Source organism: Polypterus senegalus, chromosome 4 (genome assembly GCF_016835505.1).
Source record: "Polypterus senegalus isolate Bchr_013 chromosome 4, ASM1683550v1, whole genome shotgun sequence".
NCBI classification, from domain to species: Eukaryota; Metazoa; Chordata; class Cladistia; order Polypteriformes; family Polypteridae; genus Polypterus; species Polypterus senegalus.
Window position 1 is genome coordinate 41,996,270 of NC_053157.1, and position 72,089 is coordinate 42,068,358.

Genomic DNA, 72,089 nt, shown 5'->3' on the forward strand with positions numbered 1-72,089 from the left:
CTATCTTAAAATCAAACAGTGAGAGGAAGTGCATCTGATAGGCAGCACTATTTAAAGAATTGTCGGGCAACTGGTGCGCCGTGGAATTTTCTAAGGGCGCCGTGAAAACTTTTGTAAAATATTTAAAATTGCTAGTGTTTTTGAACTTTTGGTTGATTAAAAAGATAATGTTTAAAAAACAAATTTTCTATTGGAAAAACAGATAACAATTAATCAGATTGTTGAATAAACGAATGTATTTATTTTGAATGCAAGTTAAAATTTTCGCTGTTCAACATTCATCACAATATCAATACCAGCGATGTCAAAAACACATCTCGTGAGACTTAAAAAGTCTCGTTGTTAGAAGATCTCGCTTACTGTACGGATAGAAGAAGGCGGAGGAAATATAGAAAGAGAAAATACGAACTCTACATTTCGGCTCTTGCCGACGAGAGAGTATCGCTGTAGCTGCAGCTCTCACCACTTAATCGTCTGAGTATTACTATGGAAAAATTAACCTTATTTTCGCTCTGACACCGCTGATCAACACAGTGAACTTTGTAAACTCTGTGACCTTTTCCAGTTCTTTGTGGTGAAAAACATTTTGTTGTGACGCAAGCATTCGATACTTCCTTGTAATTTAATTCTCAACGATTATCACTCGCTTTTTATTTACGGTAATTTTAATTAAACTTTATCTAGAAAAATTCATACATAGTTTATTCTCGTCATGACTTTATTTATGGACAGTCCCTCAGGTGCGCCGCAAAAGAAAATTTTTGGACTTAGTGCGCTGCAACTCGAAAAAGGTTGCCTTTCACTGATATAAAGGAACGGTTACTCTAATTGTCTTTTATTAAGAACCTCATTTTCTAATATGCAAGACAACGATACCTCCATTTGAAGCAACATCAGTCTGGTCAGTGCACATAATATTCTACTTCATTAAACAAAACTAAAATCTTGTCAGACTTAAAATGTCACAGCAGAACAACTAAGTAACCAGTAGACTTCACATGCCAAAAAGAAACTACACAGAAAACTGGAGGAAAAAGGCAAACTTTCAGTTTTGGAGAATGACAACATCTGATGAGTGCTTCTCTTAGCACAATGAAAAGAATGTGAAAAGACACAAAGACTGAAAGAGATAAAAACAAGGCTAACGATTCATGTCCATTCATACAAAAAAAAACACACAAGGTGGCAAAGCTGTGGTCTCCAAATACACATCCTATATACTTACTTGCTACTTCTCTGCGTATTAGTTGCCACTGCTTCTATTGAGAGAAGTATCCCTGTATTCAAAGGTATACTACTAATTTTAAGTATATTTCAGGAATAAATGTGTTTTATTATTTTGAATAAAAAGAATGCTTTTCTAGAATTTTATTCTTTGCATTCAGTTGTGGCACAATGTTCTATAACGGAAGGAAAAGAACATTAAAAAAAACTGATGATTTAGTATTTTTTTGTCGCGATAATCAAAAAATTACCAAAATAATTACAGTCATTAAAAGGATAATCATGAAGTCCTCATAGTTTAAATGTCAAACTTACTTGGTTTCAGAAAGTTGAAACATTCCTTCTTGATAGAAGCATAACATATGATCACAAAAAGTGAAACGGCAAAAGACAAAAAATGAACATACCGTCCATAAAAGTGTTTTAATAATTAGTATTTACAATATGATTCTTTCAAAAAAAGATATACTGTACAGTATCTACAAAGTGTCCCGTGGGTGTATTGTCATAAAATATATCAAGCAATATGTGAGTCAACAATTACTTTTATCATACAGTTACTTGAGTAGATTAACATTTTATGTACAATTTGCCCCTATAACAAAGAGTATCCCCTTACGACCCATTTTACTACCATGGGGTTGGATTTCTTTGTGGGTGTTTGTGTTGTTAAAGAAAATAAATACTGGCCATTCAAGAACTGAAGGTGAGAACTGCTAAACTTATCTTATACTCTTATATGAGCAAACATATAAAAACAGTTCCAATAAGTCTCTTTTCTGTGTGTGAAAGAATGCATTATATGCAAAAGAACCTCTGCAGCAAATAATAAAACACATAATTCAAATAAATACAATAGATAAATACATTCACATAAATGTAGACGACTGAAGCACCTTTTGTTCCGTTTTACTCTTTTCTTGCCTCTTTAAAGGTTGGCGATGCTCCACACTTCAGACATCATCAAAGATTCGGCTTCTAGACATAGACAGGTACCTGCCTCCGGGGTGATGCCTTTAGAGCGGAGAAAAAAACATTTTATTCAATTTATATAAGCTGATCAAAACTTTACTGTCAGCTACAATTATTCTTTTTCACTGAAGACAAGTAAAAAGCATAGCATGACATGAACATTATCCAAAGGAAGAAACAAGCTCAGTCTTTGTTTAGAAAGACCGCAACAAAGACCTTAAACAAAGATGAAAATTACAAATAAAAAGGGAACTTGATAACAAGGAGAAGTAGGTGTGTACCTAGTTCTAATTTGTGAAATCCTGTTAATATTATTTTATACTTGTAATCTACACTGGATATGCAAATTAATGACATGGAAGAACACCCAATCACAGACACATGTTACATGTTAAATTCCACAGTATCAATATACATTCATATTTGTGAAATGGCAAAATTTCCCAGAATACTTTTATCGTAATCTACCACACACCAGTTATATTGGAAATATACATCTGGATATAATAACATTATTAAAGGAAACTGTTTGAAGAATTCTTATTTTGTTTCCTTCCAGATTTTTGTCATTATGAACAGTAAAACATAGAAACACCACTCCATGGATGATCGTATTAAAAGGCTGAAGTGCATATGCATAAAGGAGTGAAACAGAGAGTCTACTGTGGATGAGATGTTGCACTTTGTACAAAGCTAAACAATCAATACACTTCTAGCAACATCCACCACCTAGCATTTCCTTCTGCTTTGAAATTACCCTTCTTAACGTTGCACAGTGTTTAGCATACTCAAGTTTTATTACCTTCCAGTATCAGAATCAAGTCCATCATCTGCGAAGGTATCTGCATTAAAGTCCATGGGCTCTGCATCCTGTAGTAATTCAACTCGATCTCTGTCCGGCCTGTTAGATCGGGTATATTTCATTGCTTCTGTGAAAACAATAACAAGATTTTTAACAAAAAATTTTGAAAACTGAAACTTTGAAAGCAACACTTTTACTGAAGCTTACACAATTATTTTGATCCCATTAGAAGTATTACAAATTATAATAAGACATTTTTGCCACACTTGGAATAAAATCACAGAAGAAGCTAAGCTACAATGTATAAAACACACTTACGCCTGTTTGCACTGGTGTTGGAGGTGTTTGTGTCAGAATAGCTGGTTTCTTTTAACTCTGAGTGAACATTCCTGTTACGAGTGTAGTCTTCTCGTTGATTTCCATAGCGCTCTTTCCACTCCTGAAATGATAAAACTTGTTTATTTTTTTCTTCAAGCATTTATGAAGATTGTTAATATTTTTACAAAGATATATAAAACAAATAAACAGTAAGAAAAGATGCTTACCCGCCTACGATTTTCCCCATCTTCTGCTCTTTGTCGTTTTCTTTTCTCTGCAAAGAAAAACATTCAGATATTGATATACTGAAAGAACTACTGTTTACCTGAACATTGTACATGTGGTTTGACAGTTGTAATGCAATATGAAGTTTACATTTTTATACAGTCTTACTGAAGGATTGAAACTATTTACTGTAAACGCCAGAGTCTACATTTATATTCTGCACAGAACAAGCATAAACATACACACAAAAACACATTAAAGACATCAATTTAATATCACTGAGCACTGAAAGAAGTTCAGCACATCACATCACTTAATTTTAGTTACTTAGGCAGAAGGTTAAGTCTCCGCTTGTTTTAGGTTTTGTGGGTTTTATCTATTCATTTTTATTTCTTCCAAGCTTTATTCTTGATTCCAGCATTTGTCGTTTGTTTCCGTCTTGAAAGTAACATAATATCCGACTGCTGCAACAAAAAATCTCTCCTACTTCATAATGCCTGTGTCTATATGTAGGCAACATGTTAAGAAAAATCAGTGAATAAGACAGATTACAACACAGGAAATCACTTCTCTCTATTTATCTCAAATTTGTCCAAGACCCCTTGGATGCTCAACAACAATACTAGATAGATGTTATGTGGGCATTGAACATTTTGCTTAAAGTACTGTAATAATGTTATGTTAGGGAGAAAAAATAGAAAACACTCCACACCAATAAAATCTCATTTGATTTGTGAACTACTGAAATACAGTGGTGTGATCTGAAGCAAACTGCTTGATCTGCAGACACAGGAAATGTTTGGTTGATGTTACTTCTAAAGTAAGTTCCACCCATGAGGAATGCTTCAGTGAACAACCAGGGAGCCAATCAGTGCAGACTGTGTTCAGAGAATGTGACACAAGAAGTGAACGATTTAATACCCACAATGCTATTAGTTATTAATAGGGCATTTACTGTGACCAAAGCAAAACATAAACTGTATGTTTATTGATTCCAAATTTTCTAATAAAGTCTGTGTTATATTCGGCTAAAGCGTTTAACAAAAAAAGAGATTAGGGTCTATAGTTTTGCCTGCAAGACAAAACTTACAAAAATATCTTTTCATAAACGAGCTGTAACCAACTTGAATCTAGCCATATATGTTACTTATGATGTGACACTCCTGAAGAATGATGAAGTATGGCAGGAGATGTGACAAAAAGCAAACAGGAACCTTTGTTGGAGGAGAGCTTAAAGAAGAAATGCAATGCGAGACACTATAGACAGGCCTAAGCCTCAAGATATACAGTATGCACCAGTAATAAATTGTATAGTCGACAAAAATCTAGCTGCTCAATCTGCCCATTAGATATTCTAATGATATCTTGGTTTCCACAAGGCTCTGAAAGATTACTTATATGTTATTTGTAATTCAAAATCTAGTCCTTTACTGTTTGATAACTTTGTGAAATAATATGAACTGGTGATTTTAATTACCTGCTTCATTTAACAAATGTTAATACCTTGTAGTTTGAAAGAAGTGGCGTTATTGTATGCAAAGCTTAAAAAAAACAAAAAAAAAACTGTAAAACTGATTCTGTCTGTTCAAGTATCAGTATTAACCGTTTGAAGAAATTATAGCTTTTTGGTGTATACTGTATTTTGCCAGCACAGGCTAATGGTATGAAAAGGTAGCTACTAAGCATTGCTGTGAAACCATCTTTAATATGCAGAATTTTAAATATCATCAGCTAAATGTGTAATGCAATTAAAATCTCACTTCATGAAAATGAACCTAATTTACAGTATATAAGGAAGCATTCCCTTGGTAGACTGCTTTTTATATACAGTGATACTAAGAATAATACACTCTTTTGTCACGTATTGTTAAAATGAGCGTCTGTATCTTGAGTTATGTTGCAAGAGGCTGTACTGCTATGGACTCTCACCACAAGCCATCTCAGCTTGTCGCACTTTGGTAACTGTCAGTGGGCTGCCGTGAAACAGCAAAGTCTGGATTACATCAACTCTCAGAAGAAGTCTCTTATCAACCAGAACTAACAAAAGACATTCAGTGTTGGCAAAGTAGACAATGCTTCTGAACACTGTGAGTAAAGAGCTTCTTCTTGACGTCAACTGAGCTGGCTAGTTCAGCCGCATTGTGCCAAGAGGCTCTTACATCTGTTCCAAATCATGGCTATCCAATATATTTCCTCTGTGCCAAATTTATTTCAGACTAGGCCTGAAAATATCATTGCCTTAAATTAAAGTGCCATTTAAGGCTTTAGTTTGCAGTGAAATGACATTTAACTGGCCCGTAGTTTCAGAGGAAGCAAAAAGTGTTCATTATTTCTTACCTCTACGAATAAGTTCCTTTCCCTCATCAATAAGGTCTGATGTCATGTCATTATCACCCATAAACTGCTGAAATCCCAACAAATTCAAACAGCGAGTTCCTAAGCTGCAAAAAGTATTACAAGAAGAGATGCAAGATGATTTATTAATTCATGTCTGCAGTTAAACCCCACCTATTCTGATGCCATGCCACTAACTTAATAAAAAGCACATTTCCATGGAAGATGTATAAAAAAAGACTACTTGGCATATATCATTCAAGATTACATTTAAGAAATCCTCATAACTTTGATCAATGCCATTACTTCTGATTCAACAATGCATTCCTTATAAGATACTGGATTTATTAAGACCATGTCTCTTTAGACGACTTTTCCTGTAGTAGCCTTCATTTACATAATTTTAGCAAGGCAGAGGCAATCAGTGATGCGCTTCCATGAAGGCCAGTCTCATAATGCGACATACCCCTCAATTCACCTTGATGAAACCAAGCAGGTTTGATTTCGTCTTTAGTAGTAGGGATGGGCTCTGTGTGCTTGAGAGTTAACAACCAATGAATGCTCACTTCTGACGTACAATGCATATAATGTGTGATAAGGAACAATGAACGCGGGTGTTTTAGACCTCACAAACAGAAGAGAAACTCATCTGTCTTATGGGTCAAGTTTTATGTACCACAACAGAACAGAAAATAGGTCAGAGATTGTCGCTAAACTTGCCATACCTGTTAACCCTTCGTACGGTACTGGTTCCATCAGACAGTACATAATTGGCTGTCACAAAAAGGGGCAACTATGCTGGAAGGGCAGTATTAAACTTGACATGCGCAGCTATTTCCAGTCTTGTAAACTGACATGGTCCGGCAATGAAATCATAAATTGCAGTTGGAAAGTCTGACATACCCAATGACTAGAGGTCACATAATGTTACTTCGGCTTAAGGAGCTGTTCATCCACACAGGATGTTAGTGGCTCCCATCAAACACATAAATAGAAAATAAAACTACTATAAATGTTCTGATAACATCTTTCTTTTCAAATAATGTAGATTACAGTATTATTTATATTTTTGCAGTTGTGACATCTTTTCTCCTGTCTGAAATTCAGGTAAAAACATTTTACTCATCTAATCTTTCACCCTAGTCCATACTTGTGGCTTCAGGAACCTGCACTTCAGAGGAGCAGTAAAGACATCTGGGAGCCTGTACCTTGGATTGCCAAAATGTGAGCAGACCATTAGAGTGGAGATGAATCATGGAGCACAGCATGAAAGTGTATGAATGGATTAAAGTTGTTTAAACTCCTGCACATTTCAGTCGGAAAAATATTTATTTTCAAAGTGGTGTGGCCTCATTGTATTTATGAAGTCAATGCAAATACTCCAATCAATGAAACAATGCCATTGCTTGGGAAAGTTGAGGATAAAAACTCTACACTTTTTACACATTCTACTATAAAAATTTCAATTTCAGATTTACAGTACTTATACATTTACATTTTGATTTACCATTATAATATTAATAACACATGTAAAAATGAGCTTACAGTACATTCTAACAGCCCTACAGTAATTGCATCAACTTTGCTCCTTAGATGCTGGATTAAGGAAATATTACTGTACTTGAACTTTGGAGCCCGTATGTAACATGACCATTTACACTTAATAAGGTTTGTTTTCTGAAGAGGCAGAGAAGCATTTCTAACATAAAATACTAATTAGAAAGTCAATTAACAACCAACAAATGTACCAAATAATGCTGTTAAGCTACTGCACTATAAATAAACAAAAAAACAAACTGTTAAATATGACTACAGTGCATTAAATATTGTTAAGTATAAACCTATTTAAACAATATCACCTGTAACCTATCTAACTTTGAGTGAAGTAGTGAACTAGATGCTTTCTGTGTGTATTTTGACATATATTAAAAAGAAAATGAAGTTACTGCTGTTATTATTTTCAAGGTAGGAAAATTATGCTATTTTTGTTATTTTCATAAGTGTGATACAGGGAATAAATTCAAGGGACATAGGAAAAGACGGTTCATCCAACTAAACGCCAAATTTCCCTTTTGGTTTACTCCTCAAAGCTGAGCTCTAGTTCCACCCAAAAATTTATTATTTAAAAGGGTTTCTGCCTACCCTTAGAGAGAGAGAGAGAGAGAGAGAGAGAGAGAGAGAGAGAGAGAGAGAGAGAGAGAGAGAGAGAGAGAGAGAGAGAGAGAGAGAGAGAGAGAGAGAGAGAGAGAGAGAGAGAGAGAGAGAGAGAGAGAGAGAGAGAGAGAGAGAGAGAGAGAGAGAGAGAGAGAGATAACAAAAGTGTGACAGAAGACCACTATATATTCACAGAACCTACAAAAGAAGACGTACAAAATATCTGCCAACAACTTACTAGCTTGGCTGACTTGCACTTAAAAGAAATAAGAACAGCTGGTTCCCCAAAGCTTTACTTGCTGACATCTATGGTAGAATTAACAAGGTGCATTTCACTATAACAATTATACTTAGAATTGATTATGTCTTGCAGAATGATACCATGGTTGCCAGGGAACAAGCAGATAGTACCAAAAATAACTAAATTAAGACATAGGTTATGTCAGTCAAACCTGGTAAACTTACTTCATTATACTAGAATGACAGATTAAGAAAAAGGGAACACTGTTGATTTAATTTGACTCCTGAAATATTGCTATATCTGAGACATTACACACTTCTAATTTTGTTACAACAAAGAATATCTCACCTAAAATAAGTAGCTATGCAGAGAATGACTATCAGCATAGGGTAGTAGATGTAAAAGCCATCAGCAATGAAATAAAGTACTCGCATGGAGCCCATAATCTGCAATATAAAACAAAAAAGTATGAAAGGCAAAGATTTCACATTTATGATTTTGCAAAAGCTCATTCAAAGGAGTAGAACTTTAATAAAAGCGAAAAATAATCCGAACTCAAAATACAAGAAATTGTATTCTAGTATAACAGAAAAATGTTAAAACTGCATGCTGCATTCTAAACGAATATGAAATAAACATGTCCTTAAAATAACCATAGAAAATAAAATAAGGATAGACATTATGCTTAATTTTTTCTGCATGCAGTATGTTGTCAATGAATCTAAGTATAATACCTATAAAACATATTTATAGTATGAAATATTAAAGACAATTCAAAACCTTTTCCTCTAACATTAAGTCTATTCTTTGTACACAACAGAAGCAAGTTTCAAAATTAATATAAATATTGCTGTTTTAAACAGTAGTCAGGCTATTGCCTAATGAACAATATATTGAACCAAGTGAAAAAGTATAAGGCTTATCTGTGATACAGTACTAAAGTTGTAAGAACTGTTTGGAAATAAGATGAAGCAAGAAAACTGGGATCCAGGCCTTACATACAAGTTTTCACAGTACATGCTCAAAAGGCAGAGTCTTCATCCGCACATTCTAATTGCCCAGAGCACACCATAAGTTGTGTAGTTAGCATCCAATGATTGACTAAATGTGACATCACTGGATGCACAGTAGATTGAAAATGTGCTTACAGAAGTATATGCTGTCTGCTCTTTTTTCTGGTGAGAGATTGCAGAGTCCATGTGAATCAGACCCAAAAAATTCAAACACAGAGGAGGAGTAAGACGACAAAATAACCTGCAGGTCAAGCATAACAGAAGAGAAGCTTTACTCATTTCCTAAAGTTAATATTCTCAGCTTACTTTTTGTAATTTAGTTTAAAACCAACATATGCACAACAAATGCATACTTGGATCATATTTCACATCAAGGTTAGCAAGGAACATTTTTATAACCCTGCCCCAACCACCCCATCATATCACTACTAGACCTGAAACATAACAACGAGGTACAGTATCTACTGTGATACATGCTTTACAATACAATAATCCCATGATACAGTGCATCCTCATAACAACAAATAAAATATAAACAAAAAACATTTTTTTGGAAAAAATAAAAAAAGGTTTAAAACAATAAAACACACCAAAAAAGGCATTAAAAACAATAAAAATGTATAAATTCTTCACTGCTTCTGCGTGGCCAAAACAATATATATATATTTTTATTCAGTTTTGCAATTACGAAATTGAAAGCACAAGAAACCTTCGCCATTTCCCTAATCTTGCATGTTTCTCTAAATTGGCATCTTCAAACTCTGTTGTGTAAGCTAAAAGACATCTGCCCTTTACTAAAAATGTGTGTTGCAAATTTAAAAGGCAGTTTATAGACATTGTACATGTAACTGACACTTTAACAGCAGTCCAGAAATTAACAATATTTTACAGAATGAATACATAATTCGATGTGAAAAATCAGGAAAATGAACACAATATCATGGACTGACATGTAGCTTCAAAATGTGCTTGTGCTGTTTTAATTCTCAGGAGCTAGCAGTGCAGCCTGGCCCTGCTAAATGCATTATGCAAAATGTTTTACTTTTAAAATGAAAATATTTTTCACAGTTTTCAAAAGGTAATATACAAATAAGGAGGTATTTGTGTATGTAATTATTAGGTTCACAATTAACTCGCTTTTTTTTTACTACATACTGTTAAAAGAAACCATTTTTGCATGAAAACAAAGTGCCACCCCATGCACCTTACACATACATATCAAAGGAACAAACCTATAACAACTTTATCAATGTGATATCCAAAGCACAGTTACTTGTCTGTATCTGGCATTTCTTGATTCAATTTTTTGCTGTAACAGCTGTTGGTTATTTATACTTCAGATTTGACATCTGAACTATTTTATCGCTATAAATACATTTCACTGGACACACCAATGAAAAAATTTAGTAAGACATCACAACAAGTAGTTGTGCTGTTGTGTGTTAACAAGCGCACTCCTGTTTGTGCTCATGCACTGTGATTCATCTCTGCCTTTATTTGTTTCACTATGACGTGCCTGAGCAGTAGCAGCACATCACTAAAAATTTGTCATCTTGAAAAAGGCTTCAAAAATGTAATGAATTGAAAAGGCAGTGCGTTTTTTGTACAGATTGCACAACTACATTTTGCTGTGAGAAAAGTGCTACGTGTGGGGAGGCCAACTTCCACACAAGAGCAGTGAAGAAACAACATCCCAAACAGACTACTGTTCTGAAACATTCTCATTAAACAATTTTTCAATTAGGTAACTTATGAATTAACGGTTTTATATCATTGAGAAATCACAGGTTGTTGGTTATATACTGTAGATAATGAATAATATGATAAAATTTGATGGGTTTTTCTGAAAGGCTAACAATGCATTACTACTTTTACCACTTAAAATAATTTAAACAGTTTTTCAATATCAAATGTTTAGTTTTTCGTCTTCTTTGTTCATCGTGGAATAACAAGAAGTTGTGTTCAAGAGTCATGTTTTTGAAGGTTAATGAATTAAGCCTGTGGCTTTAACATTATGCTTTTATATCCCTATATTGCTTGCCTTGTATGACTGTGGTCCTTGATTATGTTGTCTGCCTTTATAAAGCAGAGTAATGTGAAAATGTTCTCAGTTGCAGCAGCAATTGATGTAATTTAATACAGCAGCCTCAGGATTATCTTAAGTATCATCTGCCTTGTGATCAGCATTTGCTGCATCAGGAGATGCATACTTAAAACACAGAGAGTGCTATTGCATAATTGTACAAGCTGTTAAGTACTGATGAAGACATACCAAATTTCTTTGATTGACTGAGAAAATAAAGAATTTTGTATGATTTTGTAGTTATGGCATGTTTTCAGTGTACAAAGACACTGAGAAAATCAACCAAAACTACAGCAAATACAGGCAAATCCACAAATGAAGAAGCAAATAAAAAAACCAATCAAGAACAGCATAGGCTAAAATACAGTGGTGTAAAAAACTATTTGCCCCCTTCCTGATTTCTTATTCTTTTGCATGTTTGTCACACAAAATGTTTCTGATCATCAAACACATTTAACCATTAGTCAAATATAAGTATAAATAAGTAAACGCAAAATGCAGTTTTTAAATGATGGTTTTTATTATTTAGGGAGAAAAAAAATCCAAACCTACATGGTCCTGTGTGAAAAAGTAATTGCCCCCTTGTTAAAAAATAACCTAACTGTGGTGTATCACACCTGAGTTCAATTTCCGTAGCCACCCCCAGGCCTGATTACTGCCACACCTGTTTCAATCAAGAAATCACTTAAATAGGAGCTGCCTGACACAGAGAAGTAGACCAAAAGCACCTCAAAAGCTAGACATCATGCCAAGATCCAAAGAAATTCAGGAACAAATGAGAACAGAAGTAATTGAGATCTATCAGTCTGGTAAAGGTTATAAAGCCATTTCTAAAGCTTTGGGACTCCAGCGAACCACAGTGAGAGCCATTATCCACAAATGGCAAAAACGAGGAACAGTGGTGAACCTTCCCAGGAGTGGCCGGCCGACCAAAATTACCCCAAGAGCACAGAGACGACTCATCCGAGAGGTCACAAAAGACCCCAGGACAACGTCTAAAGAACTGCAGGCCTCACTTGCCTCAATTAAGGTCAGTGTTCACGACTCCACCATAAGAAAGAGACTGGGCAAAAATGGCCTGCATGGCAGATTTCCAAGACGCAAACCACTGTTAAGCAAAAAGAACATTAGGGCTTGTCTCAATTTTGCTAAGAAACATCTCAATGATTGCCAAGACTTTTGAGAAAATACCTTGTGGACTGATGAGACAAAAGTTGAACTTTTAGGAAGGCAAATGTCCCGTTACATCTGGCGTAAAAGGAACACAGCATTTCAGAAAAAGAACATCATACCAACAGTAAAATATGGTGGTGGTAGTGTGATGGTCTGGGGTTGTTTTGCTTCTTCAGGACCTGGAAGGCTTGCTGTGATAGATGGAACCATGAATTCTACTGTCTACCAAAAAATCCTGAAGGAGAATGTCCGCCATCTGTTTGTCAACTCAAGCTGAAGCGATCTTGGGTGCTGCAACAGGACAATGACCCAAAACACACTAGCAAATCCACCTCTGAATGGCTGAAGAAAAACAAAATGAAGACTTTGGAGTGGCAAAAGTCCTGACTTGAATCCAATTGAGATGCTATGGCATGACCTTAAAAAGGTGGTTCATGCTAGAAAACCCTCAAATAAAGCTGAATTACAACAATTCTGCAAAGATGAGTGGGCCAAAATTCCTCCAGAGCGCTGTAAAAGACTCATTGCAAGTTATCGCAAACGCTTGATTGCAGTTATTGCTGCTAAGGGTGGCCCAACCAGTTATTAGGTTCAGGGGGCAATTACTTTTTCACACAGGGCCATGTAGGTTTGGATTTTTTTTTCTCCCTAAATAATAAAAACCATCATTTAAAAACTGCATTTTGTGTTTACTTGTGTTATATTTGACTAATGGTTAAATGTGTTTGATGATCAGAAACATTTTGTGTGACAAACATGCAAGAGAATAAGAAATCAGGAAGGGGGCAAATAGTTTTTCACACCACTGTATTTCTTTGTTGCTTATGTCATGATAAGCATATTTGAAATGTATTAGTAAATAAAGAACATATGTCATCATTTATAAGGAAGAAATATATTAAATAATATTTAGATACATACATTCCACTAAACTGTAGGCTGTACGCATCGGTCTGGTGGTGCGATGCGAGGTAGTAATAATTAAAGACACGAATTCGAAAGACTGTTGAGTAGACACAAGTACAAAGAAAAAAGATTGTGATGAAACAAGCCATCTGAAAAAAAAGGAAAAGAGTAAATTAAAAAAGGATAAAACTGCAAAATGTACATTTATTCATGGATTAAAATTAAAAACACAAGATAAAATTGCTGTTCACAAGTGAAGATTAAATTTTACAGTTCATATCTCATTTTACACATTATCATTTATCCAGTACATCATGGCAGTCTACCATATATGTAACTCATTCCGGACCACTTTACAACTGAAAATAAAGCTAACAGCAGTCCTTTAGAATGTAGACAGAAGACAAGGTACCCAATGAAAACCCATTTGTTCTCGGGGTCTGAGAGGAGGGACTGGTGAGATGAAAATGTATAAATTCCACATAGGCAAAACCTTGAAACTGTGAAATGGATGCCAGGAAATGTAGTTACTTAGTGTACCACAAAACCAACCCCTTAAATTACTATTATTGCTACTTACTATTTGTCTTACACCTTTATTCAGGGATGACTTTCAACACTTATGAGATACAATTGGTTACATTTCTAATGTTTTTTACCAACTGGAGTACATGCAGGTGAACTGACTTGCTCATGGTCAAAGTAGGTGTCAGTAGCAGGATTAGATTGCACAACCTCTGTGTTTGCTTTAAGAACTGCTTCTGGCAGTTCTTTGTCATCGGTACTTTAGCTATCATTTGTCATGATAATGAAAGGCAAGTTGAATCAGTGTCTTTACCAGAAATTCAAGTCTCTCAGCATACTAGCATGCTGGAATGCACAGATACATAATTTGTATATGTGACTCTACTAATTTGCAATATATTTTGTTATTTATGTGAATCCCTATTAAGTATGCACTTGTACAAGTCAATGCTTTAATGTGGGCCTAAATATACATTTTTTAAGGTACACATGCTATGCTTAATTCTGGACAGTCTGGTAAGTTAGGCAGCAGCAAAATAGGCAATACATTTTTTGAGAATGTAAGAACCACAGGCATTTGTTAAAAGACCAAAAAACGCTCATTCATTTTCTCCAAAAAAGAATAGTTTGTTCCCATTTTACAAATCTGAAGTGTTCAAAATACAACACTTTGAATCAAAATAAAAAAGATGGTATGAATGGCCCAAAGATTAAGCACGAGGACTGCTTAAGTCAGCTACAGACAGATTTGCCAGATGTCAGCAATCCTCCACTAATCCACCATGTATAAAAACTATAAAGCAATTTTTGCTATATACATTTTTAAAACAGTTGACTCAATTATTTTATTATTTTCTTGAAGGACGGAAGCTGCAATTTTTGAAATGCTGGTCATGCAAAAATAACCTTTCCATTTGACATGTATTAATATTTTGGATGGATTATTTTCACTGTAAAAAAGTTCTGAATGCTTCTAAAATGAAAACTTTCATTTTATCATGCTCTCCTTACTTAATTTAGGTTGCCAAAAATTAAACCAGTTGTAAAAAATGTCAAAAGCCCACTTGCTCAGGCCTTGTTTAAGTTATGTCCTTGGCTTTTATCCAACTTGACTACTATTTTCAACTAATAATCAAATAATACTGGTGAAGTAACAAATGCTCACCCTCTGGTCTCTGCACCTCTAAGGAACCCTCCGTCAAACTTATCAAATATGCGGACGACACAACCATCACTGGGCTCATCAGGAATGGTAATGAGTCTGCATACAGACAGGAGGTTGAGTAGCTGACCCTTTGGTATAGTCAGAACAATATGGAGCTAAACACTCTCAAAACTGTGCAGATGACAGTGGACTTTAGGAGAGGTCCCACAATATTATCTCCCCTCTCTATAGTTAATACTGCCATTACAATTGTGGAAATCTTCACGTTTCTTGGATCCATAAGTCTCCCAAGACTTGAAATGGGAGACCAATGTAGGTTCCACCATAAAACAGGCACAACAGTGAATATACTTCCTGTCACAGCTGAGAAAGTTCAACCTTCCACAGCAGCTGCTGATTCAATTCTACACAGGAGTAATTGAGTCTATTCTCAGCTCATGCCCAACATAGTGGCTTGGATCAGTGACTAAACATAACAAAACCAGTCTACAACGAATAGTCAGGTCTGCCGAAAACACCATTGGTGCCACTCTGTCCACCTTACAGAACCTGTACTATTCCAGAGTCATGAAACATCCAGGAAAGAACCTTTTGAGCTTCTTCAATCAGCCAGACTATATAGACAAGCAGATGATACAAGTTTTTTTCCCCACAGGCCACCAAGCTCACAAGTGGTAAATTCAACTTAATCAGGCTAGGAACCCCATTGCACAGGCCTCCCATGGTCTTATAATACTGTTTACATTTTGTTAATACTTGTTTTTCAGTGTTTATTTCAGCATTTCTTGCACTCTACACTTTATATGAATATATATATTTACATTATCTCTTCTTTTTTTATCTCAGGTGTGTGTTTAGCTGTTGTGTGTATGTCGATTATGCAACTTATACTTGGAGAGTCAAAAAATACAGAGTCAAATTCCTTGTATGGGTGCATACTTGGCCAATAAATGTGATTCTGATTCTAATAACCACTTTGAAAGCAATACCAGATAGAATGCAATTGCTGCATGAGCATTCTAGCACAATAAATCTCTTCTAAATTACATTACTAAGGCGGCTGATTTGTTTGCATACCTCAATGTAAAGGTAGTTATATGTTCTCTCAGCCACTTGAATTAGGACTGCAAATAAAGAAAGGACAGGATGGGTGCTGAAGAAAGTGCATTCTGACCAAACCACAGCAACAGAGAGCAAGCTGAGAAGCACAGCTAGGATTCGATAGCACCACTGCTTCAAGAGACACTCCCAGTACCACTCTGTAAAATCAAACACAAAAAATAAATGTTGGTCATTTTACACATTTACGTTCTTATGAAAAAGTTTGGGAACCCCTCTTAATTCTTTGGATTTTTGTTTATCATTGGCTGAGCTTTCAAAGTAGCAACTTCCTTTTAATATATGACATGCCTTATGGAAACAGTAGGATTTCAGCAGTGACATTAAGTTTATTGGATTAACAGAAAATATGCAATATGCATCATAACAAAATTAGACAGGTGCATAAATTTGGGCACCCCAACACAGATATTACATCAATACTTAATTAAACCTCCTTTTGCAAATATAACAGCCTCTAGATGCCTCCTATAGCCCTTTGGATTCTGGATGGAGGTATTTTTCACCATTCTTCCATACAAAATCTCTCAGGTTCAGTTAAATTTGATGGTTGCCAAGCATGAACAGCCTGCTTCAAATTATCCCATAGATTTTCTATGCTATTCAAGTCAGGGGACTGTGACGGCCATTCCAGAACATTGTACTTCTCCCTCTGCATGAATGCCTTTGTAGATTTTGAACTGTGTTTTGGGTCATTGTCTTGTTGGAATATCCAACCCCTGCGTAACTTCAACTTTGTGACTGATGTTTGAACATTATCCTGAAGAATTTGTTGATACTGGGTTGAATTCATCTGACCCTCGACTTTAACAAGAGCCCCAGTCCCTGAACTAGCCACACAGCCCCACAGCATGATGGAACCTCCACCAGATTTGACAGTAGGTAGCAGGTGTTTTTCTTGGAATGCACTGTTCTTCTACTTCTCTGTTTGTGGAATGAGTACAGAAAGGGCTTCTTTCTCATCACCCTACCATACAGATGTTCATTGTGCAAATTGCGCTGAATTATAGAACGATGTACCATACACCATGTACGATACACCATCTACAGCAAGATGTTTTTGCATGTCTTTGGAGGTGATCTGTGGGTTGTCTGTAACCACAATCCTGCGCATATGCCGCTCCTGTATTTTTCTTGGCCTGCCAGACCTGCTGGGTTTAACAGCAACTGTGCCTGTGGCCTTCCATTTCCTGATTACATTCCTTACAGTTGAAACTGACAGTTTAAACCTCTGAGATAGCTTTTTGTAGCCTTTCCCTTAACCATGATACTGAACAATCTGTGTTTTCAGATCTTTTGAGAGTTGCTTTGAGGATCCCATGCTGTCTGTCACTCTTCAGAGGAGAGTCAAAGGGAAGCACAACTTGCAACTGACCACCTTAAATACCTTTTCTCATGATTGGACACACCTGTATATGAAGTTCAAGGCTTAATGAGCTAATCCAACCAATTTGTTTGTTGCAAGTAATCAGTACTGAGCAGTTACATGCATTCAAATCAGCAAAATTATAAGGGTACCCAAATTTTTGCACAGCCAATTTTTCACATTTGATTTAATTTCATACAACTAAATACTGCTTCACTAAAACTCTTTGTTCAGAAAACACCCCAGTACTCAGATGTTCCTAGGAAATGAAAGACATACCACTGTTATCTTTTTTGTTGAAAGGAGAGTCAATTATTATGCGGGCTGAGAGGGGTTCCCAAACTTTTTCATATGACTGTATATAAGAAATTTGTAAGAATATAAATATTTATTGGATTATGTTGCCTTAAGAAAAAAACAATCCTTTGGATGGTTTTAATCATCATATTAGGATGAAATACTAAACATGCATTTGGATGAGAAAATGCATAATAATAGCTCAGCAGTGGTAACATTATAAGATCAGGGCACATTAAAAAATTTTTCACTTTTTTTTTTTTTTACCAGAATAAAACAGTTCATTCGCACAGTGAAGCAATGGTATAAACTGAACCAGCAACCTTCTGGTTTAAAGCTTCCAAATGTAACTGGACACTTAACTGTTGTTCGGATTTTTCAGCATTTTTTAGTAAACAATTTAACTCATAAATGAACCAATCACTTATAGGATATGTGTGAAAAAAAAAAGTTTGCATGATTATACTTTAAGGTCCAGTAAAAACCCAGCAGACCCCCGTGACCCTGTGTTAGGATATAGCGGGTTAGATAATGACTGACTGACTAGTATTTACGGGACATGGCAATTAGAAATCCAAAAGATATTTTGGTCAACAACTATCACCAATTCACAGAAAAGTACCTTTAATTACCTTGGGTCAACCCTGAACAAATAAGAGTATCATAAGATCTAAAAACAAAATTATTGTGACAGTTTTTTTGTTCATGGAAATAACAAACAAGCTAAAGAAGCAAAAAATTAACTATCTTAGCAATTTTATTTAAATATAAAAATATTTTCACTTCATCTTTTCCACAGACTGTTTATTACCTATTTATTGCTGCAATATTCTTGGGTGGAATATTCTTTTAAATTGAGATTTTCCTCATTTTCTAAACACATAAATAAGATTTAATTTGAATTGTCCCTAGTGTGTGCTTGGTGTGTGGGTGTGTGTCTTGTGGTGGGCTGGCGCCCTGCCCAGGATTTGTTCCTGCCTTGCGCCCTGTGCTGGCTGGGATTGGCTCCAGCAGACCCCTGTGACCCAGCATTAGGATATAGAGGGGTTGATCAATGACTGACTGACTGAAATGAAAGACAACGGATTTCTAAAAAACTGGTTTGTAAAAAACTCTGTTGTAAGAACAGAGCCAAGTAGAAAATCTTTGGGAAAAGTAATTGGTCAGAATTCTTCAAACAACAGTGATATCATTTAATTTTTGAATTTAAAAAGTGAGAAGATAATTAAAGAAAATAATGCATGTGCTCACAACGACACATACAGATGTGAGGTAAAATGTATCTATATAGTTAAATGGCAGCAAACAATTTAAATTTTTTCACAAAAGGTAGCCAGAAAATCCTGAAAGATAACTAATTCTAGCTGGAGGGAGGAATACACACCTGTAAAGAAAATGCAAGCCCTAAAGTGCAAATAATTGTGCTATCAGCAATTCCTTCAGCAAAAGGAAAAGGATACTTATTAAAAGTAACAGCTATAAAGATAGCCTGTTGCTTTGCCAAGCAGTAAAGATTATATCTGACATATCATCCATCTTCAATTGTGCCTGTGAAATGGCAGCTACACATTAGTGCATTCATGTATATGTAATCAACAATCACCTTGGTCCTTTCGTTATTGGTTTCTAGATTTCGTTCCTGTATTCATTGTACACAACTACATTTTGAATATGGATTCTGAATGATCAGATTTGATGACAAAGCCACTGATGTAGGGCTCATCTGAATGCTGTAGTTTAAATAAACTGAAATATAATGTCAGTAAACCAAAAGAACTGGTTTTGATATGTCATATATTCTTCAACAGTGAAAATGCAGATTAATTAAGTACTCCAAGTTCCTGCATTTCCCCATTTCCATCACTGTAAAATGGAAGGAGTAGAACTTTTCAAGACATTTTATGGAAGGCTTCCTTGAATGTCTCAACTTTTTTACAAGTCTGTTGGTGAAAGTGTTTTTTCCTTCTCCATTATTGATGCACCATGATTTTATCTCTGCAAAGGGAGGAGGAGAAGAAACAAGTAGTGTGCTGTGCATTACTTCTTAAAATCATAGGATGTGACCTTTTTACTGTGGACTGATTCTTTCCAGACCAAAACATAAAACCTTAAAAAGTGTTACATGCCTTCCTTTTGCAATTCCGGGCCAAAATTACAAGTTAGATTTCTAAAATAAAATTTGGACAACACTAAAATCTGACATGTCAAAATAAGAATGAAATGTATTTATAATTCTATTAATTGGTCAGAAATTAAATAAGCAATGATTAAATTGTACTTTGTGATACATACAACTGAGGGACAACTTCTACCGACTTCTATTGATCTTCCAATTTCACATGCCTGTAATGAAGCGCTGGCAAACAACAATTACTATCTCCTACTAAATCCCATTTAGATATCTACAATTACATTTCACAATTCTAAATACGTACATCTCTAATGGTTTCTGAATCAGTTTCTTGGGTACAAAAATAATAAGTAAATAAACAGAACAACTTTCACTTTTTTAAAAGGAAGAGACTGTGATAAACAATTCAGGCGCAAAGTGAGATAATATCCATGAATGACAATGCTAAATAAACTCTGAAGAATTTAATTCTGTTTTAACTACTGAGATTGAAAACTCGCATAATTGCTCCAAAGTTAGTGCAGAAATGTTTTTTTAAGTTGGTCCTATTAGCACTATAAAAGAGACTGGGCTGTTTTTGATAAATCCCTTTATTGCCTTCCATACTGCTGAGGAATCTGAAGCAGAATTTCATTTATTGGCATGAACTCTTCTAAATCTGTTATAAACTGACTGTGACGGCAGAGGTTAACTCCACGCTCCCTGTAGCATTCAGGAGCCTCTTGATACCGCCTCCTGCCAATGACATACCCGATGGATGAGCCAAGCAGATGAGGACACATGCAGTAAGACAAGGCATAGGTGTAAAAGTGCTAAAGTGCTTTTACTCAAATCCAAAACAAAACAGTGTCTAAAGTGTAATGTTAAAACTTCCATAAATAAATAATCCATAAAACAGAAGCAAATCCCATAAGGTTAAAATATCCACAAAAACTGTTCAGTAAAAATGTTAAAATTCATGGAAGGTAAAAACTCTTTTAAAAAGAGCAGTTAAAGATGCGTGAATCCTGGTGCTTCCTTCTCAATACAGACAGCTCTGCGGCTCACCCTCAGCAGATCAATCAGCACAGGGAAGGGTCTTTATGACATGCACAACCACCCTTCAATCAGGGCTCTCGACGCGAATGCCTCCTTCAGCGCATCTGCATTGCCACTAGGAACCTCATCTCACTCCCTTCATCTCTCGCCACCTCTCCCCAGACTTACACAGGAACCCGCTGCAAGGAATCTGGTTACACCAACTACCCATAATGCTAAACCAAGTCCACCCTTTTCAGTGCCCCCAGAGCATCCTTCCTCCGTTTTTCTTAGGGCTCTTTTTAACTGGCCGCCTGCCTCCAACCTCTTGCACTGGCTCAGCCACCTCCGTTATAACTCCACTTATTTTAGCCAGCCAGTCTCTCTCTCTCTAATGCTCCTTCTCTCACGAGCGTTCCTTCTTTTGCTTTCAATCTTTTTCTTTCCTTTCTCGTGCCAGCTCTCCCTTATATGGATCTGTGGACACAGCTCCTCAATCGTGTACCGGAGAAAGCTGATGAAGCAATTGAGACAGACCACACCTTGCCTCAGTTACCTCACCAACCTCATACAGCTGCACAAGCATGCACATCCACCCAAAGATGATCAAGCTGGCCATGAAATTATTTATTTAAAATGAACCATGCTTACAAAGCCACGGACCTGCTACACTGTCAGCAAAACTGGCCTTTTTTAAACAATACTGTGTTAAATCTGCACTTATGGGGCAGAAAGGGAAACCGGGTAAAGCCACAAATTACCTTGTCATCTGACAATATTAAAGCAAATTTAGAGTCAACAGACAAAAGAAATAGGGGACAGGGAAATACAAATTTAGATAATAACATGATGGTATGTGAAAAGTGTGTATTCTTTTGCACAGAAATTAAAGGCACAACTGCCAATTAGATTCAAGTAAATGTGAAACTGTCTACGCACTTTAGTGGAAGGACGAAAGTGTCTTGGGCTGAGGGAGGGCAAGTGTTCAAGGCATAAAGAATAAATGAAAGAAAATGACAAACACCTAAAACAGCAATTGTAACAGTGCAGATACAGTCTATGAAGGCAGCACAAGAAAAAAATTCTCTTCTGTTCCACCTTGTAACCATTTGAAAGCAAGGCAGTCACTGTCAATAGTTACACAACACTCACTCTAAAATGCAACAATAACTACCATACACATTCACCCTTAACATGAAAACACACTAAAAGAATTAACTTAAAATTGCAAACTAAACACAGTAACCAACAAATACATAAGAAATGCAAATGTAATAATAGGAATAAAAATAACACACCTTCATACGTCACTTCTTAAAATAAGAGAAAAACTGTAAATAGCATCTTTCTGTGAAAACTAATTAGTGACACATAAGGAAGAACACTTGAAGAAAATAAAGAGCTCGACAATACCATATTCACAAACCTGGAAGGTGGAGACAAAGCTCAACTTTACAGACACTGAGTAAAGAATAAAACATTGCAGACTTGCTTCTCTGACTTTCATCAAAGTAGGCTGTAAACAATTTTGATTAGGAGCTCTAAGCCACCAGAAAGAAAAAAAATGTAGATCCTTTACATATTAATCTTTTAGATCTCCTTTTTGCTCTTTCTGGTATGGCAGATGTATGTTGCATCTTTGAATGTGGCACCTCCAAGTCAACCAGCTACTTGGCAAGTATGTCTTGCATTTTTTTCATTTAAGTAATGTCTTTGGCTTGCTACCAATACCTCATTACATTGAGACAAAGTGTTTTATGTAGATCTGAATGTATGATCCACTCTTACGTCCACACCGATTGCCTAGAAATCATAATTTAAAGTAGATGCCTGTTTAATAATCACCAAGCAATGTAATTTTGAAGACTCTTCTTGCCAATCTGTCATTAGTATCCGTCTCTTTCTTTGGGGAAAAAATCTTTATAATGGATACAGACATGCAAGTGTCAACCAACAAAGTAATCAGAACTTATAAAAATGGTAGACAATTGCGGCTTGCAGCAGAGTGCATGTTTAAGCAGCAATCCCTTTTATATATGATTTTGGGATGCAGAATCTGATATATTTCAGCAAGGTTTCTTTATCAAAATTAATATAAACAGTTTAATACAAGTACAAAATGGAATGTCTTACATTTTTGTATTTATACCTACAAAATTAAAATTTATTAACAAATGCCACTTACCCAGTGTAGGTGTATATATATAGCGGGAGAACCAGCCTTCAGGGTCCTGGGAAGGAAAGCTCCGGACAAATTGGTGAGTGGCACTAGTCTCATTCTTAGCCACATCTTCCAGATGGAAGGCCTGTTCTAAAAGTATATGCCACTGGACCCGAGTCCGGTTATGTCTCTGGACTGCATATATCACCTTTTGATAGAAAACAATACAAAAAGACATGTAAACTTGACCTCTAAACGATGAGGCAATAAAATATACTCTATACAAACTGCACTGAAATTGTACTGTGACCCTTTAAAACCTTTCAAATGACTTATACATCATGCCTATTACAGATTTTTTTTTTATTTTCATACTCGTGCCCTTAAAGAAACAAAAAATACAATTATTTCCAAGGAGATACAGTATCTATAGGTTAAAAACTGCAAAATTATGCTTGCCTGTGTATTAATATCTCTGTTATAAAAAAAAAAATCTTGCAACGAGACAAGAAGTGATCTTTTGAAGAGAGACAGAGAGACACTTTCACTTCCCACAAGACGGTCAAGTCATATCATACTTACAACCGTTGGAAGCAAGTCCCGTGATACACATGCATAGCAGGTTAGAGATAATGGAAGTAGGAAAATTCGAAAGTCTCAAAAAAAATGACAGTAAAGATCGCATTAGCTCAGAAAAATGGAAAATATTACTCGGTGAAATAACGGAACAGCGAAAAGAGATTGAATAGTGTTTGAGGATGTCTCAGGAAAGGGCAGCTGCTGTACAGGCTTTTAAACGTTCAAAGCGGCGCACAAAATGCAGATGATGCAGCACGGAAGCAGCAGCAAGTCACGTCACTTCCGGCTCCAGGCACAACGACGTCACTTCCATTTCCAAGCCCAATCACATAATGCTCGGTTCCTGACCGGGTGACAACATCTCCCCCTGCCCAGCTTTAAACCCGCCATGTTCTATCTGTCTCACCAGTTCTGTTTTGGACAAAAGTCTGTTAAGACCTTTTTTAGAACAAACCTTCACTTTCAGCAGCCTATTTCAAGTATATGGGTAGCCGCCCCCAAACCTTTTTCCTATGTTGTTTGAATTATTTCACAGCTGCCACTATTATACTAGAAATATAGTATACTCCATTGACATTAAAATGTCAACTATAGGAAATTTGATTTAGAAAGAATTATAAAAATAAAACAATACAAAAACATAACAAGCAATAAAAGAAAAATATCTTTAAACAACCATAATCACCAGTCTCAAAAGAAACTACTATTATGAAATCTGGTATTCCTTGTCCTGACAGACCTAAGACACTTACCATGTGAAATTAAAGTTAACAAATGATGAATGGGGAACTTTGTAGCTTTCATTTTCAGTGTGAAAGACTAAAGTGAATATACTGTTGGAGACGGCATTCAATGGTTTTAAATATCCTTTTCTTGTCCTCGGCAGATATATAACCATAACACACAGTGACAAGAACCACCAGGAAAACTTACCACCAGTTGTAGATCATTAAAACATATTATCTATGCAGTGAAACACAACTCATTACATACTGGGGAAACATAAAATAAATATATGATATGCAGTCACAAAAAAGGACATCAATAAAAACAGAACCTTGGAACAATTCCTTATTATTTTGCAGTCGGAAATGCAAACAAACATACAAACAAACATACAATACAAGTTAAATAATTGATAAACATGCTTAATTCATAATGGCACAGATTTTTTGTTGTAAATTACATAGAGATATAAATTATTTTAAAATACAATTATGTATCATTTGATAAGATAAAATATATAGAGAAAATATTTAGATTTGATGTCCCACCACCAAACTTAATATAAGCAGGTATATTTAATGTCAAAAAACTAACCAACCACAATATTGGCACTAAGCATACCCTCACTTTACAAACAGACACAATTAAACATGTACACCCACACTCTTATCATAAAAAACTTCACTTGCCATCAAATTTAAGTCACATACACTTCCCATAGCAACAAAAAATACTACCATCTCAGTTAAACATAATTTTCTACAAAATAAACAAAATCCACATGGTGTATCACAGATAGTTATGAAATAAATGACTTACCGGGGACAAATTTCTGTACAATTTTTGGATGGGTGATTGCTATAAGGGGCAGCACAGTGGCGCAGTGGGTAGCACTGCTGCCTTGCAGTTAGGAGACCTGGGTTAACTTCCCGGGCCCTCCCTGCATGGAGTTTGTATGTTCTCCTCATGTCTGCGTGGGTTTCCTCCAGGTTTTCCGGTTTCCTCCCACAGTCCAAAGACATGCAGGTTAGGTGCATTGGCGATTCTAAATTTTGAGTGTGTGTGTGTGTGTGTGTGCGCGCCCTGCGGTGGGATGGCGCCCTGCCCGGGGTTTGTTTCTTGCCTTGTGCTCTGTGTTGACTGGGATTGGCTCCGACAGACCCCCTTGACCCTGTAGTTAGGATATAGCAGGTTGGGTAATGGATGGATGATTACTACAATATGGTATATACTAGGGATATCACAAGAACCAATACTCGGTACCAAGTCAATATCAAAATTCTGAATATGGAGTGGTACTAGCTTTTACAGTATCAATAGTACCAAGTGATATTCAGCACTACAGTCAAGTAGACAAATTCTTTCAGAAGACACAATAACATACACAAGAAAAATGTCAGTAAAAACTACAAGTAAAAATGACGCACACTGGTGGTAATGCAGCAGAGAATCAGTTATATTTTGAAAATAAAAAAGAGCAGAAATCATGTCTAAAAATGTTTTGTGTTCAGGACAGGAGATTTGCAGCACATGATTGTGGGAATTGTACTTATTATAAAAAAATAAAATAAAATAAAAGCCGAAACGCACAAATAGCCTTTAGTTATTGGCACTTTTATTGTATTAAAGTTAGGATTTGTACATACTTGTGTGACTCATCAGCTAATCATTTAACTTGCTTTCAAATTCATAAGAGTAGATAAAATTATTATCTATTTATCTAAAATGATAGCAAGAAAGATCACTTTTGTATAGTTTTTTTTTTAAAATACAACTGATAAATGAAACCATCTAAGAACAGTTTGGTGATGAACAATGCCTTTTCCAGCATGATGGAGGACCTTGCCATAAGGCAAAAGTGATAACCGAGTGGCTTGGGGAACAAAACATCGAAATTTTGGGTCCTTGGCCAAGAATCTCCCCAGACCTTAATCCCATTGAAAACTTGTGTTCAATCCTCAAGAGGTGAGTGAACAAAAAAAAAAAACCCACAAATTCTGACAAACTCCAAGCATTGATTATGCAAGAATTGGCTGCCATCAGTCAGCATTTGACCCAGAAGTTGATTGACAGCCTGCCAGGGTGAATTGCAGAGGTCTTGAAAAAGAAGGGCCAACACTGCAAATACTGACTCTCTGCATAAATGTAATGTAATTGTCAATAAAAGCCTTTGAAACTTGCTTGTAATTATACTTCAGTCTATCATAGAAACATCTGACAAAAAGCAAACTTTGTGAAAACCAATACATGTGTCATTCTCAAAACTTTTGGCCCTGACTGTATACAATTCAGGGTCATGGACATCGATAATTAAACATGCAAGAGTATGGGATATGGGAGAAAACTGTACATTTGCAATTCTAACATTTGTAGAAAGTAAAAATTGAGACGAGTTTCAAAGCTTCAAAGCACAAAACACATCTCTCAATTGATGCAACATGTACAGTGCTAGCAGGAACGCATAATTACCAAGATTGCCTGAAGAGCACATTTTACTGCTGAATATGACTATGCAAACACTAAATTTGTGCCATTTGTTTGACTCTTGAAGGTAAATTAATGTTCATGAGTATAACCCCATAAATCTTAAAATGTGAAGAACTTAATAAAAGTACATCTGTTATATATTTGAATGGTAGGGTTAATTGAAAATAGGTAGTAATAGCTATTTTAACAAGGTTCATATGTAAGAAAATTCAAAAGAGATGGACATTGCAACTAAAGTTAGAAAACATTGTTCTAATCCTGAGGCTCCTAAATGCTGTGGTTGTTCTTTTTATTATCATTTATAATCAAAAGTCAGCTCTAAAGGTTTTTTTTTCCGTAAAAACTGGGAAGGAAATTCCTAAAAACATTAGTGATTCAACATTGAAACACCCTAGGATAAGTTGATCACATGTAATCTCACAAAGATCTTTGCACTTAATTGCCACAGACTGATTAGCTTTCCTTAGCTGAAATTTAAGACTTTACTATGTTTTTCTAATTATATATTGTTAAACCAGTCCCTTCAAGATGAGCACACGACTACAAATTAGACTACATATTTAGGATATAATGACATTTGAACCAGTACCTGTTATTTGATATAACTTTTAAAGGAAGTCTAATTCATAGAAATTAAAAAAACTGTCAACAAGAAACAATATTCTTACAAGTTACAAAAAAAATGATAATAAAAGTCAAATAAACCATTTTATACACTGCCTAGACCAGAGCACTGGAAGAACAACACGTGAACCAGACATTGATATTTATTTCTAATTGCATGTAAAGAATTGGAGAAGGAAGAGAAGCAGCTACACATACTATAAATTAAAGAAGTAACAGGTCTCTAAATTACTCTGAATTATAAAATGGCTGAACCCAAACCTTGTAGTTAAAAACTTTACATAAGTCATATTCATATGAGAGTACATTTTCTTTAAACTATAATGTAAAACAAACGGGACATACTTGCTTATGGAGCTTCACAAGGCTTTTTTCACTGGGATACATATTTTGTTTCTCTTCAAAATCTTCATAGTCATCCATGTTGCGCCCCATCTTTTCTTGGTATTCTGCTGGACACTATAGAAAATAGAAAATATAAATGAAATATAAATGAAAATATAAATGAAACAGGAAAAAAAACAGCCAAAGCTAAAATATACTTTTTAGGCTTTATTAAGCTTGCACTCTACATACATAAAAATTAACTTAACCTGAAATATGACCAGAAATTTAATCAGAACATTGTAACAATCTAGACGAGAACAGGACATTCAGCCTAAAAAACCTAGCCAGTTCTATCCACTTAATTTTTCTAAAAAAAATAAAACATCAAATCTAGTTTTCAAAGTCCCTAAAGTCGTACAGTCTACCACACTACTTGGTAGCTTATTCCAAATTTCTTTGGTTCTCTGTGTGAAGAAAAACTTTCTAATGCTGTGCAAAATTTACCCTTAACAGCTGTGTCCCTGTGTTCTTGATGAACTCATTTTAAAATTACAGTCTCGATCCACTGTATTAATACCTTTCACAATTTTAAAAACTTCAATCATGCATCATCTTAATCTCCTTGTAAAGGTTCGGCTCTTTTAATCTTTTTTCAAAATTCATCCTCTGTAGCCCTGGAATCAGACTAGTCGCTCTTCTCTGGTCTTTTTCTAGTGCTGCTATGTCCTTTTTGTAGCCTGAAAACCAAAACTGTACACAGTACTCCAGATGAGGCCTCACCAGTACATTATAAAGCTTGAGCAGAACCTCCTGGGACTTGTACTGCACACATTGTGCCTTATAACCTAACATTCTGATAGCCTTCTTAATGGCTTCTGAACATTGTCTGGAAGTTGGCAGAGTAGAGTCCATTACGACTCCTAAATCATTCTCATACTTACGATACTTACAATACTTTCGATTTTCAGACCTCTCATTATGTATTCAAAGCTAACATTTTTGATTCCTACGTGTAATACTTTACATTTACTGACATTAAATTTCACCTGTCACAATTCTGCCGAAGCCTTTATGCTTTCCTAGTCCTTCTGTGATGATTCAATGGATTCCAGATTATCTGCCAATCCACCCATCCATCTGCAAACTTAACCAACTTGTTACTTATATTCCTACCCAAATTATTTATATAACGTCAGCCAATTCCGATAGGGTTCCTCACACCATCACCCTCTGCTTCCTGTATTAAAGTAAATTTTCCATCCATCTGCTAACAACACCCTGAACTTCCACATCTTTTAGTTTGATGCTGAACCTCTCATGTGGCACTTTATCAAATGCCTTCTGAAAGTCCAGAAAAATAACATCATATGCTCTATCATTCTCTTTTGTTGTTTCCTCATAGACTTGCGTTTAAATTCTGTTTTGACATAAAGAGCAACCCCACCTCCTTTTCTGTTTGCTCTATTCTTCCTAAAAATGTATGTTATAATCATCCCCATCTGTGTTATTTAGCCAGGTGTCCTTTATTGCTATAATATCATAATTATGCTCCTTTACATACAACTCCAGCTCACTTGTTTTACTTTTGATACTTCAAGCATTATGGCAAGCTATTTTAATGTGTTACTCATTTTACTTTCACATTTAAATGTTGGGTTAGAATTTATATTATGATGCATTTTTATTTTTAAACTATTTTTCATTCCTCCATGTACAGTTCTAAACTTGGCCTATCCTAAACTCTCTGCCCCCATACTCTAGTTTAAACAATCCTTGACTAACCTACTCATAAGCCTCCCCAACACATTGGTGCCCCTCTGGTTCAGATGTAACGGAGAAACAGGTCCCATCTGTCCCAAAGGTAGCCCCAATGCCCCATAAACCTATATCCTTCTCACCTACCCACAATTTGTAATTGATTCATTTGTGTACCTCAGTTCTAAACGTGTGTCAGATGACATTGTTCTCCTTGGAAAATACCGTGAAATTCCCACTATACAATATATCTTTTTTTTCTTTTTATAACAAAACATGTAACTTGCAGCTGAAAGCCAATAAAGCATTGGTAATTAAAGTGGTGTTTACAAGATCTGATAACCACAGCCAAAGTTACATAATACTCTCCAGACTTGTGCCCTGCCTATTCCCAATAAAGGACAGTGTATCAGTTTGTATTCATTCAGCAAATCTTATGTAAACAAGGAAAAGAAGAAGTTTATTACTAAACTAGCTACTCTATTCCTGATTTGCTTGGAAGAGTGATAACATGTACATTACAAGCTTAAAAGAAATAAAAAGCATATCTGACACTTATAACCTACTTGCTGTGGCAGAAAGAAATGTATTTTTAGCAGTATTCAGCATCTAGTGCTTTTGAGCTAATTAAGCCCTTACAAAATTTTACAGTGAAATTAAGTCCAAGTTTTAGAGAAACAGAAGTAATTTTACAGCAAGGATCAGTTCAAACAACAGTAATAATATAAATATATCTGAACTATTATTGAGCATGTAGAATGCACCACTATCATAACATACAACTTGATCAATGGGAGATAAAGAAGGGTCAACTGGCACACATGCCCCCCTCCTTCCTGAGAGGGCTTTTGGTTTATCACCACAAAGCATCCACACCCCCTTTAACTCCCGCCATCTAATAAGACTTTTGGTACTCTAGCTCAAGCAGGGATCTTGTCACAAATTGGTTATTTGCTTCCTTTTTATTTGCTCTAGACAAAAATTTTAATAGTACCTTTTTTGCTCATCATAAAATGAGCATTCAAAAAAGAGGGTACTGATGTTTGATATGATCAACAGTTAAACAGCTATTCAGTAGCAAACATAAAAATCATGGCACCAGTCCATCACAGGGTACTAGGTAGAAAATCTAAAATTTAGCTTATATTCTAAGTTAGACTATAGGGAAATAACGGTAAAGTTTTGTAGAAATAAGTGTGGTGGTTTTTGTGTGATGCTCAGACTGACAGAAATTGAATTTTATATACTGTATATATCAGAATAAGAGGAAAATGGAAGTGAGATAGATAGTGCCATTCCATCACAGCAAAATCAATATGGCGCACAATACTGACTTGCTGCTGCCATCTAGTGGATACATAGAGTTATTTACTATTATTTCTGTTGATAAGTGTCACTTTTATTGAGGTTGTCTCAGTTTAGATTTTTTGTGGATAATTATGTTAGAAAATCTAAAATATGATTAGCCTAATGTATTTTTTAAGTTAGAATATACATGAAATAACTGAAAAGCTTTGAAAGAAACTGGTGAAGTGTTTTTTGTGTGAAGGTTCAATGGACAACCAAGAAGAAATTCAATTTATTTTTTTTTGTTCTTTATTTCGCCTTATACAATTTCATGTATTAGGAATTTGTTAGTTTTCGCATACCCCTTGGGGTCAGAGGGCAGGGTCAGCCATTGTACAGCGCCCCTGGAGCAATTGCAGGTTAAGGGCCTTGCTCAAGGGCCCAGCAGAGTAGGATCTCTTTTGGCAGTTACCCCTAGAGCCACCACTTCGCCCTATATATACGCTGGGGTGGTGGAAGGATAAAATTCCTAGAAGGTATAACAAAAAAAAACCTCAGTCATAAAACACACAGCAGTTCTCTTAAGTCACCATCAAATTACTCTCTTTGAGATGCATTACACTTGTCCTAACGTTTCTCCCATTCCTGGTAACATTTCCTGTACTCTGGTTTCGTTACCATGTCTACAGCCTGCAGCATTTTTTCCTGTTACTTCTAACGCTGTAGCAAATCATCTATCCTTAACTAGTGATTTTAGTTTTGGGAATTAAAAGAAGTCATAGAGTCAAACGATCGGGTGAATATGGGGATGCAAAAAAACAACAACACTGTTTTTGATCAAAAACTCAAGTCCAATAAGGCAGCATGTGCAAAATGCAGTTCTGTGTGCACCACTGCTCCAGACATTTTTTTTCTTGATGCTTTCCTGTAAACACCTCAGCTGTTCAGCACAATGTCACTGATTTAACAGTCTGTCCACAGAGAACAAACCATTTATGAACAAGATCATCAGTGTCAAAAATGCAATCATCATTATCCCTTGGCAAGCTACCCTGGTAGCCTGAAGGAAAAACACAAATCACCTGTGTGACTACAGAATAATCAGCAGAAACTTGCACTTGATCAACTCAGCACAATGACACTCAGTAAACTGATTAATTACACTTAGTAATATATTTACTAATATTTAATTTAGTAATATTTAATTACACATAGCAGTATATTTATTAACTATGCCCTAGTCCATTAGAATTGAAGGATTCTGGGAATTTTTGGGCCACTTCCTCATGCAGATAACAGAAACCATAACATTAATATGCAAACCTCTATTCACAAAGTAGGTGTACTCAAAACTAAAACTTACCTTTTTAAGTATAGTATCTATGTATTTTCTCAAAGGGTGATTGTACTTGACAGATTCATTAATTTTACGAACTTCCTAAAAGATAAATAATGTTAGAAACTGCATACAAGACTGTACCACCGAAAATTAACTAAATGAAATAGACTATTAGAAGGAATATCAGGCAGTACTAAAAATTAATCACTCATTAATAAAAGTAGATTTACATATTTATATATCTTTAATTGCAGTCAGATTCAGCATTAATCATGATATTTTCAAAAACAGCATAGAAAAAAAATAACTGCAATTAGCTTCTTGATACATAATAACGGAAGCAACTTTACAGAAGCAACTTTTTACCCTTTTATTAACCATTTACTACCAGCTTTTACCTAAGATCTGAAAACCCTGAGTAGCAAAGAGGCTCCACAAACACTAAAATAATTGTAAATGTTATTCCATAGCAGGAAAAATCATATTTATAAACAAAACACAAAGCAAGCTTTTGGCACTTGGTATATAATGAGCACCTACCTCAAAACATACATAAACTAACAGGAATATGAGACCCTTACATAAAAGGATACCCACCAGTATTTTACATGTCACATTACTATTCTGCTCAAATACAATGTAACAACTTTACTAACTTAACAAGATACAGAAATGAGATAGTACATCAAATAAGCTAATTTTACTAGCACTTTCAGACTAGTATTTTCTTACCTCCATGGCATCCTCCAGACTTTCTTCAGCATCAGCTTTTTCAGTCATTAGTTTAGCAGCTTTAAAGTAAGTTTTCATCAGCAGATGCCCACGTTTTGATGCATTCCAGTATGAACGTGGGATTTCAACTAGCCCATAACCCAACAAGAGCACAAGGAGAAACAGACCCCATGTGTTTGCAGCAGTGATGCCAATAGTTTGTAATTGATACCTAAAATGACAACATGCAATAATGAGTTTTCATTATTCCAATACTTAAAAGTACTATTTTTGGCAAGTGCACTTTCAGTTTCAATAGGGCAAGTCTCTGTATTTTTTTTAATATCTACCCATGAAGCTCAATCAATTCCAATGAAATATCATTTTAGAAAAGTTAAGATCTTTTTCTATACAAGGTTTTTAATACCTTCAAAATCAGTACTTGTTGCACACTATCTAACAATAGTTAAAAAGAATTTATTATTTTATCGCAGAGCTTTAAACTAAACGTGATGCCCACTGTCAGTCCATAAAGCTAGTTTTAAGCACATATTTACAATTACTACACATAAAGTATGTTCAAGAATTATCTGCACACTTGATTAAGACAATATCAATAGAAATACAGATAATGAGCCATATTTTATCTACAACAAATGGGAAAACCATAGCCTTTGATCCAACAATTACATGGATCTGTTATTCTTCTCTCATGGCTCAGAAGGCAAAAGAAGAGAGAACAGGGAACCGTTGAGGTGTAACAGGTCACATAAGGTATATATATATTATATATATGGAATCTGTGCAGACAAGTAAACAACAAAATAGACTTACCAATCAAGATGCCAATTTGGATTTACAGCAACATAAATCAGCAGAGATCCAAAGATCAACAGGTAAGTTCCATAATAGATTGCATTTTCAATCAAGGCGGTTTTGATTTTTCCTGTGATCGAAAACCCCCCTGATCGTGCATATGACTGCATAAAAGGTAGTAAAAGCCTGAATGACAGGGCAAAGAGAAAGAAAATAAAAAGTTTTTTTTTTTTTTCTGGAGAATGATCTAAGTAAAAACAGTAAGGATGGACCACAAACTGGAGAGAATAAAGCAATTGTAGTGTTAAAATAGCTATGCACATTCCATTTCTGTATCTAAATATAAAAATATCTTATTAACAATGCTCATTTTACTTTAAGTCTACTATGCCAACATGTACATTTTATGATAGGAAAAAGGACAAACTCACTCCTTCAGACTGAACAGCTAACATGCTAGTTTAAGCAATAGTATATACTTTTGTGGCACCTCTTATCTGTGTTGTATGAGTAAACAAAGGTGCAAATGCCTCTACATAGTAAAAATATTATTACAAGTCAACAGTAAAACATACTGCTTGAGTGCAAAGGCAGTTTAATGCTGAACATAAAATAAACTGTGAGCGTAAAGTGTAAAAGTGAGGCATACATCATGTATAAGCCTGTAACTTCCAGTATGAGTTGCATAAGTAACAGTCCTTCTTACCATGTTAAACATTGTGATGTCCAGTAAACTACACGCCAAAAAATAGGCATAACCCCATCTGGAATGTAACTCCATGGCTTATAGCATTCTCTGTGAACTCTTATGAAGGAAAAAAAACACATACATTAGTTTTACTTTTCCTTAAAAAGGAAAAAAAAAACATTGTTCCTCTGCAGTTGTCCTATGTGAAATGTGCACTTACCTTTTTCAAACAGATAACATTTTAATATCTACTTTTCGCTATTATGCTATATTAACAAAATAGATATGTATTATTATTAAACAGAGTATGTGGCTTGAATGCACATAAATTACCTATTAGAATTATTATAATTACACCAGTGAAACTTAAATAGACACATAATGCCTTCAAACTTTAATCATTATTACAAAATAGTCACTATAATAATAATCACTATATTTTTTCCAAATACCATTGTTATAACGTAATCTGTCATAAATATTTGGAAATTATAAAATACAATAGTTTGTTCAAACACTTGTCCAATTTAGCTCAACAGTTTAGAGATACAGACATTTTTTTTGCAATAATTTTGAATATAATTATTCAACCACTTGAGCCAGATAGTGGTGGAGGTCAGAGTTTCTCATACAAATTCTAGTAGGGTGGAATTAGAAAATATTAAAGGAAAAATGATTTAAAAATACAGTAATCCCTCCTCGATAGCAGGGGTTGCGTTCCAGAACAACCGATAGGTGAAAATCCACGAAGTAGAAACCATATGTTTGTATGGTTATTTTTATATATTTTAAGCCCTTAGAAACTCTCCCACACTGTTTAAACCGTGCTCCATGACAAGACAGAGATGACAGTTCTTTATCACAATTAAAAGAATGCAAACATATCTTCCTCTCCAAAGGAGTGCCATCAGGAGCAGAGAATGTCAGAGACAGAGAGAGAGAAAAGTAAACAATCAAAAATCAATAGGGCTGTTGGGCTTTTAAGTATACGAAGCACCGAGATAAAGCGGCTGCAATGAAGGGATCAATGTGAAAGTAGCCTTTCAGCATTTTTTACAGGAGCGTCCATTTGTTCTAAGCAAACAGCCCCTCTGCTCACACCCCCTCCATCAGGAGCTGAGAATGTCAGAGAGAGTGAGAGAGACAGAGAAAAGCAAACAATCAAAAATCAATACGGGCTGTTAGAGCTTTGAAGTGTGCGAAGCACCACGCAGGAAGCACATCGTATATCATTGAGGAGTTTTATTTAATACGCAATACGTGCTCTGATTGGGTAGCTTCTCAGCCATCTGCCAATAGCATCCCTTGTATGAAATCAACTGGGCAAACAAACTAAGGAAGCATATACCATAAATTAAAAGACCCATTGTCCGCAGAAATCCGCGAACCAGCGAAACATCTGTCATATATATTTAGATATGCTTACATTTAAAATCTGCGATGGAGTGAAGCCACGAAAGTCGAAGCGCGATATAGCGAGGGATCACTGTATATAAATTTACTGTTAAAACCTTCAAGAAGACTTAACAGCATTGATTTCCATGCAGGAAAAAGGTGCTTATTAAAAGCAAATATCGATACATTCCACTGTATAATTTAGGATTAGCTTTGGGGTATAAAACACACACCAAAGTAATACAAGACATTAAGCTAGAGTAAACCTTTATTCTAATCCAGACCTAGAATTTAATAACATAATTTTTGGAGGCTGAATAGCTGGATGGAAAATTTACTGTTCCTGGAAAATCTGTGAAACACATCAGAAATACATTAAAAATTGTTTTTATTATTTTAGAGTTACCACCACACATTGCTGTTGAGTTTGGGATTAACAAAGTCTTTAATGTAAGCCTGACCCATTCCTTGACCTTGGTGCACATTTTTAAAGTTTAAAGTTAAAGTAATAAAGGCACAAAATGCAAGACATGTAGTGTCTCCAATTTAATTTGTGTTGGTTCCTATTTCCGAAATTTTTCATTATATCTTGGTCAGTCAAATTCTAATCAGTAAAACCTTTAAGTATATTTTGGCTACTGAAGAATTTTACTATTGACTTCTTTACAACATTCAATTACAGATCAGTAGTTACATTATGACTAATTAATATTTAATTTCAGAAATCTTTAAAATGTTTTAATTAAATATTTTAATGATATAATTAGGCAACTAGTTTCTGAGAGCATTCTAATCATAACTGACAATATTTAATGCTGATCCTGGCAGAAGGTAATAGCTTAAACTGACCCCTTTCAAATAAAGGCTTACGTCTGATTTACAAAATATTGTGCAAAAAAAAAAAAACAACATGATTTTCTAAAATAAACGAGGGACATTCAAAAAAGTTCAGCACTTTCGTATTTTCGGTGGAAACGGTGAAGGCAGGAGGAGTACCAATTGGGCATTAAAAAGTTGGTACGACACTGAGAAAATTGCATCGCAAAGGAAGGTGACTATGTAGAAAAGTGATGTAATATTTGTTTTTGAAATTCTTAATACATAGAATTAAAATAAAGTGTGGAATCTTTTTGAATGTCCATCTTATATACAAATTTAGTTCAAACACTGCCGCCCTTCAATGCAAGCCTTCTTGTTAAGCCAACTCTTACACGTGTGCTGGGGTGACACTGCTGTTTCTTGTAGACTGATTCGACTGTGTCACAGCTGTAGTAGGTGTAGTATGTTCTTCATTGTCAAGCTTGCATTGATTATAAATAGTCTGAAACCAAATTGAAAACAAAAAAGAAAATATTCCATCATTATCATTTTATCAGCAACCAAAATGATTCCTAAAACATGTCAGTGACCTTCAGTCAATACTGATTGTGTCATATTAGGACTACCAATTCTAAAAAGAATCTAAAAAATCTTAAAGCTTCCAAGAATAAAAATATTATTTTCAACTAAAGAAAAGAAAAGTAAAAAAAAAAAAAAAAAATACAATTTTTATCATTTATGAAGTAACGGTTAGAAAACATATAAACCAATCTATTTCTTTATTTATTCACTTTCTTCAAGCTACAGACCTGAAGGTAAAATGTTTGTAAGTGTCATATTTGGGATTCAAATGTCATTTTTTTGTCTTTCTTGTTTATTCTTGATCCCTTTGTTTATGTTAATATTGTTGATTATTTACTTTATTTATGCCCAAGCATGTTTCATTACGCACCATGTGATTTGTGGGTGGTGACACCTGCCCATCACTAACAAGGGACTGCCCTCTGTCCTATACAGGCTCAGGATAACCCACAGTCCTTTGCAGTTGTTTCTTAGTGCACTTGCAGTAGCGACTTCCTCTAGTAATTATTGCTATTGTGCTTTTGTGAAATACTGCCTTTCTGAAGCTGTGCTCATATTTGACTTCAGCTCTTGAATTTCTGATTGGGATTTTCTTCATCTTTGGGAATGGCTTTTGAAGGCATTGCCTTCTCATCGAGCAGACATACCACATGCACTTCAGAACAGGTAATCCATCTGAAGCTAAGCATGATCAGGACCAGCCAGTAATGGAAGGAAAAAGCTTGGGTTACTGCTGGAAGAAGTGCTGGGAAGGCCAGCAGGGGATGCTTACCCTATGGTCTGAATATGAATCCCAATGCCCCATGAAGTGACAGGGACTCTGTGCTGTAAAAATGATGCCATCCATCCGATCAGACGTAAAATTGAATCTCTGAGTTCATAAAAGATCCTTTGTAAAGACTACGGTGAATTGCCCACCATGGCCTAGTCATTCTGGATCCCTAATCAATCCCTGGCTCTAACTGGCTAACTATCTCTCACCCCTTCACTGCCTGACAGCTATTGTGTGGTGCTGCTGTTGTATCATCAAAGTGGATGCAGCACATTAGTAGTGGTTGAAGTAGCGCCCTAATCACTATGTAAAGCGTGAGAAGTGAGAAAAGTACTATATACTGTAAATATAAAGAATTATCATTATTAGGCCTTTTGTGCTATTTGGAGCTTATTTTTGCCACAGAGTTTAGTGAAAATACATCTTTTTATTTATAAAGGTTCTATGTGGCCCTTTTCATTGCTGTTTGATGGTCACTTCCCCTCTAGCGGGCATTCTGAGTATTTTTGGGACTTTGTATGCTTGGGAACACAATAGTTCATAACAATTTATGGGCAGCGTTTTAGTCCTGATATTAGATTTTTCATTTGTCCAGATTTTTTAATTATTTAAAACTCTACTTTTATTAACACAGTAGCATTGCTGAAGAATCTCCTGAAACTTATTTTTGTTTAAAATGATTACTACTATTGGTTCTTGATTAAGTTTATTTGATTAGTGGGTTATTCCAGAATGCTTCAGATGTTACTTCTATTATAAAAGGAAAAGCCTACTAACACTTTCAGATATATTTTGAACACCTACCTAACATATAATTTACTTTATAGTAATGTTACAATGTTTTCTGATGTAGTTAATGATGAATACCTAACAGCATACAAAAAAAAAATGGAACTCCAGAATAAGATACTTTCTCTCTATTACTATTAAATCTGACTTCCTCGCTCCATTCTCCTCCTCCTCCAATTGCTGCCATGGGAAAGATAAAGTAGCTCTTTCAACAAGAAGCCAAATCATGGAATAAATTGAAACAGAAGCTAAATACATAAAATTATTTATTCCGTATTTAAGTAATAATGACAGCTTACCGTACTGACATCTAGCGGTAGAATAAAGACAATGAGGAAGCACAGGTACCAAGCCAATAGTGTGCCAAAAAGAACCATTCGTTGCTGCTTTTTAAAATCCCCATATCGATGCAATAAGAATAATGCCAAGAAGAAAACAACTACAATTTCAATTCCCAAAGCAGCTCCACTCATTGTTGAAAGACAATTCGCAAGCTCTTTGTTACAAGCGATGACTCATCATACAGGCTGTGAAGTGGTGAAAAATCCACCTTTGAGTATTATGTCCAAAAGGTTAAGATATCTGTTGAGAAAAATAAATCTTGTGTTGAGCAAGAAGTTGTGCAGAATAAAAATAGCAAACAAATATAATGCTTGTTACCTAAAGGTCATCCAACTTGTGTCAAAAATAGCTTTATACAGTATTTTGTTCATTTTTTTTTACTTGTTACAAATGCTTTTTATTTCCATTTGTTAATGCTTCAACACACATATATTTTATTAATAATCCACTGAAAACAAGTGCTGAAAAAAGTTATTTGACTAAAAGAAAAGCGGACAGATGGACAAAATCACACTTGATAAAAAATAGTAATCTATAAACCAAGACTTCAAATAAAGTAATATTAGTGTAATGAAAATATCATTTTCCACCTCAACTTATTTAGTCAATTCAAATGACATTCATTTTGATTCAAAAAACTAAAACAACTAAATTTATTAAATTCTGAATTAGCTAAAGAAACAGGCAAAAATCACTCACATCAAGCATGGAAAATAGGCATAGTCAGCTGAACGAGAAATACAGTAATGAAAGAAATCTGAGCAGGAATGGCAACACCTACCAACTGCTAGAAAGCACTTTGTCCCAAAAGGGAAAAGGAGCCATGCAATCACTTGGACAATGAAGGCAGCTGGTCAGTATACAGACCTAGCCCTAGAAGCTTCAATGGGAGAACAGGGATACTGACTGCTATCAATGTTGAAAATATATGTCAGGCCTTCAACCTTTAGGCAGTTTTGTAGTTTGCACAGAAAGTAGAAATTTGCCCCTTGGGCAACAGCTAAAGCTACTCCCATCCCAAAGCATGTTGCGTGTGGAATTGGAAGGAATAAAAGAACAAGCATAAGGAGTAATAATCGATAACATTATAAATTATATAGCGCTTTACTAACCTACTCAAAGCACTTTACATAGCGAGGGAACCACTTCAGCTGACATCAATGTGTAGTATCCATCTGGATGATGCGACTGCAGTCATTTTTGTGTCAGCTCTCTCACAAAACATTAGCTATTAGGAGGTGAATGGGAGAGAGAGCGAGAGATAACCAATCATGGACAGGGAATGATTAAGGGTCCAGAATGACAATGCCTTGTTAGGCAATTTAGCCAGGACATTGAGAAAAACCTTACATCTTTTTGAAAGATGCACTTAGATCTTTTATGACCACAAAGAAACAAGACCTCACTTTTACATCTCATCCAAAGGAAGAGAGACTAGGACAGAAAGAGAGAAGGGTGGAGGACGGAGTAGGTTTTTTTTTTAATCTGTATTCTGATGTCTAAGTGAATAAGTCTCCTCACTGAATGAGGTGCCTGCCGAGTAGGCTCAAAGTGCTTGTAGGGTTTCTTTTTAACTTTTGCTCAATATGTTACTTTTACACATGGTAGGATCGATGAAGAACAAATGCCTCGATAATAAACAATTAGCGTCATTCAAAGTTTATATGAATTAGTGACATTATAATAAATACAACTGACAGAATATTCTAGTAGCAAAATTTCGTTTTTCCTTTATAAACTCATTAAGGAAACAAAACGACACGAACCCAATACATAAAGCATGTCTCCAGCAAAAAATATGTCTCTCTTTCATTTCAGATTTCTAATGTAAAGGCTGTTTACTGACGGATCTGAAGCCTGCACACTGGTCTCGTAGGAGTCGCATTCTATGACATTATGATAACCATCCGTACACGGACTACAGGTACATCGATTGGACAGATTTAAACAGGGTGTGTACAGAGGGTGCTGGGGCCCTTTGACAGATGACAGCCTATTCAGGTCGAAGGATGAGACGTGTTTCCCAACAGTCCGTTCTTCTTCCATACTCAGTTTCAACTAAGCGGTCCAACACGTATTTCATCAATATCGGAGCGGACTAGGCAACGTAGCTCGTACACAACAATAATATTATGAATAGACCATACACCCAAGGCACTTGTTAAGAAAAACGTCTGTGTCAATATTTTCTGACACGCTAAGATTTAATTCACAAATGGTAAATGCAATTCTTACCGGCTCCAGACGCAATTCGTACCACGGAAATTGATCACTACTGTTAAATTCACAGGTAGCTTTGGTCAACTGACGGGGCACGAGTGCGTGGAAGGGGGACACGTCACTTCCGCCTGTGCGCGTTTACGCTCTACGTCAAAGACACGCCCATGATGAAAACCATACCACAACAGTGGGAAAAAAATGGAACAGGGCGTCCTGTCCAGGTATTATTCTTGCCTTGCGCTCTATGCTAGCTGGGATATTCTCCAGCCGACCCCCGCGACCCTGTTCAGGACTAAGCGAGTTAGAAAATGGCTGGCCCACTTTTCACTATTGCATTCTAACGGTACATTACTGATTTAAATGATACATTTTATACATTATAGCATTAGATTACAAATAGTAAAGTACAAGATAAAAGATAATTGCTGAATTCAAATATTAAACTACATAGCACAAAGACAAACTGTATTAGCCCAGATTAATATATATTTTTAATATTTTATAGTATACAAATTAGTTGAAGTCATCAATTAATAAACTAATTTAGAATTCTGTTACTAAATTTCATTTTGTGGATAAAGAATTTTGCAAGTAATATGAATAGATTTATTACATAGTAATAATCTTTGTTACATTTTGCATAATAAAACAGGATATCAGCATTATTTTTATTTACTGTACAATTACTGTACAATTAATGTTTCTCTAAAATCCTTTAAAGTAAGTAAAACATTTTTGGAATGTATTTATTTATTTATAAAGCACTTTAAAAACAACATTAAGGCTGACCAAAGTGCTATACAATAAAAAAAAGAAAACCCAACATATCAGACACACAAAACCAAAGGATAAATGAAACAGAAACACATAAGAACTGAAGAGATTCTTAATAAAAATTATACAGATAGCCAACATATCATACTGGGTTAAAAGGCAGAGAGTAAAAATGTTACAAAAACTATGTTCCATACATTCATTATTTTTACCACAAAAGCAACATTCATTTGATATATCTGGGATAAATTTAGATATTAAACTGTTAAATAGATAAAGTTTATTCATTAATTAAGGATTCTTCTTTCACTTTATTTGTCAACATGTATCTTGAAGGAAGTTACCATGCCATTTTCCAGTCAACTTTGTATTTTGGTGCACTCTTAAATGACAAAGCAAGGGTTTTTTTTAATTAGTGGATTCCTAATAAACTTTCTCTTATACCAATCCCATTGACAGAAACTGTTCCAAGGTCTTCATGTATTATATACCATAGCATTTGTTTTTTGTTTTCTTTACCATAGTGAGGATTCTTCTGTCATCAGCAATGGAAGAATCCTTAACCTATCAGTCCCCTTGCGATTATTGAGCCCACCAGTGTGTTCTTTCTTCTTGATGGCATCACAGACAGTTGATGTAGGTAATCCTAAGGTTTGACCAATGTGTCTAATGGTTGTATTGTTATGATTCACCCCATAATGGCTTCTTTGACTTTCATTGGCACAGCTTTTGTCCTCATACTGTACAATGGTAACTACAGATTCTAAAGGGTAAAAGCTAGTCTAGGTATCTTATTCCTAAAGTAAAGAAACCATGAAACACAACTGAGTAATCATAAACACCTATGACACCAATTGTCCCAAACATTATGGGGCTCTGAAATGTGGGTGTTATGTTTAAAAAGTGTTGTCATTTCTCAACTGTGACTGAAATAGTAAATTAAATTCTGTAGTGTGCAATTTAATCACATCTGAACTGTGATTTTAAACTGTGGTGCAGAGGGGTAAAAAATCTGTCTTTGCCCAAAATATTATGGAGGGCACTGTAAGTGGAAATTTCCCTACTGCATTACAGTAGAATGCTGCAGTAATGAAAGAATAGTGTCGTCTCTTACAATTTATTGAAACTTTATTGAATTTTTGTATCTTAATAACTTTCATATTTTTTGTTTCTGAACTCTTTAATTATAAATAAACATTTTAAAAAATTACCTAGTCAAAAATGGATCAAATGAATCAGCTATTTTTTAAAGTCATATGGTTTAAGGAAACCAAATTAAAAGGTTGTTTTTTTACATTATTCATTAAATGAGAGGATCATTTTAAATTAGATGAATTAAAATGTTTCTTACTTAATAACACAGTTTGAAGATATTTCAGGGTTCAGTTTCAGCATGCGGGTCTACACCATTCAACTCATGTGATTCTGAATACATAGGTTTGCTTAGAAAAGTATTAAGTTATCAAGATGAAGTTCTCATTTCTTTAAAACCATATATTGTAAAAGGCTTAAGTCACACGGTGTGGTCACTTGGATCAGTCACTTGTATCAGAAAACACTACAGGTCCACAAGATTCAGGGACAGACTTAATCGACAGGTCATAAGACAACCTAACATCCACTTATACTGACTACCCGATGGGCATTTCTTTTATACATCATTGGGTGTTGCTTGTAATGTGTGGCATTCTAGTCACAATCTGTCCTTGTAATCATTCTGTTATATCGTTTGTTTCTTGTGGAGAAAGAATTAAGGGGGCACACCAGAAAAGGGTTTGACAGCTGATCCAGTATTTGCCAGCTTGTCGTTTTCCCCCTGAGACAGGATGAGTCAAAACCCAGAAAAACAAACCTGACCTCTAACTCTGCCTTTTACAGTCACCTGCCCCACATTGAAATACAAAGCCAACAGGGAGTCTTTAACATTTCATGGGAGCAAAGGATGAAGATCATAACCTTTTTTTTATATTTCTAACCCAAGCTTTAAACCTGTTAAACAGGGTCCACTATCCCGAAGTACAGCAACAATAACAACAACAATGTATTTCTTGGGCGGCACGATGGCGCAGTGGTAGCACTGCTGCCTCGCAGTTAGGAGACCCGGGTGTGTGTGTCCTGCGGTGGGTTTGGCGCCCTGCTCTGGATTGGTTCCTGTCTTGTGCCCTGTGTTGGCTGGGATTGGCTCCAGCAGACCCCCGTGACCCTGTGTTCGGATTCAACGGGTTGGAAAATGGATGGATGCATAGCCCAAAATCACACAAGGAATGTCTCAATGGGCTTTAACAGGCCCTGTTTCTTTGACAGCCCCCCAGGCCTGACTCTCTAAAAAGACAAGAAAGAAACTCCAAAAAAAACCTTGTAGGGAAAAACGGAAGAAATCTTGCAAAAGGCAGAGACCCCTTCCAGATAGGTTGGGTGTGCAATGGGTGTCAAAAAATAGGATAAATACAATACACAAAACAGAAGAAAAGTAAACCTCTTCATAGAGCTAGATAGCTAGTCCATCATTGCCTCCTCAAAAATACAATACAATAGTACAAACTAGTTTGTTCTTGCACAGCGCACAAGTGCAGGCGCAGAGCACTGCCACAACTCTGAAGGCAAAATGCAAGAATAAGTTATACAACTCATTAAATATAGAACTATCACATATGAGAATACAGATTTGCTCATATACTTCAAAAACAGAGTAGAAATGAATTACCATAAATTAAAAACAACAATATATGTCCATCTATCCATCCTAACTACAGGGTCATGGGTTCTACTGGAGCCAATCCCAGCCAACACAGGGCGCAAGGCAGGAAACAAACCCCAGGCAGGGTGCCAGCCCACCGCAGGGCGCGCATATACACACCAAGGACACACTAGGGACAATTTAGAATTGCCAATGCAACCTGCATGTCTTTGGACTGTGGGAGGAAACCCATGCAAACTCCAAGCAGGAAGGACCCGGGAAGCGAACCCGGGTCTCCTAACTGTGTTTCCCACTGCGCCACCATGCCGCCCCAATATATGTGTATCACTTAATTATAGAACCACAAGCATATTGTAGAAAAGGAGTCATAGAACAGTCTTTTCGCAGGCTTCCTTTCCTTCACTCAGCTTTTTCTTTAGCACATGCTTTGCGTCCTTCACATCCTCTTTTTCACCAGATTTGAATGCTCTCTTTTTCTCATTCAGGAGACCTTTTAGCTCCTAAAAGATGTACATTAATTTAATAAGTGCTCAAAGTAATAGATTTTATTTCATGTGGATTTTAATTTTTGAAAAGTATTTTCTGCATATATATTTAAATTTATAAATAAAAACCCTTATTTAACCCTTTTATATATAGTGTGAACGTTGGCCCGGACACAGACAGACAGACATCGCAAGTTCACCCAACACATGTTTATTTACAATATGTACAATCTTTAAATCAGTGCACTTCCCAGTGCCTCCAGCACCGTTCCCCCAAATGTCCAGGCCTCACAGTCTCTGTGCCTCTCTCTTGGCCGCCTCCCGTCCTCTCTCCAGCTCTTTCCTCTTCCACCTGACATCCACCGTTGACTGGAGGAAGGCGGCCCCTTAAATAGGAACCCGGATGGGCTCCAGCTGCTTCCCGGCATTCCTCCGTAGCCACACCCCAGTGTGGCGGAATAGCCGGCTGCGCACCTGGAAGCCGTCCGGGTGTCCCCTGTCGCCTTCTCGCCAGCACTTCCTGGTGTGGCGGAAGTGCTGGGCTCCCAGGATATTCAGGCACTGGGGCGCCGCCTGGCGGTGGCCACGGGTCCCTACAGGGCTGGGCTTCCAAGCCCTTCACCCGAGGCCCCCAACATAACCAGAGCGGACGCCCCCTGCGGTCTGGAGGAGGCACAAGCCCTCCTCCGGTCCTCCTGGGCATCCCGGCCAGGCTCCAGCCCCGGCCGGGTACCACGATAGATATACAGTACATACATACAGCACACAAGCAAGGTAACAGGTTTATCTACTGAACTCCTGTCATGAGCATAATAGCTATCTGTAAGTGTATAGCTATTATTATGTGGTAACGTCACACTCTCATCACTACAGTATGCATATTTATTGTGTCTGTTGTATTTTTTCTATATCTTTATTTTCTCCATGATAACTTTAAATAATAACAATACATGAAAATAAAAATGACTCAAAAGATTAATCTTAAATAGGTTTAAGCTTGTGCTCACATATTTGCCTGGAATACAGTTGGGCTAAGATATACTGGATAACATATCTTACATGCAAAGAACAGTTTTGTCAAACCTCTCAAAAAATGAGAAACTAATATTATTGTTTTTTTTTTTTTAATTGACCTTTACAATACTGCCAATTACAACTCCAGCTGTATTGTCCAAAGTCTCTTTCTCAAGTATGGAATTGCAATATCGCTGTTGCTGCAAGTATGGTGACCTCGCGTTAAGCTTTGTAATCGAATGTCTTTTGAACTACTTTTTTACCAAGAGTCTTATCTTTACAGAAGACAGTAAACAGAACAGAGAGCTACTGTACATGTTTGTTCACTGTCACTTAGGAAATCCTTAGTACATCCTAATAGGTCCAATTCCGGGTTTCTATGGGTCCAAAGCTATTCTCACAGGAACCTGCTATAGTTGGAATCCCAGTATATTGCAATTGACATTCAAGAGTTATGTTACTTTACATGAACGTTTCTTTGCTTTTAAGATAAAGTCAAATTTACTATCCAACAACAGGATATTAATTCTCAGAGAATTATTAATTATTCTCAGAGAATTAATTATTTATTAACTTTCTTTAGTGGTTGCCAGTAGTCTGACACACCATCCCTACTACATCAACAACTACTGCCACTTCAATTGGTATGGCCAGTGATGAGTGCACCTCTGACCAACAATGTGGGTTGTCCATAACTGCAGGCCAGCCGAGGAAGCTGCACACAGAACAAGCCACAGGACTGGATGGATTCAGTCCTTGAGGTATTATGGCCTGTTCTGACCACCTTTGTGGGAAAGAGTACTTTGAGAGGCTGATGAATGAAGAGAACGAGAGAGAGAAGAAGTTGGATGATGTGGAGATAGTGAATCAGGAAGTGCAACGGATTCGCAAGGAGGAAGTAAGGACAGCTATGAAGAGGATGAAAAATGGAAAGGCCGTTGGTCCAGATGACATACCTATGGAAGCATGGAGGTGTTTAAGAGAGATGGCAGTGGAGTTTTTAACCAGATTGTTTAATGGAATCTTGGAAAGTGAGAGAATGCCTGAGGAGTGGAGAAGTGTACTTGTGCCGATATTTAAGAATAAAGGGGATGTGCAGGACTGCAGTAACTACAGGGGAATAAAATTGATGAGCCACAGCATGAAGTTATGGGAAAGAGTAGTGGAAGCTAGGTTAAGAAGTGAGGTGATGACTAGTGAGCAGCAGTATGGTTTCATGCCAAGAAAGAGCACCTCAGATGCAATGTTTGCTCTGAGAATGTTGATGGAGAAATTTAGAGAAGGCCAGAAGGAGATGCATTACATCTTTGTAGACCTGGAGAAAGCATGTGACAGGGTGCCTCGAGAGAAGCTGTGGTATTGTATGAAGAAGTTGGAAGTGACTGAGAAGTACGTAACAGTTGTATAGAATATGTATAAGGGAAGTGTGACAGCGGTGAGGTCTGTGGTAGGAGCAACGGATGCATTCAATGTGGAGGTGGGATTACATCAGGGATGGGCTCTGAGCCCTTTCTTATTTGCAATGGTGATGGACAGGTTGGCACATGAGATTAGACAGTAGTCCCTGTGGACTATGATGTTTGCTGATGACATTGTGATCTGTAGTGATAGTAGGGAGCAAGTTGAGGAAACCCTAGAGAGGTGGAGATATGCTCTAGAGAGGAGAGGAATGAAGGTCAGTAGGAACAAGACAGAATACATGTGCGTAAATGAGAGGGAGGTCAGTGGAATGGTGAGGATGCAGTGAGTACAGTTGGCGAAGGTGGATAGGTTTAAATATTTGGGATCAACAGTACAGAGTAATGGGGATTGTGGAAGAGAGGTGAAAAAGAGAGGCAGGCAAGGTGGAATGGGTGGAGAAGAGTGTCAGGAGTTATTTGTGACAGACGGGTATCAGCAAGAGTGAAAGGGAAGGTCTACAGGACGGTAGTGAGACCAGCTATGTTATATGGGTTGGAGACGGTGGCACTGACCAGAAAGCAGGAGACAGAGCTGGAGGTGGCAGAGTTAAAGATGCTAAGATTTGCACTGGGTGTGACAAAGATGAATAGGATTAGGAATGAGTAAATTAGAGGGTCAGCTCAAGTTGGACAGTTGAGAGACAAAGTCTGAGAGGTGAGATTGCGTTGGTTTGGACATGTGCAGAGGAGAGATGCTGGGTATATTGGGAGAAGGATGCTAAGGATAGAGCTGCCAGGTAAGAGGAAAAGTGGAAGGCCTAAGTGAAGGTTTAAGGATTTGGTGAGAGAGGACATGCAGGTGATGGCTACAACAGAACAAGATGCAGAGGACCGAAAGATATGGAAGAAGATGATCCGCTGTGGCAACCCCTAACGGGAGCAGCCGAAAGAAGAAGAAGAAGACAATTAGAGTGCTGTCTCTCTTTCTATGTAGGAACAAACTTTAAATGTGATGCCAGCCAATTAGTGCCCACGGTCACACTTTTTTTCAAATGATTATGGGATTTTTTCAAAGTGTTTAATTTGTTTTAGCACAAGGACAACGTATTGAATCTGTTATTTTCTGTTACGTACTGTTACACAGAAATTCATTTTTACCTTCTCTGGCTGTTATGCAGCACCAAGACTAGACTGAAATGGTACAATAAGAGGATTCTGAAAAATGAACAAGTGCATATTAATATTGCTATCTTGATGTGATACAATTATTTTTTATTTTTATAGATGTCACTAATACGTTAAGATATAAGTAACACCTACAGTATAGCACTTTTACATTTTATTTTTTCGTTTGGAGCGTTTGGTTTGAATCTCAAATTACAATGCTTCATGATAAATTCTGCAAATGTGTTTACGTAAAAATATTTATATTAAAGTAGTACTGCAAATTATATTCTACGGGCGAGAAAGAGCTTCAGATCTTCTCTTGACATCTTTTAATGGCAATCTCTTTAATTTAATGGTTTGGCTGTTGCGACTCATGTACGTAAATGTACTCTTTATTTGTTTTAATAAAGAATTCTTTATTATTTTATTCATTCATATTCATTCTTTATTCAATAGTACATCAAGTGATAATTGTGCTCCTAATATATTTTAATATCGATACAGTAAAAAGTGTGTTAAAGAAAAAAAAATTCTACGGGCTGTGAGACGTTAGAGTAGCGGGCTTGTGGTGTGTTTGTTCTTTTCAGGCTCCGCCCACCGGGTCAGAGACTCTTGCTATTGAACGGCTGCCGACCATTCAGACAACACTTCCTCTACTCGAGTTCTAGAACCGGCGTGTCATATTTATATTTTAAGGCGGGCAGCGAAGCGGGAGGTATTGATTTGTGCACCGTGAATATAATAAATCTGTCTAATTCCAAAGAAAGAACATACAGAAATAGCGTGAAGCAGTTAGTTGAATGCATGCAGCTATGTCCCAGGAAAAGAGGTAAAGCAGATTTTGCATGAATGGAAACAAGTTTGTGCACGTTTCTTGTAATGTATGGCGCCATTATGCGCGGCAGGTTATCAGTAAAATGCGGAGGTTCGGTTATGATCGTTAAGTAAAGTTAAAGTTGCTTAGAGTAAAATGTTTGTTAGTGTGTGATTTTTGCAGTTTTTTCGCGGGAGTATTGCAACAGACGTCCGAAATGTGTAGTCTTCCTAGACTAAGAACTGATTTTTATCAGTTATTGCAAGTTTCTGGCACATTTAAAGCGACCACACTTTAAAAAAAACTCTCTGCAACAAAAATAGGTTGAGTTTTTGAGGAAATACTTTTCGAAAATTGCTTCAGTTGCATTTGAAATTATTCTTTTACTTGCTTCTCTAAACCAGTGATTAGACAGGCGAGCACTTTGGAGGCCCAACAAAGCGCTTTTTGGGGGCGGAATGATCATGATGTGCGTTTTTTTTTTTGTTATATTTTAGAAAGTCGATTTTAATTTAGTGTGTAGATTTGCATATGCTTTCTTTGAGCCTTTAATATAATGTTCCAAAGCCCAAGGGTGCAGGAGGCAAGGAAGCACCAGTTTCAGCAATAATTAAGCAAGCGACCAGTGGCAAAGTAAGGAAGAAAATGCCACTGATGGGTTTTATCCTTTTAATGTAAAGACATTAAACTGGGATGCATGGAGTCATCAGCAGACAAAGAACGAAATGCTGCTTGATTACTCGATATTGATTGCTGTTTTTTTAGGTAAGAGCTTGTGAGACACCAGTAAGGATGTCAAGCATTGGTTAGTCTGAAGTTAATGAAGAAATTACTGACCATTGCTATCTGAGCAAGAGATCACTAATGAAAGACATGTGTGACAGTTGTTCAGTGGAAGGAAGGAAAACAACAAGCTTAAAATTCAGCAAGGACACCAAGCCTAGTCATTCACTTAGTAATGACTTCTGGAGACAGATACAGCAGCTAGTGCCACGAAGGAGTGAAGTTTAGTGTTAGTTAAAGTAGTCAGCAAACTGTTACAGAGGATAAGGGGACAAGTGAATATTGCGTAGCCATAAACATTCCCATTGTTCAGTGCCATAATACGTAGCCATCCTAAGTCACTTGTAGTGTCAGAAAAATAAAATAATGGAGTTAAAGACTGGAGTGGATAGTGCAACAAAGATTAAAATGTGGCCAGTGTTTGACACACAAGGAAAAAAAACAATTAGTTCACTTAGCTGATGTTTTTATCCAAAGTGACTAACAAAAGAGGCCAGTATAATTGAGTAAACATCATAATGGGAGACTGTTTGGGATCAAGTGTTACAAGGCAGGTTACACAATTGATTACCAAGAATTCAGAACAAAATACAGTTTGTAGGTTACAAAAATCCAACTGCTAACATCATTCTGAAATCCACCAAATGAGCGTCAGATATTTCTTGAACATATTGAGGGAGTCAAAAGTTCAAATGGAGATGGTTGTCTTGTTCCACCAGCTAGGCTCTACACAAACAGTTTGGATTGAGATTTGATCTCTTGCATGGCATCGCCAGCCTTTGCTCAGTGGCAGACTTGGGTACACCAGAAGGGACATAGGACCTCACAAGTGTCTTCATATAAATAGGTGCTGACTTATTGACTACTCTTAATGTGTGCCACTACAGGCAGCCAATCTATCGATTTGAAAACAGTGAAATATGCCTACCTTGGCTGGTTGAACGCTGGATGTGCCACTGCAGTTTGAATCCTCTGCAGCAGTTCGTGACACAGGCCGGTACACGCGCCAGCAGAAAATTGCAGTAGTTCTGAAATAAGCCCAAACCCTGCACCAGGAGTTGTACTGTTTTTTTCGGTCAGATACAGTCTGACCTTGCAGATTTTGTATAGAGTGAACCTGCAACACAGATAGACCATAGCAACATGGCTGTTAAAGGACAGCTGGTAACTGATTGCCACCCTAGGGCTGCGTACACACTTATCAGGTGTTAGTGAGAATGAGCCAGGCTGAATAGAGATGGGGTGCCGGATAGATCGATAAATCACTTGGTTTCATTTTCGTGCTATATTATGCAATTCATCCAGAGTGTGGTGCCAGGTAGACCTATGAGATGGCACTATTTTGTCTTAAACAACACCATTTTGCTCCAGCTCTGCCTTTAATTAGTGTCTCTTCATGGGTATATTTTGTGATGTAGTAAATAATATATTTTATGAATGATTTCAACTAATTTGCTTTCATCTAATGACTTTCTACCTTGTTTTCTCCTTTGGGTATAGAATACATCTGCAAGAGCTGCCATCCTCTAGTGGCCATGTGGCAAGATTTACAAGAATAGTTGATCCAGCAAACGCTTTACGAGTTCAACTTAAAGAGAATCTGGAAAATGAGTGCACACCGCAGGAGCTAATTCAGAGTTGGTCCCCACCACGAAAGTGTCCAAAAATTTGTAAGGGGAAGGAAAATGACTCTGCCCCTTTTGTACTTGCCCGCAGACCCAGAAAGAAGCCTGAGGCAGAAAGAGGTAAGATACTAGACTATGCTGAATGAGAGTGAGAAATGTGTGTCTGTGTGTGGTGCTTTAATAATCTGTTTTCCCAGGGAATTCAATTTTAGGGCTCAAGTGGTTACTGAAAACCTTTGGGGACTCGCAAGTGATCAAGAATAATGTCTCAACATGTAACATACCAGCTTGTAACAAAGCTTTGGTTATCCTTTTTAGAAAGGTGCTATATAAAGTAAAGGTTGTATATCTCTCAGTAAATATTATCCCAAAGGACACTACATTAATTTTTTTTGTTTCCATATTTCTTAAAATTGAACAGTGACAAGCAGTTTACTCTTTAATAGGCATGGCTGGATGGCATTGAAGACACTGGAGAGAGAAAAAAACACACCTCGCAGTGTAGCCAGCTTTGTCCAGATGGGAATAACCATTGAGGAGCAGATAGACGATTGTATCTTCCACTCTAATCTTTGTCTGATAGGCAGACAAGTGCAGTTGGTCCAAGTGGTCTTTCATAAGACCACTTGTATAGTCCAAGACCAGCCTCTTTTCATGGTGTGAGAGGTAAGGACCACTGGTAGGAGATGTTGCAGTAGGGATGTTGTGGTGGGACTTGCCTTTGGAAGAAGGTATTAGTGAAAGAAGGGAAAAATCTATTCATTTGGCTCAGGGTGTTGCTCTCTGCTACACTATTTGGTAATTTATTCCATGTCTATGTTTTTTTTTTTTTTGTTTTTTTTGTATGAAGAAAAACTTTGTAAAATTTGAGTGAAGTTTGCCCTTAACATGTTTTTGCCTGTTTCAGCTGGCATTCAATGTACTAATTTTCTTTCTAATTTTAAATACATATTATGTCACCTCTTAATCTCTGTCGCTTAAATGGAAAAGGTGCAACTCTTTCAATGTTCCCCCATAACTCATATCTTTTAGTCTTGGAGTGAGTCTAGTCGCTCTTCTCTAGACTTTCTGTAGCACTGCTATGTGTCTTTTTTTACAGTGGAGTCCAAAACTTTAATGCAGTACTCCTGGTGAAGTTACAGTAGCTTATACACTAATTAACTTAACATCTTATCACTCTTTTTAATCCCTTCTGTACAAAGTGAAGAGTCATATGGTGAGTCAACGGTGGATATTCAAGTGATATCCTGATGTGTTTTTCTCAGTTCTGTAATTAATCCTGCTTGTTTTCAGGCTGGGTAAATGCTGAAATAAGTGGTACAATTTTATTTATTTTTAACATTTTATTCAGAGTGTATTTATGGCAGTTAGTGTTTCTGAAGACTATAATCAATGGCAGCCATTATCAGTATGGAAACTAACCTACAAAATAGATCATGTCATTTTTTGTTTCTTGATCTAGGCATACCTAGGCTCATTGCAATTTATAAATTATACAAAAGAAAATGTTATAAATGTTGAAGAAGCTGCAAAATTCATGAAGCATGTTTTATTTGATTTTTAGTGTTGATGGTTCATACACTCATTTTCATTCCAGTATTTTAACTAGGTGAAAGAAAATAGAGCTTGTAAAACAATGAAATTTGTATCAACATTTGTGCAACAAGGAAGAGTAAAATATAAAAAATCTAGTGTGAACCTGACAAGAATTTATTGCTACAATAATCTCTTTAGAATCAGAATACCTGTCCAACAACATTGAAAATGCAGCCAGAGAAAGCAACTCAAAATGCAACACAGGAAGGTATTTTGGTACTGGTTGTGCCAGTTAGGAACTACTTTAGGAGAGGAATTACAATTACAAATGATTTTGCAACGAAATACTGAAGAAACAAATGAGTAGAAAAAACTGCTGGTGCCACCTTACAAATGTTTGATTGTAACCTGCGAAAGGTAAAAAGTATCAATGTGATCCTGCCACGTTGCATTGTACAGGATGAATTTCTCTTTCTTGTAATCTGTTGCATATGCATTTTAAGATATATTTGTAGTGAACTGAACATAATTTAGGCTTTAAGTGTATATTGCAGTCACACATCAGCACCCCCTCATCCCCACATGCCAAAAAACAGTGCCCACCTTCCAAGTTTGTCCTGGCGCTGTACTTGCATCATGGTTGAATTATTTATGCATTATTTTCACAGCTACAAAAAGATGAAATGCAGAAATCAAGAGAGTCTTGTGTGGAGCGTATTTTTATTTTATTCATTAACTTAATATTTATTAATACAGTTCAAATTCTGATACTTTTATGCACAATTTTAGATGATGCATTTTTTAAATAATGTAATACCTTGAGTGTAAGTAGGCAAACATGGCATTGAAATTACAGCTCTTATCTTCAATATACTAAAATGTTGTGTCTTCAAGAATTTTGTTGTCTGTTTTTATTTTAAAGGGCTTTCCTGGGACAATTTGCCTGACGAGCTTCTGCTGGGAATTTTTTATCACTTGCCGCTAGCTGACCTGCTAAGGGTTTCCCGTGTGTGCCGACGATGGCATTGCTTAGCGTAAGTTTGTGTTTGGAGCTGTTTGAAGGAGAGAATTCAGATATTGTGTGATTTATCTGTTTATTGTTGGTTATTTTTTTATGATCACTGATTGTATAAAAATATTTTTGCATCTGTATTTTTATAGGTTCATTATTTTCATGTGTACAGAGTGCAGTGAAATTCCTACTTGCATGTGCTAATCAGCATGCCACTTGTCACCACTCCCTGGCCTCATGATTACTGAATATAACTATCTTGCCACAAAACATCTGTCTTCCATGCCTAAAAAAATGCAGAAAAAAATGTGTCCTTTAGGGTTTTAAAAAACGTACTATATATTCTTAATGCATTGAATAAACTCTTTCCTTCCAAAAATCTACCATGTCACGTGAAAATATACAATGTACAGTGGCCAAATGTTCATATCCTAGGACTTTGTGTCAGGGTTCTATATCTCACTTATCACTGTTATTGACGCTTTTTGCATGAAAGAATACTGCACCCAAAAACGATAAGTTTTGTATGTTAACCACCCCAATTTATTTGTATTGCTGGCCTAGACATTTTTTCATCTCCTGTTCTTACGGAGAACAGAGACAAATAAATTCCAAATTCTGTGGGCTTGATTTAGGTCCATATTGAGCACTAGCAAACAAAATGAAAGCATCAATTAAAAAATCTCAAATTACTTTTGTCACATATTCCAAATGGAAGGTAGTCAGAGAGATGCTTACAACATCCCAAACGTGTTGTCTAATAAAATATTGTTAAATAAACCTCTGCTCTATGACAGCACACTCATACAAGATCGTGTCTTTGAATTAGAGTCCTACCATCCCACCTTGCATTTAGTTCTGCTTTTCATGGTTAGTGGCACAAAATCATTTGTTAAATATTTAGTGGTGAACAGTTCTGTAACATACACAGGTTCAGCTAACAGCTACTTTTTCTGTGCTTAATAATAATTAGCTTTAATTATTTTTTCCACTTGCCTATTAAGAAAGTGGGTGAAAAAGGCAAAAATTAGATCTGTGCACTTGAAGCTATCGCAACAATATTATTTTTTTCTGAATTTCAGGAAGAACCACTGTTATTTACAAGATTGCAGACAGTGAGCTGTGACAATCTTATTCTACTAATTATATATGTTCAGTTAACCTTAAGGATTGACGGGCATATAGCGGTTGTTAGGGTTGCTATTTCACGGCTTTTAAAAGATGGGCTATAATCCCACCATAGTCACAATCTTTGTGGTAGTTTACACTTTGTTTCCATGTCTTTGTGTTTTTTGTTTTTTTTGTAGTACTACCATTTTCTTTTACATCCCAAAGATGTGTAGGATAGGTTACTTAATAACTTTAAATTGGCTTACAGAGTGATAGTGTATGGGCCCTGCAAATGCTATCTTTGGCAGGATAGGTTCTCGTCTTAAATTCTAACTTGCCAGAATTGACTCCATGGCTATGGATTGGATTAACTGGTTTGAAAATAAGATTTGATGGATATAACTCACAGCTGTTGTCAGATTAACAAACTGGTAACAGCAAAAGTAGATTTCTTAGATCAAGGTTTTCCACATCTCTGAAGTAGATTGCCCCAGTGACAAGTATACCTGTGTCTGCTTTTCCTAAGGTTTGATGAATTTCTGTGGCACGGCATTGACTTGACTGGAAAGTCCCTACTGGCACATCCTCTCCATCAGGCACTGAATGCTGGAGTAGTTGCATTACGCTGCCCAAGAACCTTCATAGGCAAGCCTTTGTTAAGAGATTCCTGGTAAGTTGGCATTCTTGATACTTGAAATGGAAGTAAATTCTGCTGCTTCCCAGTGTCATCTTTTATCGATTTCTTTTCTTGGTTTTGCAGTCCTTTTCGTCTTCAGCATGCAGATTTCTCAAATTGCACAGTAAGCACAACAGTGGTGGAGGACATTATTGGCCATTGCCATCGACTCCAGAACCTGAGTTTGGAGGGACTTATTCTTTCTGACCAAGTCATGCTGTGAGTATGCCTAAAGTAAAAGATTGTTTTCTTTCTTGAATTTTTTTTATAATTTGTATTTGCATGCTTCCCCTGCTTTATACTACTAGTCTGTTCCAGAAAATACCTTCTCAATAGGGATGTCGCAAGAATCTATTCTTTGGTGCAAAGTCAATATCAAAATGCCGAAAACATAACATACTAGGGTTTTCTTTCTATTTTTAATAGTATCAGTAGTACTGAGTAAAAGTCAGTACTGCATTCATGAGTGGATGTATTACCTCAGAAGGCTAAATAATACGTGTGAGTAAAAACTACATGTGAAATGCTAAGTGCAACAGCATCAGAGTAACGCATCTTAAAAAGAAAATGTGCACAAGTCATGTCTAGAAATGCCTAGTGTTCGAGGCAGAAAAATTTCAGCATGTGATTGGCAGAATTATGTTTATCAGGGGCAGCAAGCGCACCTAAATTCACTTCTGTTATTGCCACTTTTTTCCCATTATGTAGGTGTGAGTTTTAGTCATTTAACTTGTAGATGGCAAGATGAATTGCTTTTTAAGACCATGTCCTGCAGAGTCCTGGTAAGGAACAGAGGCTTTGCATTCATTCTGTGATGGGACATCTACATATGTCTGTCTTGACATCGATATCCATGTTTTTAACCAGCTCACCATGCGCATCAATGAACCATGGGTGCCCATGACCCTGTCAACGGTTTGCCATTTGTCCTTTTTTGGACCACTTCGGGTAGGTACTAATCACTGCACAATGGGAACACACCACAAGACCTGCTTTTTGAAGATGCTCTGGCCATCACAATTTGGCCCTTGTCAAAGTCGCTCGGATCCTCACGTTTGCCCATTTTTCCAGCTTCCAACACATCACCTTCAAAAACTGACTGTACCCTTGCTGCCCAATGTATCCCACCCCTTGACCAGAGCCAACGTAATAATCAATGTTGTTAACTTTATCTGTCATTGCTTTTAATGTTGTGACTAATCACTGTATCATATATTTGAATGGTACATTGAAGAATGTAATGCAGTTCTCAGTCACAAATTAATTGACCATGTAACCTCAATCTATAAATTTTCTAAATCTGAATTTGTACACATACTTGACAATATCAAAGTCCGATCACTCATGTAGGACAGGCTGAAAACCAAACAATAAAGGCTGTTTTTGCAAGAGGTTTTGAATAATAGATTAAAGTAAAACTGACATGTCTTATAGTTGGGACAGATCTGTACAATTAACGTCCCAGGACTTTGTGACATTTAGAAATTTGAATCAATTTAACTCATCCATCCATCCATCCATTTTCCAACCCGCTGAATCCGAACACAGGGTCATGGGGGTCTGCTGGAGCCAATCCCAGCCAACACAGGGCACAAGGCAGGAACCAATCCTGGGCAGGGTGCCAACCCACCGCAGGACACACACACACACACCCACACACTAGGGCCAATTTAGAATCGCCAATCCACCTAACGTGCATGTCTTTGGACTGTGGGAGAAAACTGGAGCGCCTGGAGTAAACCATGCAGACACGGGGAGGACATGCAAACTCCACGCAGGGAGGACCAGGGAAGCGAACCCGGGTCTCCTAACTGAGAGGCAGCAGTGCTACCACTGCACCACCGTGCCGCCCAATTTAACTCACTCTGGGTTTTTTTTTTGTTTACCAGCTAATGATTCTAATATAAATCTTACAATAACAAATGTTACAAAGCTAACAGAGGGGTTCTCAGAAAAAAACGGGCTTGAAATATTTTAAACCGCTATTTTAAAAAGTTTCTTTAATGAAAATATCCTGAATTATCTTGGAATTCACCAGTTTAAAAATAAAATAAAAATAATGGCTGTGTTGCATGAATTTAATTAATCATCCATTTTTGTCTGGCTTTCATATGCCTGTTAAATGCAGTGGCAAGTGTGTCCAGTTCTACTTTGTTTGATCATGCAACTTTACATACCCATAAAATCTGGTTTCTGCGGATGCCTGTGTTTACAAGTATCACTTTCATTTGAAGGCTGCAGTATTTACGTAACAGTATGAGTCATAAGCTGTTAACGCTTTGCAAATGCACCACAAGAAAAAGTACTAATTAAAGTAAAAAAACACACGAGTGAATTCAAATATATTTGAATATTAGTGGCTGGTACTATGGCACAGTTAGTCCCGCATTCTTATTGGTACCATTGTACAGAACAGTTTGATTCCTGACCGCGCGCATTCTAACTGGTGTTGGTATGTAACTGTGTTTCTTCCAGTTTTCAAACCCATGCACTCTGTAATATACAGTTTAACATTAACATTAAATTGGTCTTGTGTGAGTGAAGGAGGATGTGAAACATTCTGTCAGTTACTAGGACTTATTTTGATTGTCTGAAAAGGTGCCAGCTAGTGTTTGGCCAACCTGTTTGCATTATGTCAGTAATAAAAGTAAGAAAATCATTTTCATTACTTATGGCTTTTCCACTAGTAGGTGGAGAAAAAAATATTGTACTCCTTTTACTCTTATACAGGTCACTGGCAAAAAACACAGAGCTGGCGCGACTAAACCTGTCAGGATGTTCAGGCTTTTCTGCTGAGTCTTTGAAGGAGATGTTACAGCACTGTTCCTGGTAAGAAATCGGTACTAAGGTACTTGCTTTCAAAATTACCTGCTTTGTGAAAGGATGGATAATTTTTAAATTTTATTACCATCATTAATTATTAAAATGTAAGTTTAAAGGTTAGAAACTCCATCTATCCATTTTTTATCCTACTTATCTAGCCTGTGGTCATAGGGAGCTAAAGTTAATTCTAACAGCAAAGGACACAAGTTAGGAATTGGCCTTTAATGTGACTCTAGTCAGATGTTATAAAATACAAGCAAAGTGTTTCGCTAGCCACATTGCATTTCTGCAGTAATTGGCCTGTGTTGCATGCAGGGGGACCACAAATTAAGAGGAGTAAATTAAATAAGTGCACAAGTTCTCAAAAGTCACTTTGAAATATCAAGCTTTTAGTTTTTCTTTGAGTGAACAATACATCTTTGACTCAGTCTGCAGCCGTGAAGAACAGGTATTTTTTTATTTTCCTAAAACAGTGGGAATCGCAGACTTTTTTTCAAAAGAAATTTAATTCTGCTAAATACAGAAGGGAGGGCTTCACCATAACTCACTGTACTAAGAATTAGTCATGCCCGAAATTATCGGCACCCCTGGAATTTTCCCAGAAAATGCACTATTTATCCCAGAAAATTGTTGCAGTTACAAATGTTTTGGTATACATGTTTATTTCCTTTATGTGCATTGGAACAACACAAAAAATGGAGAAAAAAAGCCAAATCTGACATCCTTTACCACAAAACTCAAAAACCGGGCTGGACAAAATTATTGGCACCCTCAACTTAATATTTGGTTGCATGCCCTTTGGAAAAAATAACTGAAATCAAGCGCTTCCTATAACCATCAACAAGCTTGTTACACCTCTCAACTGGAATTTCCGACCACTCATCTTTTGCAAACTGCTCAAGGTCTCTCAGATTTGAAGGGTGCCTTCTCCCAACAGCAATTTTGAGATCTGTCCATAAGGGTTCAATCAGATTTTGATCCGGACTCATTGCTGGCCACTTCAGAACTCTCCAGTGCTTTGTCTTCAGTCATTTCTGGGTGCTTTTAGAGGTATGTATTGTCCTGCTGGAACACCCATGGCCTCTGACGGAGACCCAGCTTTCTGACACTGGGCCCTACATTACGCCTCAATATCTTTGGTAGTCTTCAGATTTCATGATGCCTTGCACACAGTCAAGGCATCCAGTGCCAGAGGCAGCAAAACATCTTAGAACCTCCACCATCTTTGAATGTAGGAATTATGTTCTTTTCTTCGTAAGCCTCATTTCATTTTCTGTAAACAGTAGAATGATGAGCTTTACCAAAAAGCTCTACCTTGGTCTCATCTGTCCACAAGACGTTTGCCCAGAAGGATTTTGGCTTCCTCAAGTAACTTTTTGGCAAACTCTAGTCTGGTTTTATTATGTTTCTGTGTCAGCAGTGGGGTCCTCCTGCCTCTCCTGCCATAGCGTTTCATTTCGTTCAGATGTCGATGGATAGTTCAAGCTGACACTGTTGCACCCTGAGTCTGCAGAACAGCTTGAATATGTTTTGAAGTTGATTGGGGCTGTTTATCCACCATTCAGACTATCCTTCATTGCAGTCTTTTATGAATTTTTCTCTTCCGTCCACGTCCAGGGAGATTAGCTACAGTGCCATGTGTTGTGAACGTCTTGATTATGTTGTGCACAGTGGACAAAGGAACATGAAGATCTCTGGAGATGAACTTGTAGCCTTGAGTTTGTTGATATTTTTCCACAATTTTTGTTCTCAAGTCCTCAGACAATTCTCTGCTCTTCTTTCTGTTCTCCATGCTCAGTATGGCACACTCGGACACACAACAGAGAGGCTGCGTCCACTTTTCTCCATTTTAACTGGCTTCAGGTGTGATTGCTATACTGCCAGCACCTGTTTCTTGCCACAGGTGAGTTCAAATGAGCATCATATGCTTGAAATAAAACGATTTACCTACAATTTTGAAAAGGTGCCAATAATTTTGTCAGGCCCATTTTTGGAGTCTGTGTGACATGATGTCAGATTTGGCTTTTTTTCTGTGTTTTTGTGTTGTTCCAATGCACCTAAAAGAAATAAACATGTGTATACCAAAACATTTGTAATTGCAATCATTTTCTGGGAGAAGTGGTGCATTTTCTGGAAAAATTCCAGGGGTGCCGATAATTTCAGCCATGACTGTACATTTTTTAGCAGCCCTCAATAGAACGATTTAAGTGTCAATTGGCTCTATCTTTGGGAACATGTATATTAGTTTAATTGGCAAGTGTAAATCAGCCATGCGTGATTAAGTGGTGGTGGATGGATGGCCAGGGATGAATATTGCTAGGATATTATCTGGCCCTCTCAACCTTGCATTGAACCAAGTGTATCAGAAAATAGTTTGACAATTATATAAAGGTGTACCTACCTTTTAAAATGTGGAAAAATCCAACATACACAAATGTGCAACACAGAATTATTTTTCACCTCCAGAATGGTGTGCTTTTGTCGAGGCATGGATTCAGGAAGGGGCTACAAACATTCCTTAGGGATGTTTTTGCCTGTCCTGACTCAGCAGCATCACCCATTTTTTGATTTTTGGCCACACAGTCATCCCAAAAATCTCTCACTCCACCTCATCTGAAATAAGATAAGTTGGATTGAGATATGGGAACGGTGCAGGCCACTGGAGTAAAATTAAATCAATGTCATGTTTGTAGAACAAGTTTGAGGTGGGCTGTGCTTTGCAGTATTGTATATCATCCTTATGGAACTATGCATTTGTGTTTTATCTTGGTAGAGTAATATATGTATTGCTCTACTTTCCCCTATTGCATTATTAATATGCAGCCTTAGAATGCCTAATCTCACAGACTTACCACTGTTTATAAGATATTATTCTATATAACTTATCCCCACCTTCCCTTCTATATCTATAACCTCAGATATAGAAATATCTATCAGTGTAGCATGCTCTTTAAATACTGGACAGGCCTCAGAATTACTTGGAGATTGTGGTGCAGTGGAGAATAAAGGAAGAAAACACCCTTGCTGTTTTCCCTTCCTTTCATCTCTCTCCTTTTCCTCACACTCACATTCCCACTCTTTATCTGAGCACACATCTGTCTCATGTAAGTCACCCACCCATGTTTTAGGGTTCCAGTCCGATCTGGTTACTATTGCCTTAACTTTCACCATGGGCGGTTTACATTTCTTTTTTCCACTTCTTTCACTGCTTTCTTCTTTAGCAGCGGGTGTTCTACATGCTAAGACTTCACAATTATCACACCAACTGTTACATCTTTCAAAACTCTCACTCAACATTCCATAACTTTCACTTTCATTCACTTTGCTATTTTCTTCCTTATCATGATCTTCATTATTACAAATAATACATGCTAGTAAACCTCTTATAACAGCAGCTGTCTTCTTTAAACCTGATCTCTGTTTTCTTGCTTTTAATCCTTCCAGCCCCCTTCCATTTTGTGGCACACTCAGCTCAGCTTCTGCTTTCTCTACCTGCACTACAGGTTTCCTAGCTTTAGCCTGCTTCCCTCTGCCACTCCACTGGAAGATGGCTGACTTTAAAATGAACTTAGGCATTTCTAAGTCTACAATTTACTCTAATACAATTTGCCAAATTCATTATGGGTTGGCCTACTTTTGCCCCGTAAGCAAACATCCACATACATACACAAAGATCCTAAACGAATAAGCACCGTAAGAATGACGAATGCATGTCCCATCACTCCCTAGCACTTTAACCACTTAAATGCCGTATGAATGACACATGCATCTTTCACCACTCCCTTTAATTAGGGACTCACTACCACCAGTACTAACAAACATGCGGGTGTCCTTGTGACACACATGAAGTCTCTACACTTTGTTGGTTATATTCAATTCAGCAACCAAACAATGTTTTACTTCCACCGCATTTGTACACTGGGTGTCCTAAAATTCACATACATAAACAACCACATACATCAAAACAGTATTTGCAAACAGGGTGCAAAACTTGGTTACCCCAAAATCCTGCCGACTACGCCAATTGTTTTATCTTGATAGAGTAATATATGTATTGCTCTACTTTCCCCTATTGTATTATTAATATGCAGCCTTAGAATGCCTAATCTCACAGACTTACCACTGTATATAACTTATCCCCACCTTCCCTTCTATATCTATAACCTCAGGCAATTAGATGTAGTAAAAAGACAAGCAGGAGTTAAGTTACACATAAAATAATGTATTACTGATAATATTCATAAATAATAACAAAATGCAAAGTACATTTGAATATTGGCAACCATACAACCTGATAAAATGGTGATGTGTAATTCAGGTGGCACACAGACTTGTAGTTACTTAAATTGTCTCTAGTTAAGGCATCGTTGGTGCTCAGCTTTCAGCCACATGTCTGTTCAATATGGCTGCTGAGCTGTGCTCTTCATTGTGTTGTCTTCATCATCACAGGTTAGCAAGAGAGATGCTTTTTCATCATATGTTGGTTAAAGAGAGAGAATGTGGTTGAGCAAGTACATTTATAGATGTTCTCTCCAATTCCTAGAACCAATAGGACATCATGGTACTTAAAGGCCTCTGAGACAAGCCAATTCCAAACAGCCATATCTCAGACCAATGAGAGAAATAGTACATTTTAACACCTCAACCCCCCAAGACCATATGTTAAGCTAACCTGGCTTTGTATCGGGAATGAGACAAAAACTTTAGCAGAGAAATACTCATCAAACTGGTTTAAGACACATCTCCACAAAATCCTGTCATAAAATTACAAAGAGACAGTCGTAAAAAAAAAAGGGGGGGAGGGGGGGGTGTTGGGCAAACACGAATACCTCTCATCATTTGGTTTGCCTAAATTATAAGTAAAGACATACAAAACATTTATCAAGTTATAGGCAAAAATCCCACATCACAACAATTTGTAAATAGGTAGCATCTGAAATCTAAGGAAACTATGCTTAGGGAGGTTATGACATTCAAATTACATTATGTTTGTGTGAAGAGGTCTAATGTTTGCCAAGTTAAGAGTAGATTACCAACATCATCAGCTTGTTCCATAACACGGACAAGATGGAGTCACTGTTTTATGGTGTTCCTACCAGCTGCATGTCACAGCAGAAAATTGGGATTTGTCATACCAGGGCACATTCTTATTATTTTTATTTGTCTACCTTTTTTTAACATAACTGAATTTTATTAAAGGGTAGGTAATCTGATTACAGAGGAAAACAACACTAACATTTTATATTACATAATCGCACAACAATGAGATTCTCTTTTTACCAATGTTACCCAAAACATTCATTAAAGGGAATGTTAATACGTGGAAATTGCATAGATCAGTAAACTGTGTACTAAAAGAGAAAACTCTTCATTACTATTAACATATACAGTTACAGTAGCGAAGGAACAACAAAAGAAAAGGAAAACAAAAAAAGAAGTGGGGTAGCTTCACCTCTTCAGACCAATTGAATACTTGCTAATGTGTGCAGTCATAAAGTTTAGTTTACACATTTGTCTACATTTGGAGATCAAATACCCATTTTCACCTCCTCATCTCGTCCTTATCTGAGAAGAGTAGCGTTCGGTCTGCTGCTGCTATAGTCCGTCTGTTTCATAGTGTGGCATGTTGTTTGTTCAGAGATGGCCTTCTGCACACCATTGTTGAAAAGAGCTGCTGTGTGATTATTCCTGACCATTCTTTGAGCTTGAACAGGTCTAAGAATTCTTCTCAGACCTCTCAAATTAACAAAGGGGTTTTGTTCCAAAAACTGCCACTCAGTAGATATTTTACTTTATTTCACCATTCTCTCCAGACTTTAGTGGGTGACAATCCCAGGAAGGCAGCCGTTTCAAAGATGCTAGAACCACCATGTCTGCTAACGCTAATTATGCAGTGGTCAAAGCTGCTTAGATTATACATCTTATTAGACCAAACCTGGGCTTAGGTTTTGCTTATTCCAGTTGACCATGTCCTCATGATGTGCAGCCAGATGATTGGCTCCATGAAAGAACAGGCTATTGGTATTATTAATGAGCAGTTCTCATTAAGTGTATTGTATGTTACAAATACTATGATATTAGATTGATCTCAAGTTAAAATGGAACAATCGGGTGTTCAGGGTGCTACTTTTTTTGTCAAACCTCTTCTTGATGCTGTAGATGTTACAGTACATTTTGGCAGATTATAGAGGTGAGAACACTTTGTACGCAGGATGGTCAGGTTTTTTAAGACAAAGTATGACAAACACTTACAGTCATGTAGCCACTAAATGATCTTGTGGCTATCTGAAGTATAATTAAGTTTATGCTATTTCTTATTTTTACATACACTTTGGGACTCACATAGCACTTGTGTATAGCCATGCCACTGCTTCCATGACGCATATTGTGAAACTCTCATTAAAAATGCATGGTATCTCCTCAGGCACTTGCTATTTCAAAAGGAAGGAGTACTAGTAATTGGATGGATAAGCTATTTTTCATTAACATAATGACTTTTTTCAGTTACGTGTGTGCGAGCAATGGAGTGCCACTCTTAATTCTAATTCAGCCATAGTCCTTCTCGCCCAGTGCACACCATATAGCTAAGTAGGTTAGGTTCCCTATGACCACGGTGAGGATTAAGCAGTTCATAATGGTGGATTTCATCTGTTACCTTACAATTGAAAGTATTCTCTGCGAGGTAGTTTTGATATCTTTAATCTTCACAGACTTTTGTAGGCTTTGTGAGACTTCACCTTTGAAGGTGTGTACTGCTTGATTACATTATAACCTGGCTATTTGTATTTTTTTTTTAAATATTATTTCTTGCTTTTGTTGTCAATAAAAGCCTCAAGGAGTTGAATCTGGCATGGTGTTCCTTTAAGGCTGAACACATAGCAGCTGCTGTGAACAATTTTCCAGAGGGTCTGACCCAGCTGAACCTAAGCGGCTACCGAGAAAGCCTGTGTGGAAATGGTAAGAGCCTACACACCTTCCAAAGCCTGTTGAGTGACAAAAAGGCTGCAAAATAAGGAATTGTTTACTTTTCTTACTGCATGAATGGCTTGTTCTTTGCTGTGAATAAAGCTGAGGATGACTAAAATACTGTAGACCTACAAATGTTATTGAAAAACTGGTCCTAATGCAGTAAAAGTTTCCTGCAGCAATAAGTAAGCAAGAAACAGTCTGTGGAAAATAATTTTATATTTAAATAAAATTGCTAAGAGAGTTAATTTTTTACTTCTTTACACCTCTTTTAAAAAGCTTGTTTATTTCCATGAACACAAAAAAAACTGTCATAATCATTTTGTTTTTAGATTTTATGACATTGTTATTTGTTCAGGGTTGACCCAAGGTAATATCAGGTAAATTTCTGTGAATTGCTGATGGTTGTTGACCAAAATATCTTTAGGATTTCTAAATACCATGTCCCCTAAATACTAATTAAAACTTATTTGTGTATTTAGAAAATGAGGAAAATCTACATTTAACACCAGAATTACCAAAGCCTACGAAAAAACTCATAGATCCGTCCCACCTTAAAATGCTTAGCACCTCTCCATCAGTGTTTTTTGTCCTTTAAATGTGTTGATAAGCAGCAAATGGCACACAGCCTGCTATCACATCCACCACCCCGCACAGTTTTCTCAGCTCGTCTGTTTACCTGCGTGTCAGTTGCTTACAATTGTATAGAGTAAGAAGTCAAGCAAAATGACACCTTTTATGATACTCGTTAAGGGTTAGCCTTGTTTTTTTTTTTTTTTATTCAGTTTTATTTTCTCAGCTGCATTCACAATCTCAACATCCCCCCCTCCCAGCCAGCATTTGACACTTCTGTTTTCACAGAGACGCGCTATAACAGAGCTAAACTCAAATCATGATGACGGTAAATAACATTTGATCTGGCTTTTATGTAAGTAACATATAAATGTTAATTTTTTGGGCACATGCACCGTCCTTTGTATGTAGGAGCCAGATCGAATGTTAACTCATGATTTGAGTTTACATCTGTTATAGCGCATCTATGTGAAAACTGCAGTGTCAAAAACTAGGAGTTGGGATCGTGAACGCAGCTGAGAGAATAAAACTGAATTAAAAAAAAAAAAAAGCTAACCTTTACAAGTATCATAAATTACACCGGCTGTTACAGACTGGAATCAAATGTATGTTTTTATTCTAAAATAGTAAGAATAAAAGCAGCTGACTTCTCAAAACGGACTCCTCCGGGATCGAACCCTAATGCTGCTTGTTTTTCTGCAGTTATATTTTTGAATGGAAGCGCATTTGTTCTGTTATATTTGTACCTTTTGTGAAAGTGTTTCTTTGATATTTGGAATTTAGGCTTCACACATTGTACACTTCATGTCTGCATTTTGTCAATTATTACTAAAACATGAAAAATGTTTCTGTTTTAACGATGTGTTTACTGTGCATAGATCGTTGTAGACACGGAACACACATGAAATGCAAGTGTTCCAAATAACGATATAGTATTTATAAAAGGTGTGATTTTGCTTGACTTCTCATTCTATATAACTCAAAGCAACTGACACGCAGGTAAACAGACTTGAGTTGACAAAACTGTGCGCTGGTGTGGGGGATGTGATAGCAGGATGCTTGCTGTTTGCTGCTTATCAACACATTTAAAGGACAAAAGACGCTGATGGAGAGGTGCAAAGCGTTTTAAGGTGGGGCGGATCTACGAGTTTTTCATAGGCTCAGGTAATTCTAGTGTTAAAGGAATATTCCACCCAAGAATGATATATTTTTTTTATATGTTACATATCCCATGTAGTTTGTAAAGATGGCTAAGAAAAATATTTAATCTTGTGTCGACATAAACTTTCTGATAGAATGGGACCAAATGGTGTCCAGCAAACAATATCAGAAATGTCCAAGGAAAAATCCCATATTACATAAGTCAAATCATCCTGTCACATGCCCACAACATGCAAGCTGCATGTTAAATAAATCTTTAGTATGAAAGTAATTTACCAACAGGGAGTGCCTTCGCACTGGATTGCATTTTTGAATTGAATTGTATGATGGCATGTTGTTAGTACAGAGAAGCCCTTTTGTACACTGTTGTTGTAAACAGCTGCTATTTGAGAATTCCTGGACTTTCTGTTAGCTTGAACAAGTCTGGGAATTTTCCTCTCCCCTCATTCGTCGGTCAAGATTTCTGTCTTCAGTTTCAAAGTGGGATCCTGTGAGAGTGGAACACGTAACCTAATATATGCCAGGCAGATTAGTTAAGACTTGCCAGTTAACTTAACATGTGTGTCTTTAGGATCCCAATAAATATTACCGGGTTATGATAGCATGGGCATAATCTTAGTCTTGATACAGAACTGTTGTTGGTACCCGTTTTAAATACCCCTGAGATATCACATCCTCACCCTGTAGAATGGTAGAGACTATTGCATCATTTCTCTGATTCAAGTGTTGTTTGTGTGTTTTGTACTATAATTTATAAATGTAGGTTGACTTTTGTCATGATAAACAATAAAAACACATGACAAAGACACCACCTTGGTGCTTACAAGCAGACATAACAGTAAAGTTATGCCTGTAGGCTACTCACAACATTAAATAAATGGAACTTAAATTATTTATTAAAATGAATATTAACAATTTCCCTTGCATTTGTAATTTCCATCTGCCAAACCTATAAGACCAGTTACAAATTACAGAAGATAAAATCTGAAAATGTTAATACCCATTTACAGACACTGGCCGAGCACCTTTATGCAGCGGACCGCCAGTCTTTGTTTTGCGCCCCCTCTTCAACTGTACCCATATTTTGTAGAGCACCCTACTGCAGGCATTGATTCTTTTTGGTCATAGCTCCGAATGGGATACACAAAAATAGAACTTCACAAAGCCAGTGGAGAAATGACATTTAATGGTACATAACATCCTAAAATGAACACAAGTTTTGGTCCTTGCATTTAGGGTGTTTTCAGCTGCAAAATGTTCAGGACAACATGGGGCTTAACCTGTTTTTATGATTTCAGATGTGGAAGTGCTGGTGAAGAGATGTCTGAATCTTACAAGTTTAGATCTCAGGTAAGGAAACTGAACAGGAGACTAAACAATTGTCCAGGCCTGTTTATTTTGGATTTTTATTTTACATGCATGAGCATTTCTTATGCCTTATGTAATTAAAATGTTATTCATATTTATAATTGTATTTATTTTTTATTTTATTATACTTTATTAATCGCAAAGGAAATTACTTGGTTTTTCGCATACCCCTTGGGGTCTGAGCACAGGGTCAGCCATTGTACAGTGTCCCTGGAGCAATTGAAGGTTAAGGGCCTTGCTGAAGGGCCCAGCAGAGTAGGATCTTTTTTGGCAGTGACGGGGACTCGAACCGGCAACCTCGGGGATACCAGCGCAGATCCTTAGCCTCAGAGCCACCACTCCGCTTTTGTAATCAAGAGTACAATTAGAATTGTAAATTCCGCCAAGGTTCAAAGTGTACCACTTTAACATCCAGTGCCAGTGCCTTCAGGAAGTATTTAAACCCCTTCAGTTGTTTTTCATAAATTATGATGCAGCCTTGTGTTAAAATTGTTTGATTTCAGTTTTTCCCTCAGTAGATAACACGTAATACCCCAGAATGACAAAGCAAAATCAATATTTTAGGAATTTTTGCAAACCTCACAACAGCATGTTGCTGAACATTGGGGCAGTCCTGCAGCATCGCGTCCGTGTTCATGTGACCTTAGCTTCAACCAAACTAATGGGTAGTTTGAATGTGTATAGCACAGCGCTCTACCATTAGCCATTGCGAATGTGTTGTATTGAGTCTGCTTCTATCCGTTGCGGTTGCCACATGACTTACAAATTGCCTTTACTTTATGATTTATCCCTGTACAAGATTTTTGGCTAAGGTGTATTCAGTTGCTATGCTTTTCATTGAGATGATTCTGCACCTCCAGTTGGAGTCCATCTGTGGTCAATTCAACTGATTAGACATGATCAGGAAAGGCCCACACCTGTCCATTGAAGCTCCCACAGTTGTTAATGTGTGTCAGAGCAAAAACTGAATCATGAAGTTGAAGGAATTGCCAGCAGAGCTTAGAGACGGGATTGTGTCAAGGCACAGAAATGGGGAAGGCTACAAAAACATGTCTGCAACGTTGAAGGTTCTCAAGCGCATAAGTGGCCTCCATAATTCTTAAATGGAAGAAGATTTGAACAACCACAAGCAATTGAGGGAGAAGTGCAGTGGTAAGAGAAGTGACCAAGAACCTGTTGGTCACTCTGGCTAAGTTCCAGAGAAGCTGTGAGGAAAGAGTCTGAATGCTTGAATTAATGTAATATGTCTGCAAAGTTATTAAAAACTGACATTTCCAAAATCCTGTTTTCACTTGGTCATTCTGCAGTATGGAGTGTTGCTTGGGGGTTAAGGGGTTGGGATGTAAGGGGCTTAATTATACTTTAAATGTTTATGGTGATTTTATTTTTTGTAATTTTTCCTCAGCTTAGACCAGAATGAGTGTTTATAAAGTTCTACAAAAGAATATTATATTTATATCTTAAAAGATAAATTCACCAAAAATATTTTTAAAACTGCTTCTTTTACAGTGACAATGTGCTCTTGACGGCCGATTGCTTCAAGTATTTTCTTCAGCTGAATTCCTTACAGCACTTGGGCCTTAGTCGGTGTTACCAGATAAATCCAGCCTCTCTCATGTAAGTTAAGTCACTTTTACATTTCTGCCTACAAGACCTTTTGTAAAATAAAATATATACTGTATGTGTGTATATACTGTATGTGTATATATAGTGGAAGTTCGGCCCTCGAACACAGACAGACAGACAACACCAGGGGCCTCATGTATAACGCCGTGCGTAGAACTCGCACTATAACATGGCGTAAGCACAAAAGCTGAAATGTGCTTACGCACAGAAAAATCCAGATGCAGGAATCTGTGCGTACTCCAACTTCCACGTTCTTCCGCTACATAAATTCCGATCAGCATGAAAACTAACGCTCGTGCACGCGCATTATGTAACGCCCCAAATCCTCCCAGAATTACGCCTATTTGAATATGCAAATCAATATAAATCGCCCTTAAGCGCAGCCTTCTGTGAAAAGACAATGGGAAAAGCACGGGGGGAAACATAAGAATTTCAGCGAGTACCAAGTGGAGGCAAAGGAAAAACATACTATTTGTTCAAATAAGCCGTGGTATAATCAACAAAAGGAAGTTGATCGAGTGATATAGCATGTTGGAGAAACATGAAAGCTCACATTCACAAAATCGCACAGTGCCGGAAATAAAAAAGAAGTCACATATCAAAGTCGCCGTGGAAAGCCGAGTTGTAAGCCCACTGTCTGAGTGTCATATGAAAGCTTATTAGGGTACAGAGAAAAAGCCACACGGTGGGGAAAAAGCACGAAATGTCCACTTCAATCTCGACATTTCCACTTTAATCACGTAGTTTATTTTGTCATTAAAGTAGAACATCATAAAATTCATCTTAAAATTGTTTAATTAACCAGTTTCTAAAATCACATCGTAATTAAAGTAGCACGTTAAATGCTTTGTTTTGTATTTGATCTTCTATGTGCTCTATGTGTGTGAATCACTACTTGTTTCTTAAACCGGCTCTCTTCCTCCAACTGGACACAGAATCCATTACATTCGTGATATTACAGCTCTCTGAATAACTAAAATACTGAGATGTATAC

The 72,089-nt window shown here is 36.8% G+C and overlaps 2 protein-coding genes across 3 annotated transcripts in view; one reads left to right on the forward strand and one right to left on the reverse strand.

The window, feature by feature from the left end:
• Window positions 1–589: 589 nt before the first annotated feature.
• lmbrd2b (LMBR1 domain containing 2b) lies at window positions 590–41,594 on the reverse strand. 2 transcript variants are annotated; one of them, XM_039750528.1, is made up of 18 exons: window positions 41,500–41,594; window positions 39,222–39,504; window positions 37,172–37,281; window positions 34,584–34,682; window positions 33,896–34,063; window positions 33,083–33,293; window positions 32,375–32,449; window positions 27,988–28,101; window positions 23,251–23,434; window positions 16,213–16,394; window positions 13,461–13,594; window positions 9,419–9,524; window positions 8,619–8,716; window positions 5,879–5,982; window positions 3,544–3,590; window positions 3,317–3,437; window positions 2,999–3,125; window positions 590–2,238 (listed from the first exon to the last, which is right to left on the reverse strand). In XM_039750528.1, exons 2-18 carry the CDS (start codon window positions 39,393–39,395, stop codon window positions 2,178–2,180), a joined length of 2,115 nt encoding a protein of 704 aa, XP_039606462.1. In that variant the 5' UTR covers window positions 39,396–39,504; window positions 41,500–41,594; the 3' UTR covers window positions 590–2,177. The 2 variants fall into 2 exon arrangements, with proteins under 2 accessions (XP_039606462.1, XP_039606463.1); XM_039750529.1 differs by lacking the exon at window positions 41,500–41,594 and adding an exon at window positions 40,377–40,456.
• Window positions 41,595–49,666: 8,072 nt separating this feature from the next.
• The window catches only part of skp2 (S-phase kinase-associated protein 2, E3 ubiquitin protein ligase), a 27,426-nt gene continuing 5,003 nt past the window's right edge, over window positions 49,667–72,089 (forward strand). Inside the window, exons 1-9 of the mRNA XM_039750530.1 lie at window positions 49,667–49,851; window positions 52,120–52,364; window positions 54,703–54,814; window positions 56,429–56,572; window positions 56,663–56,797; window positions 59,309–59,407; window positions 66,231–66,358; window positions 69,400–69,451; window positions 70,979–71,086. Coding sequence (XP_039606464.1) covers window positions 49,823–49,851; window positions 52,120–52,364; window positions 54,703–54,814; window positions 56,429–56,572; window positions 56,663–56,797; window positions 59,309–59,407; window positions 66,231–66,358; window positions 69,400–69,451; window positions 70,979–71,086 — 1,052 coding nt within the window. The 5' untranslated portion in view covers window positions 49,667–49,822. The remainder of the gene's footprint in view (window positions 49,852–52,119; window positions 52,365–54,702; window positions 54,815–56,428; window positions 56,573–56,662; window positions 56,798–59,308; window positions 59,408–66,230; window positions 66,359–69,399; window positions 69,452–70,978; window positions 71,087–72,089) is intronic.

Coding starts and splice junctions, on each gene's coding strand:
- lmbrd2b (XM_039750528.1), bottom strand. CDS start 39,395: ATGAGTGGAGCTGCTTTGGGAATTGAAATTGTAGTTGTTTTCTTCTTG. Junction 33,294..33,895: donor CCAAATTGGCATCTTGATTG/GTAAGTCTATTT, acceptor TTGTCATTTTAG/GTATCAATTACAAACTATTG. Junction 13,595..16,212: donor ATAACTACCTTTACATTGAG/GTATGCAAACAA, acceptor CTTTTTTTTCAG/ATGGCTTGTTTCATCACAAT.